Here is a 72089-nt window from a genome sequence, read left to right on the forward strand (position 1 = left end):
TTCCACTGCGTGCCTAATTTTGGTTCCATTTGCTTTATTTTTCTTTTCCTCTTTCTTTATTCTATTCAGCATCTTTTGTTTTGGTTTTCTTTCACCTTCAACTGCTGCCACTTCTTCCCTTGGTTGTTCTACTCTTCTTTTTTTTTTATGTTGTTGTCTTCTTCCTTCCTTGCTTACAATTTTTGCTCCTTTTCTAGTAGTTTTTTTTTTATTTTTTTAGTTTTATTTCCTTGACCTTCTGCCTCTTTTCTTTGTTTTTTAGTTTTTCCTCCTTCCAATATCGATGTCCCATACATGTTCACCTTTATCGTTCTTCTTTTTTTTTTCGCTTGGTATTTCTTCTTTCTTTCTTTTTTCAACAATCTTTCTCTTTTTTTATTTATTTTATTTTACAAGCTTTCTCTTTTTTTTTTGCCTCTCATCATCTTCCTCTTTTCTTTAGCAGCCCCTCCTAAACTCCAAAAAACATTCCACCAGAAGCCTCTTTTTTTATCCTCCTCAAACCTTTCCTCACCAAGTTTTAATACTTTGTCTCTTTCTTATTTTTCTGTTACTCTTGCACCTCTTTTTTTTTTCCAGCCACTAACCCCTCGTCTTTTTTTGTTGTAGATGGCAGCAACCTTGCCTTTTTTTGCCACATGTTTCCCCCTTATTTGCCTCTTTGTTTTAGAAAAAAAAAAGCTTTGTTTCTTAATGAATATAGGTCATTGGATTAAGTTACATCCAAGGCTAAAGTTTCTTTCTTTCCTTTTTTCAAAGAACAAGCTTTAACCGTTGGATCAAAATTTAAAAGAGATTCAATGGTTCACATTATTCATTGCAAAGGTTGAATTTTATGCTCTCCAAATCCACGAAAATGCCATTTTACCCATAATGCAAAGTTTTCGGTATTTAGGTCATTTTCTTAGAAATCAATATTTTCATGCTCATTTTCAGGATTTTAAAGCACCAAAAATCATGAAATATTATAAAATTGAGATCTAAAAAGTTTCGTTAAAATTCGAGCTCAAAAAAGTTAAATTATAAAAATACTCCTATAAGGGTAATTTGATAATTTTACACTTTTCAAGGTATAGCTATGATTTTAGATGCACCAACAATCATGAAATATCATGAAATTAAGATCTAAAAAGTTTTTCAAAAATCTGAGCTCAGGAAAGTTAAATTACGAAAATACCCATATAATGGTATATTAGTAATTTGCCCTTCTTGGGGTACATTAAAAACTTTAGTGTTTCAAAAACTCTCAACTTTAATTTTAAACCACACTGATTTCAATTAGGTTTTGAATTTTTAGAATTAACCCGGGCTTTATCCATTTTGATCAAATTTTGTGTAATTTTGACTTTGTTTGATCGAATTTGACCCAAGTTGACTTTAGATTTCTAAATAGGCAAATTTGTGAGCTCTTTATGGGTCCTAAATGGTTTCAGCCCATGTTCACAAATGAGCCTTAGGTCAATCATGTTGAAAAATGATCCAGACAAAATTCAATATCTACAACTACCCCTTTTTGCATACTTCTAAGAATCAAAAGTAATGCAAAGACATAAATGATAATTTTGTCCAGATAATGCTTTCGAGTGAGCAAACCCTTGCTTTTTTGTTTTTTTTTTGTTTGTGTTGTTGTTGCTTTTTTTTTGTGTTTTTATGTTGAAAAGTTTATAAACTGTGAAAAATAATTAAGATTACTACATAAGTTAGTGAATAAGAATACTTGGGACTAGCCATGAACCAAAAATAAAAGATTACCAAGATTAAACTACAAGTTTGAAATAAAAATGATGAGGATTGAACTGAGAGTCAAAAAATAGATATGATCGAAACTAAGTTACAAATCAAGAAACGAAAATGACCAAGATTGAACCACAAGTCAAAAAATAAAGATGGCTTGGTCCAACCACAAATCAAAAAATGAAAATGATTGAAATTGAACCATAAGTCAAAAAACAAAGATGATTCGGACTGAGTCGCAAGTTAAAAGATAGAGATGACCAAGATTGAACCACAAGTCAAATAATAACAACAATTGGGATCGAGACGTAAATCAAAAGATAGAGATAACCAGGATTGAATCGTAAGTCAAAGAAATGAATATGATCGGGACTGAATCGTAAGTCAAAAAATAAAAATGATCGAGATTGAACCGTGAGTCAAGTTAATAAATATGATTGGGACTAAGCCACAAGTTAAAAGATAGAGATAATTGAGATTGAACCGTAAGTTAAAGAATAATGATGATTGGGACTGAGCTACATGTCAAAAGATAGAGATGACCAAGATTGAACTTCAAGTCAAAGAAATAAATATTATCGGGACTAAACTGCAAGTCAAAAAATAAAAATGACTGGGATTGAATCACAAGTTAAGAAATAAATATGACAAGGACTGAGCCATAAGTTAAAAGATAGAGATGACCAAGATTGAATAGTAAGTCGAAGAATAATGATGACTAGGATGAGCTACATGTCAAATGATAGGGATGACCAAGATTGAATCGTAAGTCAAAGGAATAAATATGATCAGGACTTAACCGCAAGTCAAAAAATAAAAATGATCGAGATTGAATCGTGAGTCGAGAAATAAATATGATTAGGATTGAGCCATAAGTCAAAAGATAGAGATGATTGGGATTACACCATGAGTTGAATAATAATAACAACTAGGACTGAATCACAAGTTAGAAGATAAAAGTGATCGGGATTGAACTACGAGTTAGAAAAATGAATATACCCAAGACTAAATTGTAAGTCAAAAAATGAAAATAACCAAGATTGAACCATAAGTTGAGAAATAAATATGATCGAAATTGAGTCACAAGTCAGAAGATAAAGATGACCCGGATTAAACCGCGAGTCAAAGAATAATGATGATTGGGACTAAGCCATAAGTCAAAAAATAGATATGACTGGATTGAATCGTAAGTAAAAAAAATAAATATCACCAGGACTAAACTGTGAGTCGAATAACGAAAATGACCAGAAATGAACCTCGAGTCAAGAAACAAATATCATCGGGATTGAGTCATAATCAGAAGATAAAGATAACCATGATTGAACCGCGAGTCGAATAATAACAATAACTAAGATCGAGCCACAAGTTAGAAGATAAAGATGACCGAGATCGAACCGTGAGTTAAAAAATAAAAATGATAACCATGATTAAATCATGAGTCAGAGAATAACAAGACCAGGATTGAACTGCTAGTCCAAAAATAAAAAAAAATGGGGATTGAACCGTGAGCCAAAAAATAAAGACAATTGGGATTGAACTGTGAGTCAAAAAATAAAAATAACTAGGATTAAACCGTAGTCAAAAAAATAAAAACATAATTGGGACAACACTGTAAGTCAGAAAATAAAGAAACAACATCGTAAGTCAAAAAATAAAGAATGACAAAGATGACACCATAAGTTGAAAATAAAAAATGACCGAGTCGACGCCACAAGTCACAAAATAAAGAACATGACCAGGACAACATCGTAAGTCAAAAAATAAAAAACAATCGGGACGACATTGTAAGTTGAAAAATAAGAAAGTGATCGAGACAACACCAACTATCAGGAAGATAAAGAATAAAGTTTTTTCTCAATATAAAGGAAAACTAAGGAACAACATTCTAATATCACTTAATATCCTCTTATGAAAAATTATAACATCATTTATTAGAAGAAATGCATGAATACATGTGATTACTAAATGAGTTTTGAATGGTAGAAATGCAATTAATGGTTTATACTATACATTTTTTTATCATAGTAATTTTAAGTCCAAGATTAGCTCGGCTCTTTCAAACCCTAAAGGTTGCCTTAATACAAGTGCCAATATTCCTCTCATGTAGATGCCCTTCAAACACTTCTTATAATGCAAATGCAATGACACAAATGTAAATGTCTTTCTCTATGATGAAAGTGCAAATGTCTTAATTATTATACAAATAATGTAAATGCCAATATCTTTTACAAGTAATGCAATTGGGAATGTCTTTTTCATGATGTAGCTATGGATGCAAATATCTTTCTCATAATAGACATGCAAGTGTAAATGCAAGTAATGCAAATATGAATATCTCTCCATTTCATGTAGATGCCTCCTCTAACGCTTCTTAAGATGTGAATACAATTATGCAAATTTAAATTTCCCTTTTTTTGTTTTTTTTTGTTATTTTTTTATTTTTTTTTTTACAAATCTAATTCGAATGTGAACACAAATGATGTAAATGTGAAGAGCTTTTTTTTTTGTTTTTTTTTTTTTGTGCAACATGTAAATCAAATGTCTTTCTGATGATGCACATGTAATTGATGCAAATGCATTTTTTTTTGTATGCAAGCCAAATGTTTTTTATAAGTGATGCAAATGTAAAGACTCTTTTTGTTTCTTTTTTTTTTGTCAAAGGATCTTTGTTCAAATTGTTAATGTTTATTCTTCATGATAATGATCTCAGTGTTATGTACAAAATATTTAAATAATCTCTAAACTTTCAAAAATGATCACAAAATTGCCCCATATAAAGTATCTTTGCAATCAATGAGAAAATTTGAAAACTCATGACTTTTAAATCTCTTGAAAACTGATGATTACTATTTCAAATGCTTATGGATGGGGTGATTGACAATTTAATTTTTCACTATAGCCATATTTCAAGGAAGGCTTGACAAATGTTGTATGGATTAAGTTTGGGCTCATAAAAGAGATAATTTTTCTAAACACTTTTTTTTCATTGAAAACATGATATTTCAATGTGCGTCAAAACTAACCATTATTTTTTAAAAAACAACTAGGAAGGGAAAAAGGCTAGTTTTTTTATTTTCACTATTTGATGAAATGCAAAGTCTTTAAAAGGTTCTGTATAGTGGCTTTTTATTCCAAATAAAACCTTAGAACTCTAAAAAAAAAAAAATTTAGGCCTTAAGAATGGCTTTAACTCTAAACTACCTTTTTTAGGTTTTTACCTTAGAGCTATATTTTTTAGTAATAAAGAACTTGGTAAAATCTTCAAGGACATAACTTTTTAATTCAAGTGTCCATATTTGATCATAATAGACTTTTCAAGCTACGTAATGTAAGCCAAGGTTCAGGGTTCTGAAATAATGGATAAATAGGCTTAAAATATATTATTTAAGGTACTTAGGCTAAGGATCTTATGGAGCATTCTCTAAATGAAATTCATGTGTCTGTCTTTCTTTACTCTTTTTTTATTGACACATTATGCACTTAAAAAATTCAAAACTAATCCAAAAAAGGAAAAGAATTTTTGTAATAAAGGTTAACGGTCTAAACAGGAAATTATATAACAAATAAGGACTCAAAAGATTCATGGTCAGTTTTTCAAGAGAAACTCTTCAATTTTAAGCCTTCATGCTTAATCTAATATGAATTTTTCAAAAGTTGTAACATAGGTTAAGGTTCAAGGTTATCAAAGAAAAGGATAGAATGGCTCAAAACAAGTATTTAAGGGTATTTAAAACCAAAGATCATTTTTTTGTTCGAAGGATATACTTTAAGGTGTATTCCTTTTTGCTTTTCACCCATTCATTTCTTTTTTCTTTTTTTATTCTTCCTGTCATTTTTTTTTTTTTAGTCTTCATTCACTGAATGGATTTAAAACTTATTGTGAACTTTCACATTGAGCCTTTGCCCCAACATATGGGATTCCATTCAGATATTCCCATTCTTAACCCTTAAATATGTTCTCTTTTACCCTTCAGTGGGAAAAATAATCATTAATTAGTGTTTATTTTGAAAGAATTCAATCAGACTTAAAGGGGTAACAAGGGATAAATTTTTACATTTGTGAAAGAATAATAAAAGATGATCATTTGTCATTTCAAGTATAAAAACATAAATTGAAATGGAGTTCTCTTTAGGAAAATGATCTCAGAAAAGGTTTTCATTTCAACAGTTTTTTTCTATTTTGGGCCTTTTTCTTATCCTCTTTTCAAAACTTTGAATTTGTCAGGACTTCATTGGAATTTGTCTAAATTACCTACGTGCATGATGTCATAACCATTTTTTTTCATTACTTTCTCTTTCTCTTCTTTTGTTATTTTATTTTCATTTTTTTTATTTTATCTTTAGCAATCAAAGACATTCTCAATATAGAATATTTTCCTTGGAATTGGGTATTTGAAGATATCTTTATTTTACCCCCAATGTAAAGAAACAATCATTGGCGATGGTTCATTTTGGAAATAATAAATTTAATAGATTCAAAATAGTAGCAAGTGAATAATTTTTCTATAAGCGAAGGATAAAAAAAGATGGTCATTCATCATTTCAAATACGATCACTTGATTAGAAGAACAATGTATTTAAAGAAATATATAAAAAGCTCATCTTTGGTTTTGTTTTCATTTTCTTCTTTTTTTTGTATGATTGATGTCCTATCTTGTTTTCATGCTCAAGGTTCTTATGCGGTCATATGGGATGTCCAAAATTTGATTGCACAATTCATAAAAAGGTTCATTTTGGTTCCTTGTCTTGCTTTTTGATAAAATGAGGGAAAAGGGTATTATGGCATGAAACAAATTGTCTTAGGCGAGAAGAAAGTTTGCTTCTTTTAGTCAATGTGCCTTAAGATATGAAACAATGGTTACTTGAAAAATAAAGTTTAGGTATTTTTCGTGTTTATGTCATTGAAAGAATTTGGATGGTTCAATCATATTGGAAAGATTTGATACACATTGAATTACCAATTAAAAATTTTGAAAGAATATCTTGCTTGGTTTTCGAAATTCAAAATGAGTTTTCAAAATTGGTTTCTTTTGTTCATTGCCCACGAAAAGATCATTGTTTCAATGTATCAAATGATAGCATAGTTTGCAAGTGAAAATTCATATTCCCTAAAGTATTATGACTGGTGAGTAAAATTTTCAAAAAGACTGAAACATAAAAGTGGTCAAAAAAAAATGTAGTGGTATTGGATGAGGGTTTTTTTTTTCTAGTAATCACCAATTTTTTTAAGATTCTCATCATAAAAATCATAAATTTCCCTTTGAAAAAGCCTTTTTTTCTTTGATCTTGAAAATGCTTATATAGGACTTTATTGCAAATCATTTTTTTTTTTGCGAAATGTTTTCCATTTTATGATTTTAAAAAATTAATTATGGAGAAGTGCTATTCAAACAAATGCATAGAGATAAAATTTTATAGAAAAATTGAAAGCATTCATTTCTTCCAAAATAAAGCTTAACAAGATAAATTTAAATAATACCTAAAGACACCATGCACGTATCATACACAAAAGGTTAAAGGTTCAAAAGAAAATCGCCCTATCTTTATCTTTTAATACTCGAAACCTTTTTCACATTTCCACTCTTTACGTTTTGCAACTGAATAGAGTCAACTTTCATTGTTTCATTAGTTCTGGAATCAAAATACCATTCTTGATAAGATCCACAGCCTTTTCCTTTAGCTGTCTACATTTTTCAGTTGAATGGCCAATTACCCTCATATGATAATCATACTTGCCATTAAGGTCATAACTCATTGCCGATGGATTAAGTGTCATTTTGAAAGGCACGAGAGTGAGGTATTGGCTTTCTATTAGCAAAGGAAAAATGTGAGAAATAAGAATTGAAAGTTTTTCTTAGTCTTTTTTTTTATTATTTTTTATTGGTCAGGTAACAGGCTCAAATGTAGGAACAAAATTGTGAATAGTCATTTAAAGATGGGGACTTGCTAGAAAACTTAGATATTGGCTTGGTTGGCAAAGATATGGGCTTTGAGAAATATTGTTTATGACAAAAAAGTGGGGTTGATAAAAAGGATAAAAATTACATGGGATGAAGTTCTTGGGTAGATACCCCTCAAGTGTGATTACTTGCACCTCCTCTTCATTCTTTTTGTTGTGTTTCTTTTTTTAACATCAATTACATCATTCAATTTAATCCTACCATTCTTGATTGCATTTTCTATCATTTCTCCGATAGTTACTATGTCAATAAAGTCTTTAGAGATATTCTCAATCATTCTTTCATGATAGGGAGTCTTTAGAGAATTAACAAATAAAATAGTGATTTTTTTCTGACAGAAGTGGTTGTCCTTGGGCTGCCACGTCTTTCCATCTATGTGCATAGTATGTAAAAGTTTCAATTACCCTTTTTTTCATAATTTGTAGGGATAACCTATCTAGTGCTATGTTTTCAACATACTTGTATTATGCTAGAAAGGCTCTAGTCAAATCATTCCATGAACAAATCTTACTTTTGTCTAGCTAGGCATACCATCTTGTTACAGACCCAATAAAACTATCTTGAAAATAATGGATCAATAATTTATCATCATGAGTGTGACCTATTATCTTTTGAAAGTACATGGTAATGTATATTAAAGGGCATTTCATTCCATCACACTTCTTAAAATCTGGAGCTTTAAACTTTGACAGAATGATAAGATCAGGTAATAGACTAAGCTCATTAACATCAACACTCCCATAGATATCATGGCCTTTAATTGCCTTCAGTCTCTTTTCTAACAGATCATATTTATCTTTAATCATTGTATCTCTTGATAGACTCAGCACCCTTTTTAGTTGCTCCTATTCTTTTGGATAATCCAAATTAGGCACATTAATCGAGTCATAAGGAGTAGGCCTAAGGTTGGCATTTATCTGAACTAGAGGCCACTTGGCAGAAGTATCCATATAAGGTTGATAAGTTGTTAGAGATGCTTATGACATATGAGGGTCTCGAACATAAGAAAGTGTAAACCTAGGTGGACACAATGACGCTTCAACTATTGTTTCTTCCCTTGCCATATGTGTTTCAATAATTCTTTTACTTTTTGTCCAACCTATTAATAGCTATCTTAATTCGTCCAACTGTCTATACATATTTATTGTATTTTCATAATTGTTTCCCTAATCTTTCCTTGGGCCTTTTTCATTCTCTCTATTTGAGTTGCATTTTCGTTTTCCATAATTCTGGCATAAGCTTAAGTGTTGTAAATGCACAGATTTAACCGTTCTTGTTTCCTAAGATGCATTATCCTTGAACCTTAAATTAATTACCAAAAGTAAAAAATGCATGACAGGGATCCTATTATTAAAACTTTTAAAAATATCTTTTTGCTTTTAAGTTTTTTCTCCAATTTTCGCCATTCTAAATTTTGCCAAGACAAACATTTTATTTTGGGATTTAGACCAAAAATTCTATATTATTACCCTTATTGAATGAATGTCACAAAAATAATTTTTAACTTATATGGCACACATAATCATGTTCATGAATACGTGAATATGATGAGGATGTAAATAAAAATGTCATGAAATGCAAACATGCCTAAGGCAAATGGATTTTCACATGTACAAACCCCAAATGACAAAAATTTCATCCATGGATTTGTCTGCAATGAATGTAATGTTATCTTGCAATGATGGTAGGATATGAAATGCAATGCATGTTTTATAAAACCTTACCATTCATGAATCATTGTGCATGAAATACAATGACATACTTACATGAGTGATGAGATGTATTCCTACGATTAATGCAATATACTTGTATAGAATGCATGAACCTATCAAGTGCACAAAATATGTTTACATGAAATGTAATGCTTGTGTTATGTCGACCTAATGAAACTGACAATACCTTAAAATATATAATGAAATGGAGTGCATGTACTACTTGTTAAGATGTATATTGAAGGCATGTATCATTTATCAATATGTGCATAACATGGGATGCATGTACTATCCATCGATGTGGATGAGATGTAATGCATGTATTATCTTATTATAATGTAAATCAAATGGTATGCATCTACTATCTATAAGGATGCATGGGATGGGGCGTATATACTACCTTATTATTTCTTCTTCTTTTTTCAAACATGTTAAAAAAATGTATGTAAAAGATCAAATGAAAATCTGAAAGATTCAAATTTAAAATTCTTTTTTTTTTTGGAAAAGGAAAAGTTTAAGAACACATTTTTTTATCACCCATAATAACTAGATTTGAAGATTTTTCTCTTTTTCATTCATTTTTATTTGGCCAATAAATGAAATGTTAGCTTTATAGGTTAAATGGTGATCCAAGAGGAGGGGTGAATTGGATCTCTCCAAATTTTTCCCAAATAATGATTTCAATATAATTGAATGGAAATTAAGACAATAAGCCCTTTTGATGAAAATATAATGAAAACAATAACAATTAATGAACTTAAAATCAAATATGAACAATAATAAATTATAAGGAGATAGGGATAAAGAAATCAAACACAACGATTTATAGAGGCTCAGTCCTTCTCCACAAAGCACCTATGTCCTCTCTCTTAGTTATCCACACCAAGGCTCCAATCCACTATGTGTTTGCTAATTTGAACCTCTCAAAGGGTGGGTGTTCGCTAATTTGAAGTATACAATGGTATAGACAAGAAAATGATGAATGAACAACAAAAATAATTTGGATACAATAAATGCAAAGATATAGACTTTGAAGCTCTAAAAACTCTTGATTATTTGAGAGAATAAAAATATTGTTTATTGGCTCTTGCTCTCTTAATTCATCAATCTTCTTAGTGTGTTGGAGTGCCTAATTTATAGAGAAATTGAAGAAGTAGCCATTGGGGAAGCTTGGGAAGTGAAAGTAGCCGTTGAATCCTTGATAAAATAGCCGTTGGAGTGATTTTAGCCTTCAGGGGATCGATCCCCTCCCTTAGGGGATCGATTGGTTCATGTTTTGAACCAATTTCCCTTTGAAAATAGCCTAACCAATCGATCCCTTTTCTGTATTTTTGATCCTGGGAGCATTTTGTTTCAAAACCAATTGATCCCTTCTAGAGGAGATCGATCCTATCCATGTCAGGTGGTAGTTTTGCATTTTGTACTCTACTTACTAATTTGATTATAACTTGATTTATACAAATTAAAATCATAAACTGTTTAAATATTTAGAAACTAGACTTAAAGGGCTTTCTATCCATATAAAGCTCATCACCTAATTCACTGTGTACGAATTATAGTGAATTTTCAAAGTTACACCTTGTGCAGTTTTTTCTGACAACTACAAAGTGTCTAGTAAAAATTCAAAATCTTTTCTTAAAAAATTTGAATTTTGATTTTGTTTGATCCATTAGAAAGTAGACTCAAAGATCTTTCTAACCATATAAAATTCAAATATTAAAACTTTATGAATTAATACAAAAAAATGAAAGAATTTCAATGTTGGAAAACTTTATTCTAGTAAAACAACTTTCTTAAGTTAATCTATTTCTCAAAACCAATATTATCAAAATTGTATTAAGTCCAAAATAAATAAATTTACTTTAAAAAATAACAATTGGAATTTATTTAAGCTCAAATAAATAATTTTTAAAGATAGATTTGGTTTGAGAAATATGAAAACAAAGAAAGGTTTGTTTAAGCTTTGAAAATCATATTATTTATTTAGTACCAAAATATAAAACTTAAGAACATGTACTAAAGAAATCCTTTTTCAAAATCTTGATTAAGTTTATATAGCTTTAATGTTTTGTCATTTCAAAATAAGGATCAATTCAAGGCTAACACTAAGAATTTACGAAAACCCCAATTTTTTGAAAAATTTTTTTATTGTTTTTCTTGGTTGGATAATGCTAAAATTTTCCCATTTTATTTTAGAACAATTTTTTAAAAAGCAAATTTTGGATAACTAGAAAATGAATGAACTACATGTTAAAAGAAAATTTACTTTTTTCAAGAAAATGTTTTTTTTTTATTATCCATTTCTTTTGCAAATTTTAATATATATTTAAGTTATTTCTATAAAAAGTTCAGCAAGCTCTACCTTAGTCAAGCTTCCTATGGCTCACGATATGCTGGGTTAGAATTTATATGTCTAAAGGTTCCCAGATTATTCCCTACATCATTGTCCTTTATAGACTAATAAGGTTTCCCCATCCTCACTCATTATAGGCTACTAACAAAAAAGGTTCAATCTGAGTAGAAGTATTTCACTAGCAAATATGGAGGTTAGCACCTCACGAGAGTGTAACTACTTTACTTTCTCCTAAAAGGAATAAAACTTGGGTCTAGAGCTCATGCATGTGAGTGAATATGCAAAGTGATGTATTAATCAAAATAACATAAATAAATCATAAATACAAAACCAAAATAAATTAATAACTAACATGTAATTTATTTTATTTATTAACTTGTATATATATATTTTTTTGAAAAATTAAAATAAAGGGAATTAAATTAAATATCAAATAAAATCAACTAAATCCAACAATTATTAATAGTGCATAATTTAAATTTTTGGCCTGACTCTCAAAAGTCCCCAGCAAAGTCACCAAGCTATCGTAACATATCGATACGAAGACTCAATCATTAGACATAAAAATTTACAAGTTGTGAAAAACACAAAAAGTCGCCACTAATCTTTTTTAAGGGTGTGATTTGCCACTCAAAAATTTTATCTTTTTAATAAAAATAATGAATTTATTAAAAAAAAATTTTGGTTTACGAAAACATAATCAAGTTCATGAGTCAGTTACGCATGGAGAAAGATTAGTACCCCCACAGCGCTCATAAAATTGGTACTAATTAATTATACGTTATTTATAACTTGAACAAAAACGGTTTTTGTATAAAATTTAATTACAATTCCCTTCATTTTGTGAAAAATAAAATTAGTTTAAAAAATCATTTATTTAAGAATATTAAGAAAATATTAAAATTAAAGAAATATCTTCAAAGTCTCCAACATAAAGGCAGAATTCGAATATAGTCTTTCTATTTAATACTTATCATAACATTCTTTCTAAAAATTAATAAAATAACATTCTTTATAAATGATAATTATTGATGACTCTTCAATATCTAGATAGAGTACCTATCAATTATATTTCATGGAATACTATTTTAATTTTATTTATTCATAACTAAAAATTAAAAAAAAAAACTTTTGATGTAAAAAAAAAAGGAAATTAATAACATAATTAATATTAAACGACCATAACTAAAGCAAACATATATACGCATTATAAATAAGTACATTAATTAAAAAAACAAAACATATATATATATGATGATCAAATGTAAATTTAAAAATAGGGTTTTCAAATATAAAAAAATCACTTGGACTCTTCAACATCTAGGTAGAGTTTAAGTGTGAATTTTATATTTAAAAATCCCATCCGATTTTTTTTTATATTTTACATTTTTTATTTTAACAAAATGAATTATTTATTTATTTATTTATTTAAACTGTGGAAATGTATGAAAATTCTTAATGAAATAAAATTTCTTAAATACCCCAATATTTAGGCAACATTTGGAAACAGATTATTCATAAAAGATTTTTATGCAAATCCTTAGAAATTTAAAATGAATTTGAGATTTTAGGTAGATTCGGGTTTAAATTTTAAGAATTTATGAACTTCTCTAAAAGTCTTCAACATCTAGGTAAACTTTTAGAGTAAGCTCATTTTCATAATTCTTCTAAAAAAGATTTTTTTTATATTCTTATATACTTTGTATATATTTATTCTTTCATTAAAATCATCATCATCATCATCATCATCATCATCATCATCATTATTATAACACATAAATTTAAAGTGCATAAAAATAAAATATACCAAACATAGATTTAAGCACGAAAGCTTAACTTAAAAAGATCATGATAATCCAAATAATAAAGAAATTAAACTCGCAATTAAACTAAAACATCATGAATATATATATATATATACATATATATACTTATATATGCATGAGATTCAAATTATACTTAAACAACATGAGAAAAATATGCATGAGCATAAATGGTATAACAAATGTATGAAAATGAATCTTAAAAATTGAACAAACTTTCAACCACATAATTTAAGTATTTGTTTATAAAAAATTTTATTACTTAAAAGCCTAAACAGCATATCAAAATATAGACTTCTAAAATTTAATCCTTAAGTTACCTTTGGTAAACTCTTTACCAAGATGAACCAATCAAGATTGGGTTTCTCTAAAGAATGAATAAAGCTTGGTCTTGAAAGTTCTTCCCTATCATTTTTATACATGAATGTAGCAAAGAAAGGAAAGAAAAATAGCATAACCAGCAAAATAAACAAGATATAAAGATGACAAACAAGAAAAATGCAGAAAAAGATGGGAAAAAAATACAGAGTAATAAACCCCAAGCTTTCACAGAGAAAGAGAACCATTTTACCTTTTTTTATTTCTTTTATCTTTCTCTTTCTACTACCTTTGTTTTCTTCCTTTTCCATGTTTCACTTTTTTTTTTGTTATATTCTTTTGCCTTTTCTTTCACATTTTTTGCTTCATTTTTCTTAGTGACCACCCAGTTTTTGCACTATATGCCCAGTTTTTGGTTCATTTGCTTTCCTTTTCTTTTCCACTTTTCTTATTCTATTCAACATTTTTTGTTTTGATTTTCTTTCACCTTGTGCTACTACCATTTCTTCCCTTAGCTATTTTGCTCTTCTTTTCTTTTTTTTTTTTATGTTGTTGCCCTCTTCCTTCCCTGCTTACAATTTTCGTTCCTTTTTTACTAGTTCTTTTTTTTTTTTGTTCTTTTTCCTTCACCTTATGCCCCCTTTCTTGTCTTTTTAGCTTTTCCTCCAACCAATGCCCATGTCCTATGCATGTTCACCCTAATCGTCCTTTTTTTTTTGTTTGGTATTTCTCCTACCTTTCTTTTTTCAATAACCCTTCTCTTTCTTTCTTTTTTTTTTTTTTACAAGCTTTCTCTTTTGTTTTTTAGCCTCTCTTCCTTTTCCACTTTTCTTCAACAGTCCCTCCTAAACTCTAGAAAAAACTTTTACCAAAAGCCTCCCTTTTTTATCTTCCTCAAATCCTTCCTCACCAAGTCTCAATACTCTTTGTCTCTTTCTTATTTTTCTATTGCACCTATACCTCTTTTTCTTTGCCAGCCACTAACCCCTTGTCTTTTCTTTGTTGTAGGTGGCAGCAACCTATCCGCTGGATGTTCCCCCCGTACTTGCCTCTTTGTTTCATAAAAAAAAAAGTTTTGTTTCTTGATGAATATAGGCTCTTAGGTTAAGTTACATTCAAGGGCTAAAGTTTCTTTCTTTCTTTTTTTTTCAAGGAACAAGCTTTAACCGTTTGATCAAAATTCAAAGGAGATTCAATGGTTTACATTATTCACTACAATGTTGAATTTTATGACCTCCAAACCCATGCAAAGACCATTTTACCCCTAATAGAAAGTTTTTGGTATTTAAGCCATTTTCTTAGAAATCAATGTTCCCATACTCATTTTTAGGATTTTAAATCACCAAAAATCATGAAATATTATAAAATTGATATCTGAAAAGTTTCATGAAAATCTGAGCTCTGAAAAGCCAAATTACGAAAATACCCCTATAAGGGTATTTTGGTAATTTCATACTCCCCAGGGTACTGCTATGATTTCAGATGCACCAAAAATATGAAATATCATAAAATTAAGATCTGAAAAGTTTCACAAAAATCCAAGCTTGGGAAGGCCAAATTACAAAAATACCCCTATAAGGGTATTTTGGTAATTTCACACTTCTTGGGGGGCTGTTATGATTTCAAATGCACCAAAAATTATGAAATGTTATAAAATTGAGATCTAAAAAGTTTCACAAAAATTCGACCTTGAAAAGATCAAATTACTTAAATACCTCTAGAAGGGTATTTTAGTAATTTTGCCCTTCTCGGGGTACAATGAAACTTTTCGTGTTTTGAAAAATCTTAAATTTAATTTTAAACCACATTAATTTCAATTAGGTTTTGAATTTTCAAAATTGACCCGGCTCTATTCATTTTAACTAAGTTTTGTGTAATTTTAACTTTGTTTGATCGAATTTGATTCGAGTTAACTTTGAATTTCTGAATAGATAAATTTGTGAACTCTTTATGGGTCCTAAATGGCCTTCTTAAATGGTTTTGGCCCATGTTCATAAATAAGCCCCAGGTCAATCATGTTAAAAAATATTTCAGACAAAATTCGGTGTCTACACCCAAAGGTATAAAATGATCTTGAAAATTTTGAAAATTATACTAAAAGGTTTTGAAATTAATACATGGGGTATTAAAGTGATATTCACATATTTTGAAAAAGATATCCAAAGGTTTTCTTGAACTAATATCAAATTTGTCTACCAATATTACCTTATAATTCTAAAATGGTACTCGAAGATTTTGAAAATCATATTCGAAGGATTTAAAAACTTTTTATCTGAAAAATTATGTATCAACTTAATTGAATTTAACAATCTTAGTGTTAACTAAACTGATCTTAAAATTCTCTACATCATGTATTAGCTTAATTGAACTTAAAAATCTCCTCATCATCGCGTGCTAAGTTAACTAAGCTTAAAATTCTTGATTTTTCTAAATCTCATGAACAAAAAAAAAAAAAAAAGAAACCTCGCTATTTTTTCAAGGATTCATAATTTTGAAACACTGATTTAAGATGAATTTGTACTCTTAAAGCTTGAAAAGCATGTGTTAATTTTAATTCTGGTATGAAAATCTTCAATGTCAATGATGCATGATAATGTGCATTGTTAAACATGTATGCATGATTGTATGTTGGAAGAAAATGATTCTCATTGACTCAAGGAATTCTTCCTTTGAAAATCAATTTTGTTTTATTGTTGATGGAAACACCTAAATCTTATTCAACAATAGTCATCTATATTAAGCAATTACCTTGACTAAAAAAAGTCACTTATGTCATTGATCTAATAAAATTACCTATCTCTCATCCATCATATAAATATCAAAACAAAATTAAAATTCAGATATGCATCAATTTAAATTTGACTATTTTCATGTTTCTTTAACATTTTTTAAAAATTCTCAAAAAAATGACAAAAACAATTGTTCCGGAATAAACTTTCAAATGACAATAAAAAATTGCCTTACGTAACGATTTTTCATGATACGACAAAAAATTATCAATTTTCCATTTTTTTTAAATGTGACATTGAGATATTTTGAACTCTAGTGATTCTTACCTAAAATGAATGAGATAATCATAATTTGATCCTTTGAAATAAATTGGATACTATAGCGCATCAAGAAAGACTTCAAAACTAGATGAAAAGGAAAAGATCAATGTATCTTTATCTAAGCTCATAAATAAAAAGTAATTCTCTTTTAAAACACAAATTTCTAGAGAACCAATATTATTTGCAAGATATTTATTTTAAATCACAACCCATTTAATTTGCTTTAATCACAACCCATTATTTTCTAACATTCAGAACTAGCCTGCCGTGACAAATTATACCCATCATCTTCATTCGTCATTGTTATCTTCATCTCCTCTAGTCTTCATTCTCCACCTAGCTAGGGCTATATTATCCACCCAATGTGTTGAGCCATGAATCCCCTTAATGTGGGTTAGTTGAGTTTCCACCTTAATCCATATGAAGAAATCCAAGAGGGGAGGAGAAATTCAATCCATGGACTGTTTCCCAATTAAAGATGGATAACAAATTACTAAACTGAGCCTTTGTTGTTGTTGTTGTTGAGTTTTTGTTTTGTTGTCTTCGTCTCTAGGTTTTTCCCATCTCCCTCCATTTGATCTCTCTAATGTTGGAATGCATATGCTCTTCCGTATACATAGTTGGCCAGCATTAGTTATATTTAATTATTTATGGATCAAACAATTTCTGTAAAAAGGACGATTTATCTTTATGATAGTCCAAAAACAATAAGAATACGACTCCTATAGAAACATGGAATACTTAAATTAAATGGTTGAATAACACCTAATTTCCATGAGTGTTATAAAGATTTAACTCTTGCGAAGATTGAGGATAATGCAGCAACACGTCATAGGTAAACAAAATTGAGTGAACGATAAGGATCCGAAGAGTCCTGATGTCATTTAGATATGATGTTTCTGATTGTAACACGGGTTAATTGAGAGGCCGGTCTGTCTAATTATAAAATCCAACAGGTTTTAATTCCGAGTCACCTGTTCAATCGACTGGACCTGCTGTTTGGTCTGATTCTGAGTAACTACAATATGAACCAACTTAATCTTTTGATTTTAGTATAAACAATAGTATTTGTAAAGGTAGGCTTAGCTGTAGGACGATATTTACAACCAAAGTTTAACTGTCAGGTCAAGGCCTGGCTTGACGTGGGAGGGAGGCCTGCGGAATCACACAAAACTTCCACCACTTCCTTCCTAGCGTCTCCAAATTTAACGTACAACTCCTGGCCGTTTCAATCTTTCAATGTTAAAAACCAACCCAAAGAACTCGAGCAAAAGGAAATGGATCATTCCCTTTATTTATTTATACCTGCCATTCTATGCATCCTTCTTTGTAAAACTTACGTACAACAACCAGTCAAGTGCCTTCACGTTCAAACACGAGGAAAATACTCACCTCACATTCTTCTCCATCTGCCTTTCAACTTGAAGGTATATTAATATTTCTATGTCTCATTTCTTACTCTTTCTCACGTTCCATTATCGTTATCTGTCATCCTTTGTTTCTCAGTCTCCTTGTATGGCTTAAGGGTTAAGTAATAAGTAGTTCCTTTTTGTTATTATTTTTCATTGGTGGATACATCTCGTCTCCTTGTTTGACTTCTTTCTTTTTTATATAATTATTTTTTTTCTTTAGGAGCTCGTACAGGTCTTCTTAAAAAACTGAAACCTGAGTGGTTAGGAAAGAAAGTGCTGGTGATTAAAGTGCTCCTTTGATATCTAATAATCGTAAAAAGCATAGGAACAGATTCTTCGTCTGTTGAATCAATATCTTCTACGAATCATTACCAAATGGAAAAATCCTCGAACGGAAGACCCGAGGAGACCCTGAAAGTAGGAGCACATGATGAAGAGAAGGAAGTTCAAGTTGTATTGGAAGATTCTGCGGCGTCAAAACCAGATGTTGAGCTTGTGAGAGACATTTTTACTGATGGGAACTCTAAGTCTGTTAATGAAACGACAGATGGGAAGAATTCCTGCTCAAGTAGTAGCAGTACGGTCGAAGACGCAGAACCTGAGGGAAAGAGTCCTCAGGTGGAGAATTCAGAGAATTTTGAAGAGGAGAAACTGGTTTCTGATTCAGTTGTTGAGTTAGTTGAACTTGAACCAGGGGTTTCTTCGACTGAAGAGTTCAGTCAAGGTATCAACCCATCAGTTGAGAAATCTGGGGATTCCGATGCTGCTGGGTTGGATGCCAAAGACACAGAAGAGAAAGCTTTACCATCTCTGGACGAGACTAACGCGGATTCTCCAATATTACAAGATTTGTCAGTAAATGGTTTAAAGGAAGAAACAGAGCAGCTGTCCTCTGCTGAGACAACTAGGGATTCTGCACTCCTAACAGGTAAACCGAAGGGAATTGATCAGGAAACAACTCTTCCAGGTTTGGATAAGACTAATGGCTCCAAGGTTGAAGCAGATGTAATGTCTTGTTTGACTGAGAACAGTGGAGTTCCAGCAGCTGCAGTAGCCCAAGGAATCACGGAAACCAAAATTCCAGCTTCTGATAATGATGCTGGAGGATCATCAGGGTCCTCTGATTTGGCATCTAAGGAAAATATTAAAGATTCATTGCTGGCAGCAAATGTTCCTATCGTTGAGACCAGAGATGCTGGTGAACTAGTAAACCAGCCTGAGACCGGTGAAAGCTCGGGAAATCAGGTTAATAACTTAACCCTGTAATATCTCCTGATCATTTGTACGAAGGAAAGCTTAAACAATATTATTCTTTATGTTTCTCTTTTCTTTTTTCCTATTACTTTGTGCCAGATGTTTGATTTTCTAGGTTTCCATTGTTAAATTTATTTTAACTTTGTCTTAATTTGCTTCTTTCTTGTGCTTCTTTTGACAGCCTATCGTATCTATGAGTCATCATCCCGTGCAACCAACTTCTTGGAAGAGTTGCTGTGGACTTTTTGAAGTTCTGCGGCGCTCCGACAGATAAACTCACGGTGAGGAAAGCTCTCATAAAGCTTTATTTCTTAGCATCCATGAAAATTTGCTTTTACTTAGAATTTATTTGCTTGCTCAACCTCGAGTATTGGAATACAAGGAAGCTAGTTATGTGAGGATGATTTGCAATTGCAAACAACCTTTCTGCTCATAATTGCTAGTGAGACTTGTGAAATGCTCCGTACCTCAGTTGCATTTTCTCCAATAAGTTCAAACTGGTAAATTTCCTGGGTTCAACTTCTGTAAATGCACTGCCTACTGACCTGGCCATAAAAATTTTAATTTATAAAATAACCAGCCATTAATGTTAGTAATAGGCTGTGCCGGTGCCTAGATACTTAGTGTTGTGAATTTGTGAAGGAGACACTTCTAGAACACATTACCTTCCTCGTTGTCTCCTTGGACTATGGTCAATGGCTTCTGATCTGATCTACCACAAAGTCCAAAAGGTCATCTCTTGAAACTTATTATTGGCCGGGATTCTGGGATCAAACTAGTGACAGGATAACAACTCACCATGCAAGGTATATATGCTATTGAAAGTGTCTATAACTGGAAGAGGTTTTGTTCCTTCTGCAAATTGTAGAATGAAAACTACTTATGGTTAATCTTTTCTGTATTTTTATTGATGTTATGTGGGTGATAAGTTACTGAAATTGTGCCACTGCCACTACTTTAGGGTACTAGACATCAAACTGCAGATATTAGCTCTTTAGCAGCAATTGCTTCCACATATTTCATTAGCTGCTGATTGTAATTTTGGGTTCATATTGGGAGAAAAAGAGGAGAGTTGAAACATGGTTAGTAATCAAGTTTCCTATAGAGTCTAGATTTGACTGCAGACAATGATAAACCGAATCTACAGATTGGTGTTATGGCTGATGAAGACTGCATGTTTTGGATTTAGGAAACTGTTTTGAGTCCTTTTTTAGTTATTGTTTTTGTGAGCAAATGACCGTAAAAATAGTTCCTTGATAACAGAGAGAAGCCTTCATGCTCCTGATACACATGGCAGTTCCATAGAGATAATGTTAGGACATAGGAATTTTTTTTTTAAAATTTCTATCAGGAATGGCTTATGTAACAAGCTCTTGCGCTAGATATAAATTCTGCCAATAACTGGAGTAGAGTTCATACAAGCTCCATAAACTTGCAGTGTCTTTCCTGTTGATGGAACAATATTCTGGTGCTTCATTAATCACGCTAGTGGTCTAATCTGCAAGTAAGAGGTTGGATCCCTATGTTCAGGCATCATAGTACCTTGTGTGTAAAAATCCATGCATTATTTGAGTTCATGCAACATGCCAACTTTTCAGTTTTCTAAAAGCTTTTACAGTAATCCTAACACTCTCCATCAACTTATGCCGGATTTTCTTTCTTTTTTTTTTTTTTTTTTGGGTTGCAGGGACAGAGTACTACTCAAAAAAAAAAATGTTACGCAAAATTACAAGTTGTTGTGGGTTTATAGGTTTTTATGAAGCTTTTTTCAGCATTTTCTGCAAAAGAGTCACTGAGAAGAAATGTTTAAGGTATGTTGAGAATGTACTAGAGCTTGGATGTTGGATCTGCCGTGTGTGGAGCGAGTGTTTCATCAGCTGGCCTTGTAGTTACATTCGTTTGTGTATTTGCATATTTATTTCTGTGATGATATGATTTCATTTCCTATTGGTAAGTTGAGTTTTCCCCTCGACTCACCAAAGTTTAATGGCAAGAATGATTTAGATTACATGGATCGCAGTAGCAGTTTCAGTTAATACTAGGAAGAAAAAATAGCTCGGTTATACTTGGAAATGACTAAAACAAGAAAATGGCTCTATCCTGTCCGAATACTAGGTTTAAAACGTAGGGTAAAAGCTGCTGGTTAAATTTGCCAATTGCGACCACCTATTCTCCAGCAGAGGTAGGACTGTAGGAGCAAAAACCAGGGAGTGGAGTCCTAGCCTCGCCCATCCTCCCAACCCAAACCAGCAAATCCGCTCAATAGTTACCCGTAGGCCTGAGTTCCATTCAAAATCCATCAGACTGAATATTTCTCCGTTCTCCTTTGGGGGGAAAAAAAAGGAAGAGCAATGATTCAACAGGACTCCTCCCGTTCATTTTTAGTCAAAAAACCTATATTATGACCTACTATCTAAACACATAGCCATTGGCTAAAATCAGTCTTCAACAGGGCGTCGAGCAAAGACTTGGAATATAAAGAGTGATTATTATTTTAAACGTCTAGGTCATCTTTGATAGAAAAAATTATTGATAAAATAAAATAATAATCACTTTATATTATATTCTATTTGTATAAAAAAAAAATAAGATTATAAAAAAATTAATTATTTTTTCAAAAAAAAATAATTCAATTTTTTCAAAATTAAATTTATATATCTTATTATATCTTTAAAAATTATATCAATAATTTAAATTATATAAACTTTAACAAAAAATAATTTTAATCAATAAATAAATTATCTTATCATAAGTTTTATATGCATCAAATACAAAATAATATAACATTATTTAATCTAATGTTAATCATAATATCATCTTATCATATTCTATAATAATCTTAAGCACCAAACATACCTTTAAGTTTTATATAAGTTAATTTATATTTATATTTGATATATTATCAGTTTATAAATAATATTCATTATAAATATATCATAAATAGTTGCATCATTAATCTGCTTTAACATAATTAAATATTTAAAATTTATAAATATTTATTTTTAAAGATCCTAAAATTTTAAATTTTTAATAATAAAATGACAATTTATACTGCATCAAATATAAAATCTTACTTAATATTCACCGCCATTTCATAATTACATCAAATTGTTCAATTTCCTTAATAATGAACTGTATTTGATTAGCAAGTTGCAGCATCCCACAAACAGCATCACGGAGGGAAGCAACCGAGCCATTCTATGAGCAAAATACATGATGAAAGACGTAAAGTGAACGTAGCAGACAATCCTTGGAAACGCAGGAATAACATCGTTTTGCTTATCATGCAAAGAAAAAAACACTATACTCAAGTATCCCCACCTGCTTGGCTAAAACAGAAGTATCCCAATCATGGTGCTAGTGACAATTACAGTTCCATTAACATGTGGAATGCAGAATATACATCTACATATATATATATATATATATATATTCCATTTTACTATTTTTCAATGCAATGCAAAAGCAAAAACCAAACGAGACAATCAATCCAAATCGTATAAGGTCTCAAACCAGAGTAAATGATTTTTATGAGTTTGGCGTAAATTTTGACATCTTAAATTGCAGTAATATGTTTATGGGCCAAAAATAATGTGCATGTTTCAACCAAATATCCCCAAACATCTGTTATTCAACTAACTTGCAAAATCTGATCAATCAGAAAACATGATTATGAAGCTGGATAGTACAAAACACAACACCACTTTGCGATTCAGCAAATCAAATCACAGAATATTGCCGATACCGACTATTATCATAACTAAGACAGATGGCCCTAGGCAGTAGGCAAAAAGCATGGTCAAATAACAGAGCAAGTCTAATCAAGAAATCCAGGTTTCTAGTTCTAGTATTCACTATTCAGATATATATATATATATATATATATGTATATGTAATGCTTGTGCACAGTTTCAAAGTGTAAATCACAACTAACATACAACTGAACCAATTCATAACGAAGATTCGAAAATAGTACACCATGAATGAACAAACAGAAAAGCCTCCCAAGGATGCAATTTGCATTACTACAAAATCACAATTCCTTCAAAAACTAGATGGAATACTTGTGTTTGCAATTAAAATTGTCAACTAGCAAATAAACATTCATCACACCCAAGGCCAGAAATATATTAGCAGCAGAAGTGAGATTCATAGGCACAGAATTGGAAATCCGAGCAACATTATTCCACCTATCAAAAATTGAACACATATTCATTACTATAATAAAATCCTAACCTCTCCTCATTAATCATGCGCCAGTAATCATCAATCACGAACGCTTCCTACAGCAAAGATACACCACAGCAGCCGCAACAACAATAGCCCCAGCGGATCCTGCCACCACAACTGGCACATTCAACCCCTTCAACCATTTCTCTTCACCACCAACGCTCTCAACAATCTCCCTATTGTTTCCATTGATACCCTCAGTAGTCATCTTCTCCACCTCCTCCTTTAGTTCCAATATCTTCAACTCCAACCCCATGGCCTTCTCCTCAGATTCTCGTTTTTCTTCCTTATTCCTCTCCAATTCAACCCTCGTTCTCGCCACCTCCGATTCCAACTCCTCAACTTTCTTCTCATATTCGTCCATCTTTTCCCTCATTTCCTCTTCAATCCTAACTTTCTTACTCCTCTCCTTCGTTTCCCTCACTTCTAAAACTCCCAATTGCCTCTCCAATTCCCTCACTTTCTTCTCACTCTCAACTTTCTCTTTCTTCAACTCAGCGATTTCCTTGTCCAATCTCTCAATCACCAACCTTTTCTCTTCCAATCCTCTCTTTAACTCAAACACCTTCTTATTCACCTCATCCACTTCACTCATCGAAGTTATCAGATCATGTTGAAGCCTCGAAATCTCAGTTTCAAGATCAGCCGATCTCGCGGCGATTGATTCTGCGACCCTTTTATCAGCCTCCCACTGATCCATTTCTAGTCTCATTTCTTCTTCCTTGTTTCGTAGTTCATCAATCTGTATGGTCAGTTTCTTGATCTTTTCATTCATTTCTTTGTTCTCGTTGCTCAGTTCCAGCTTCTCGCTCTCAAGGGCTTCGATTTTACTAGCCAGTTCGGTTAGTTTGGCTTCATCAGCGTCGTAGAAGTTGTCCGCCGTCTGATTCTCCACTTCGCCGTTTATGATCGCCGAATCTGCCATTCTCTTTAATCTGTGTTTGGCTGCCAAGAAAATCACAAAAATTAGAGTTAGGAAGAGAAAAAAACCCTAAAGAACCTTTTCTGTGACAAAGAAAGAGAGAACCAAATATTTTTCTAGTTTTATGAGAAAAGAGAGATGAAAGAGAACTTCCTTCTCTCTCTCTCTCTCTCTCTCTCTCTCTCTCTCTCTCTTTTAGAACTAATTTTCCATGAAAATGTGAGGAAAAGATGGAGAAAAGCAAAGAGACAAAAGAAGCTGCACCTTTGTTTTGCTGATGATTCGATTAGGGTTTTTCTTTTTATTTTTTTGAAATATTTTATATAGTTGATATTTGTTGCCAAATCAGAAGGAATAAAAAGAAAATGCAGATTCGAGGAATCCAGGAGAAACGGACGGTTAAGAATAGAGGGATGGAGGTGGCACTTGGCAATGGCCTTGGCAGTGATGGCAAGTGGGGAGCATGTACTGTGTGGGACCTTTTAATCAAAATCTTAGGTGGATGGGCCTGTAATTCCCCTTTGCAAAATTTCAAATTTCACTTTTCCATTGCCATTTTGGATTGGCTGTTATGGGCAGGGTTCCGTCTAGCCTGGGTTATAGGATGGGCCTATAACATGAATCTATATTAAATGGCTCCAGGTGGGCTCGTCCATCGCTGGTTATCAAGATTATCTTTAGTTTCCTGCCCTTGCTGGATATTTATACTCATTCACCATCCTGGTTGCCATGAGCTGAGTAGCTGAATATGTGTTGCACAGTCCATCATGTAAGCTAAAGTTTCTATTTCTCCACACTAACTACAAAATATAGAGGCAATGCTATGACACTTGATTAGATCGAGCATGATTGAGGAATATCAATCAAAACTCAGTGACTCAAAAGGGTTGTCCAACAACCCGCGGTTGCAACCATGTATCGTGCATATCCTCCCCGTATAAGGTTGGCACACCAACTCATCCCGATAGATTTTCACTCCATTTAACCTTATAGAGTTAAATTTTTTTTTTTAAATCGAGTTTTAAATCAAATTGAATTGAACAATGTTAAAAAAAAATTAAAATCAGATCGAATTTAAATTTTAGGTAAATTTAATTTGATTTGACTCGATATTATATAAAAATTATTTTTTAATTAATTATTTAATTTTTTATTTATATAATTATATATTTAAATATTTATATTTTAAAAAATAATATTTTATTAATTTTAAGTAAATCGGATCAAAAATAATTTATATAATATTGATTCAGATTCGAATATAAATAAATAAAAAAAATTTTAAATCAAATTAAATTTAAATTTTATAAATATAAAATTAAATCGAATTCAAAATAAACAGAAACTTACTTCAACCTTTGACAACCCTACTTCCGTACCTCTTTGTTATAGTCACATTCAAAGAAAACGTGCTGCCAAGTTTCACCATGAGAATTACAAACTAGACAGCCATCGTCTTCGTCCAGTCGAATTCCCTCCCACGGGCGGATGGCTAATAAGGCCAGAGGGGACCTTGCCTCCCAAAAATTTTAGAAACCCTTAAAATATACATATATAAATTTAAATAAATTTAAAATAATTCTTCAAAATTAAAATGATTAAGTTTTATAATTTTATCTTTAATTATATCCATTAATTTTAGAGGGATTAAAATTATATTACTATTTGTCTATTTATTGTACCCACCAATAATTACTTATAAACCTTTAAAATTAAGAGGTATTATAAGTTTTAAATTATAATAATGTGAAATAAATAAAAGTTAAATTAACTTTTTTGTTATTTAACAAGACCTCGAATCTCCAATTAAATATTGTACATATATATATGTTTTTTTCTTTAGCTTACTATAATTTTTTTCTTTTCATATAATATTTTCGCTTTAAATTTTACTCTAAATCTCTATCTTATTTTATAATCTTTAAAAAAAAAATTGGAACCAGTTTATAAAATGTTAAAAAAAAAAAAAACTATAACTTTTAATCTCAAAGGTTTATTTTATTATTTCAATTATATATTTATTTTCTTTCTTTGTTAAAAAAATTTGTTTCTTAACTATAGCTTTTAATCTCAAAGGTTAATTTTATTATTTTAAAAGTATATTTATTTTCTTGCTTTGTTAAAAAAAATATGTTTCTTAACCATTGATTTGTTTATATTTTTTATTTCAGTTTTAAATTACCAAAAGAACAAAAAAAAAACAGAAAAAAAAAAAAGAATCAAGAAAGTTTGAGTAATTGAAAGTCTTTTTTTTTTTTTTTAATTTAATCTTGTCATAGCAATATTTTTATAATTTTATAAACATATTATTTTAATTAGTATATTGTTTTCATATATATATATATATATATATATATATGGATTTTTTTTATATTCATGCAAAACAAATTTGTTTTACACTTTTTTTATAACCTTACGTAAAATTATATTTTTATAGATCAAACGTTATATTTATCAACTTATTCATATCCGTTATACATATAAGTCATCTCAGCGTTAAAGGCCGTTAGAAAGTCATCTAGGCAAGGGTTCAATCCCCGCCATGCCCCCTCCCCCTTGTACAGGCGCTAATCCCCTTTGAAACCAATATATATATATATATATAATAATTTTGATTTTTATATATATTATAAAATTCACAAAATAAATTTTATAAAAAAAATATAATATTAATTGACCCCTCTCAAATTAAACGTTAATATCCACCACTATTCCTCTCCCAAGCAAATTTGGTTAATTTGTAGGTAAGATGTTATGAACCAGCCGGGTAACACAGTCGCCTGCCACACAATCCTCCAAATCGGAGACCTGGGATTCATATCAGAAGCGGCGCAGCCCACCAGTCTAGACACTTGATAAGCCACCGATTAACCGTGAACTGTCCCACCGGAGAATCGTTCCATATGTATTAGAAAGTCTTCGATCGCTCTCTTGCTTAAATATGGCATGCTAAGAATAAGCTCCGCATCATTTGAATGAAAAAGCTCCGTAACCACATCTGTTCCGAGTCGATCATCATGGTTGATAATCCGGAGGCTTCTTAATCCATCTATCTTGCCAAATATCTATATGTTCCCCATCTTCAACGACCTCCATATCCTCCATTAGACTACGCCATATATAGAAAATAGAAATGACTGATTATATCCCAAAATAGCATTCATAATAGAAACTTACCTCCTCCATTGCTTAGCAAGTCTCCAAATGTGAACAATTAAAATAAATTTTGACTTAAGGAATTTTAATAATTTTATTGAGTAAACATAACGGTTTAATGTCCTTCGAGACTAAAAATAATAACAAAATATTAATTGAGAAAAATAAATAAATCACAAAATATTATGCTGAAAATGTTAAAATTATATGGGTAGATGGTTTTTACTCATGATACGATTAAATATAGTCTCAACGGTTCAAAAAGTGCTACTTACCCGTATTTATATGTCTATCTCTAGACAATGTTGTAATGACTCAAACTCAAAAAGACCCAAGCCAAGATGTCTACTTTGGGCTTATTGATGTCCTTCCATTAGCATCGCGAAGTTGTCCTTGAAAGCCTTAAGCAAGCAAGATGCCCCATCGGACACCACAGCAGCTGACCTTGCTGCTGCCCTCACCACTACCACTCAACAAAGAATTATGTTCTCTGACAAAGATTTACCAACTGAGAGGGCAAACCACATGCGAACTCTACACTTAACTATTGAATGTTGTAAAAAAAAAAAAAAGCGATTCCAAACGCAGTTTTTTTTTTCCCTGTACTCAACACTCGAGAAGTTGGTATGCTCCACGAAGATTTTAATAAGATGTTTTGTGTAGACCTGTAAATTCGTAAAAATGGTTATATTAGAAAAATAAAAATAAAAAAAAAAACTATATGAGTTTTTTTTGTCTAAGTCTTCGGTGTCCGATAATTACTTTTAAGTCTCGATTAATTTAAAATCAAATCGAATCGAATCTCATAAAAAAAACGAATTTTTTCAAATTTATTTTTATTCACAAAATTCAAAATTAAAACTTTATTTAAAAAAAAAATCAAACTCTTTACTACTCAAACTAAGAGATGTTACGAATCATGTTCTAATTTCTTATGTTATGAATTCTAGATTTAGAACGTCATGCCTCAAGGTTTGATTTGTGTTATTTTTAGACGTGATAATAGCTGGAGCTTGCAAGTTTGGTACTCAACTTGGCCTAGAGACACTTGCACTCCTCTTCTCTAAAAATGAGCTTTGGCATCAAAGTTTATTTGCAAATTTGACTCCAATGGATTACTTTTCTTTCTTTTTTTTTTTTTTCACAGTTGTTATACTGATCATAATTGTTGCGATGTATTTTAACTGCTAAACTTTAGAATTTTTATTTTCCTAAAAAAAAAAATTTAGAAGATTTCTTAAGTTCAAATTAACTTGGAATTGGAAATAGGGGAAGAATTTATACTGAAGAGGCAACCTCCTAATGTATACATATTCAAGGGCTAAAAAGGTCTCTATGTAATAAAAAATGCAATGAAATTAAACTTTGGTAATATTTAGGGGAAAAAAAAAGAAATTCTGTGTTGATTGTCTTTCCTAACCAAAATCATCATCACTAGTCCAAAATTAATATCCAACTACACAAGATTAAAATGATGAAGCTTTTCTTAGAGATGAGAACAGATAGTAAATAATCAGATATATGATATTATTTAATTTGATTACATCGACTTCAAATACTTATAAATGAATTATTATCGAATGTAGATAGGATGTTTATTATTGGTATAAGATTTAGATAACATTCATTGGGTATTCGATACCCAATAATGTTTAAGTTTATTTTCATTTATTTTTTCAAAAATAAAATCTATTATATCTCATTTCAAAAGTTACATTAATATTTATCTCTTTTTTATATAAGATGATATTCAATTGCTGAATCAACTTGTACATTTGTTGTCGAGGAAGAAGAATAATTTTTCATGAGTTAAAAGAATTAACTTTTTCTGATTATTTTTAGTTCATGAAATGTTTCAAGTTGGTTGTTTCTTTAATCAATTAAATAAATGTGTTTTATTTCATGAATGGATTCTTATTATCTAAGTCCTTTTTTGTTGTATTTCAAAAATTATTTGTTATTAATTAAAGGTGAATTTAAATTTTAAATTTAAGTATTATTTGATTTTATATTTTGACAAGAAATAAATAATTAAATGTTTTAATAAATTAGGATATTTAATGGATAATGTTTATTTAATTAGAGTAAAGTCAGATAATGTACTCTCATTTAATCAGATAATTAATGGATTTAAATATCATACAAATTAATAAAATTTAAATATAAATACTTAAAATACGACGGACCGATCCGTCAAACCTACCCTCGCCCTCCAACTAATAAAAGCACATCATAACATAGTCATGTAGTTCACTTCAATGTGCCAACCAAAGATCAAAGATACCGTGCCAATTACCAACAGATGAGGTTGTAAAATTAATTAATTCTAGAACTCTATCTTCATTCTTCAATCATCCATTAACATATTTCTTTGCATTTACCAATACTTCTGATTTATCTGCACTTGCCAGCACTAAACAGATTTCTCCTCCTATTCATCCAGCTATTCAGATATAGTTAACATAATAAACCAAAATCAAAAGGCAAAATGAAAATGAAAATGACAGTGGAATGGAATATGGGAATATAATGAGGGATCTTGCGCTCTCCTTCACTATAAAATAAATACAATTGAGAAACAACTAGTCTGACGTCTGTAATCAACCTCCGAGCTTTGTTTTCTGTTTCTCCAAGCCTTCAATAAAGCTTGAAAGAACTCTCATGGTTTTAATTTGACACTGCAAAGCTAATATATACCCAGCAGTCTCTTCAAATAACTCGTCAACCCCTAAAGCCTCACCTCCTGGAACAATCCTTTGCAATGCCACAATCTTTCTCTTCACTTCTGACTTCTCATCATCATCATCTTCTTCTTCTTTTTCTCCTTCTTGTTTTTCACTCAAATAATCCTTCTTTTGAGCATTCAAGTACTCGCAGCTCCTTTTCCTTCCAGTTGCCCGGCTTCTTTGAAAGCTGGGTAAAGGTTCATGCAATGCATTTCCCATCAAAGCGTTTTGGTGGGTTTTCCTTTCTTTTCCGTGAAATATGGGTACATTAGTCTGGTTCAAGGCATTCTCCATTGACAGAGAAGAGAAGGAAAGGGCTAAGGGGAAACGGCAAGGAGCGAGTTTTGGGAGCCTGAGAAGGGGGGACTTAAATTATTGTTAGGCTCTAGAGAAATGTCGATCAATGCCAACGAATCTAGGCCCACCCAGTTTTGGGTTCCCAAGCCTTTGGTTTTGGGTTGGAGCTTGTGGTGTTAACGCGCCATACACATGCGCGTGAGAGGTTGTCGGGTAGTGCTTGCATGTGCCATTGTAAAGGCGTTGGCGCAGGCAAACTTTACAACCAGGCACATGCAGGGAGTGGAAAGCTGTCTGGAAGGAAATTGATGTAAACCCCCAAACACGGTTGGAAGTGAGCGGCGATCAAACGGATTTTCCGGGATCACCTGCGGATAGGTCTATAGAGAATAAGGGGGAAAAGAGGGACCCACAAACGTAAACAAAAGTGAGAGAGAAAAAAAGAGCACATGTTATCCCATGATTTTCTTGAACCAAACACCAGCCATGTGCCTTCCGATCTTTCTTCCCTCACTTCTATGATCTACATCACTACCACTGGCATATATGCCACGTAGCACTTTCTTAAACGGGACCCACCTAGAGCCCCAAAAAAACCTCCAATTTTTTTTTAAAATTCTTATTTGATAATTGCTATTCGTAATTTTTCTTGGTTTTTAGTTTAGGCAAAATGATAAAAAAATTTCTGAACTAAAATTTAATAATTACATAAGTTTTTATCTTTTTTTGTAATTGATTAAACTTTTAAATATTTATTTTTTATCAATTAAATCTTTATTAAAAATTTTTTTAAAGATTTAATTGATAAAAATAAATATTTAAAAGTTTAATTTGATAAAAATAATTTTTTAAGAATTCAATTGATTTGAAATAAAAAATTTAGAGTTTGATTGATTGAATTAAAATATCATAAGTTTAAATGATTTTTAAATTTTGTTTAAGGGCTATTTAAACCTTTTTACCTTTAGACTTCGTCTATTTTTTAAAATAATTTTTATATTTTTAAGTATTTATTTAGTAGAAAACTAGTTGGTTAATAGAAAATAACCTATTAATCAATAAAAAATAAAGTCATATTTTGAAAATTATCTTATGAATTTGAAAAAAGAAAAATATTTTTCAAAAAAAAATTATTTATGAGTATAATTATTTATCAATATTTTTTCAGCATAATTTTACATATAAATAATATTATATTAATAAATAAATAATATTATAATATATTAATAAATATTATCAATAAATAGTATTATAATATATTAATAAATAATTTCAATATATTTTAATAATAAATAATTTTTAATATTTTAATAATTATATTAATATTATTTTAAAAATAAATTTTTCAAAAAAAATCAAATAATAAAAAATATTTTTCATTAACTCATCCAAACAACCGAAAATCTCTTTAAATTCAAAAAATATAAATATTTTTTAAAAATTATTTTTTGCAAACCAAATGGAACCTTAGTTTATAAATGTTAATCGAACTAATTTGAATCCAATTATTATGAGTTTGAATTTTTTGGTTTTGAACATTTTTTTAGTTTGGATCAAGTTCAAAAAAATTAATTATGTATTTTTTTTAGATAATATTTATTAGTGATTATATATGAACTTTTATTAGACGTTAAAATAAATAAATAAAAATTTTTTAAAAAATTTCATTAATAAATTAATATAATCTAATTAATTAATAATATATAAAATTTATATATTTACAATATATTAAATATAAACTCTTATTTTATACAATGTCACTTTCACATTTAAAAACCAAATTACCATTAAATATTTTAATACTTTTAAAATTTTAAAAACTCACAAATAGTTCTCAAATTTTTTTAATTAAATATTTTACTCTAAAGTTAACTTCATAAATCCAACAGATGAAATGTCTAAAACAAAATTAAAAAGAATACACTATATCTCCAACTCTAATTGACTTTTTTTTTTGTCATATCATCCATTTAATTAACAGAAGTCTATTTAAGTGAATGAAAATTAAAATATTGAATTACAATTTTGGTTTTTTCAAGTATTAAACCGAAAGTTTTACCAATATAATTAGAGCAGTAGATGTCTCCACATAATAATCTTTAACGATTACTGCTCGTGATCACCTGATTGATCGGTTGAGTGTTGATATCTTAATTTTAACAATAAAAATTTAATTTTAAATAATTTTAAATATTAAAAAATAATTATTTTTTATCTTTTTAAAGATAAGGATAAAGAGGCAACGAAAAAAAGAAGGGGAATGGAGGTTGTGATGTTTCCAAGAAGGAAACCAGTGGGAAGTTAGTGGCATTGGGATTGAGAGAGAGTGATTTGGTGTGTTGGGCATACGGGGCTCCAGTGGTCAGAGTCACCTATTCACCATTCACTTGTTGCTTTTACCCACTACACTTGTTATTTTATTATTATAGTAAAAACAACACTTTCATCAAATCCCACATCTTCTATGATCATATTTTTCAGATCTTTTGGCAATCTTTCATTATCTCATGGCTGTCCGTAGCGGTTTGACGTACAATGTCAATCCAACATTTTATTTATTTTATTCCAATTTGATACCAAAATAGCTTAGTAACATTTTTTTTTTTTTCTCTCTTCTGGGGTTACATTTTACACTTCCATTGTTTTCTTTGCTTTTCGCCCCTTTTGGAGTTGCATTTTCACACTTCTATGAATAATTATTGGGGTGAGATAGGGTAGAAATTTTAAGTTCTATACATGATACTGTCTCTCGTAAGGTTTAATTTCTTCAATAATTTTGGATCCATTTTTCCTTTATTTTTGTTAATTTTATATTTAAAAGTTGATAAAATTACTTGAACAGTTGAACTCACCCCCCCATTTATCTCCTCTGGAAATTACATTTGAACCACATTTCACTTCGTTTAAGAATTAACAATGATCATGCACGTAGATTCAAGATATATCATGCTTTGATTCGTCTCATCCCTAATTCCAAACACTTGAAAAAAATGGCAATAAGAAGTCATTGAATCATAGCTGAGCAGATCCATTTCACTCATCTTTAAGGATTATCGATGATCATGGATGCATATGCAGCCAAGTTTATCATGTTATAATTTAAATCATGTTACTTTTGTCACGAGTTAAGATTTAAGTTTTAAATTCACGTGATTTTAAGATTCAAACATAAATTTATCCAATATTTTAAATTAATTTAATTGTTACAGTTCACATCAATTCGTGAAATATTATTCATTTCGTTTCCTTTGATTTTACGATTTCGTCCCATAAAATACGTCTCATGAATTAAAAGTGATGTGAACATTTATATTTCATGATCAATTTTATTACACAGTCGATGTCTTAACTCTAACGAAGACTCATCGTCTTCGGTGATACATCGCTAGCACCTCCACAGTTAATTTTAATACCACTTATTATGAGTCGAAACTTAAACTACAAGCTCATGTGACTCTAAAATTAAGACATAAATTCATTCGACATCTCAAATCAATTTAATTATTATAATTCATATAAACTTATGAGATATTATCCATTTCGATTTTTTTAATTTCACGATTTTATTTCACAAAAAATATTTCATAAATTAAAAGTGACGTAAATTTTTATATTTTATGATTAATTTTAATATATAATTAATACGAGGTTCACGATCTCTATTCCGTGACCGTGACACTTTCACTGGCTTCTAAAATTAATGTGCACGATTCGTGTGTGCGAGGGAATTTGACCAACAACCATGTGCAATGTGCACCCCACCCTCTAAGGCTTCGCTGCACTTTCAAGAAAGTAGTAAGACAGAAAATCTAAGAAATGATTCTTACTATGAACAAAAAAAAAAAAAAAAATCTTACCAAAGATACTAAGCAGGGTCTATCCTTGAAAGAAAACAAATTTTGATGACCTAGCAGAAAAGAAAGATTTTTTTTATACAATTGTTTTTTGGTCGAGATGAGATGCATTCACCTTATGTTAGTATGGCAGGAAGAAAATTTCATAGCAACCCAAAAAAAGAGTCAATGAACTTAGAATATTACTAATTGATTATTATTTGCTTTTACTCCATTTAATAATCGGCTTGAAGTTGGCAAAAAATGTAACCACATTCAAGTAGATGCATGTGACCTTAAAAAATGGTCGAATTATGTCAACAATTTCTATATTCTATTGAAATTTAAAATTTTTATATGCTATTAAAATTTAAAATCTAATCTAACGATTTTAATTCATATAAATAAAATTTTTATATTATTTTAATTTAATTATTTTAATTCAATCATTATTTTTATTAAATTTTTGTCTTGATATGATTTTTGATTTGATGATGTAAACGATATCTTTATTAATATGATATTAATTTTACTGATATAAAAATTTAGATAAATAAAATTAGTTATCAAATTATTCAAATAAAACTTATGTTCACATAAAATATTTTTTAAAAAATAAATGTTGAAAAAAAATTGATTTTAAAAAACCTTGGAATATTTTGAAAATAATCAACATATTAATTTTTTAAAAATAAATTCTGATTTTATGAAAAAATTCAAAAAAATATAATTTTTTTAAAAAATTAAGATATTAAAAATAACCAAATCAATAACCATGACAATATTTTTGGCGACAAAAATTTAGAGTTAATAATTAAATAGAAATTATCAAATTAAAATAATATAAAAATTATATTTATATGAATTATAGTAGTAAAACTAAATTCTAAATTTATCGGGATTTGACCAGAATAATCCCATTACAAGGATCACACGTCCAGGAGAAATTATCAACCACATTAACATTAATAGTGGATTTTTTAAATTCTACTAATAGAATGATACATACATCTTAAAATCTATTAAAAATAAATTAATTGAAAAACAATTACATGTCAATCTCTTAAGTAAAACCCTAATTATAAAATTAAAAATTTTCACTGAAATAATTTCTCCCCTTAGAATGTGATGGAATCAGAATAAAAACAAAAAGATATAGGCTGGAGGAGAGAGTTATTTTTTCCTATAAAATTAAATGTATGATTTCATAGACATGTAGTTTCACATTACCAAACTTAATTAGAGCCTATCGTTACCTGAGAATGCTAGCTCCCTTTTTACAGATTCAACTAAACAAATCTCTCTGAAATTTTCCCTCTCTGCAAAAGGATCTGTTACTTTATAGCTTCTTAATCCTTCGCTAATACATCCTTGTCATGCCATACTGAACAGTTCCAATCTTCCTATGAGTAGTGGCAGTTGCAGCAACACCTATACCACCATAATGAGCTTTCGCCTGCAACAAGTTCGTATCAATGGTAACTCTGTCATCAGCAGGTTCCGCATTGTTCACTCTGGTCATGAAAAACGGGTTTGAGTCGATATTGATAGCTATATCTGGTGCGAATTTGGCTGCCATGCCGCATTGGGGAACTTGTTTATTTTGAGAGGGCAACTCCCTTTCAGACCCCATTGTCAATCTTTCTTGCTTTGCTGCGCTAGATTTGTGATAAGAATATCCAGGGTGTACAGCCTGGGGTGGAAGAACTGCACTTCTTGTGAATGTTCTTGGATCATAGGCATCTTTCATGATAGTTCCATTCTCATAAAGCCCAACAGGGCCTACTACCTTTCCAGGTTTGGCTGAATAGAGAGAATATTTCAGTTCAAGTAGTAAATAAATACAAGAAAATAAAAAAGGATGAGCAAAGGAAAAAGAAGGGGGTGGGATAGGATAATCTAAAAAATACCTAGTGGAATTCTTTGTTGTGCCTGCAAGGTTCTTGATAAATGCACAGGAACAGCTTCAGTTTCCCTGGAACTTTTGCTGTATGCCTCTTCTGAATTTTGCTTATCTTTTAAGGAGTTGAAGCTTGGTTGCTCTTTGAGGGGAATTGTATTAGCATGTACAATTGTTGACCTGAAAATTCATTGGATTACGGTGTCAACTATCAAAATTAAAGGCAAAAGATAATGCTGTCCTAACATCAGCCTATTTAGTATTTCCAATAACAGGTAATAACAAAAAAAATGATGTCCTACCAACAGCCTATATTCCTTTCTTTTGGCCAAGAAAAGGCTAATCAGCTGAAAATGAATTTCCCCCAATATCTTATTTAATCAAAATCCGGAAGCAGAGTTACTAGGAACGAAAATGAGCCTACATGCAGATTTGGCACACGCTTATTTGCTTTTACTGAGTGAACCTCATGCATAGTTAGTAGCTTTAGCTTCATCTTTTTCACTTCTAATTCAAAATCTCAACATTTGCTTTTGGAATGCAAGAGAAACCTAAAAATTAAAATAATAAGAAAATATTTGATATTTATAGCATTAAGAGTTTGATTCTTCACCTTCATTATTAATAGCATTATTAAGAGTTCGATTCTTCAACTTCCCCTTGAAGACTATGAAGCAGGTGTTTGGCCCGGTTTATGGGAGAGCTTTTCTATTACAAAACTAGAAGAAGGATGTTTGGCTCTCAAAATTTTAAAATAACTTACATGGGAAAACATTTGAATCTTAGATATAGCTCAAATAACGCTTCTTTAAGAAACAAAAATGTGTAGCAACGAACATATAATGAGATTCTTTTTATATGTTATTTTATGCTATGAGGAGAATTATATTACCTACATCCTTTTGTTTTATTCAGCTTAAAGTTTTTTTTTAAGTTAATTTTACTGCTTTCTATTTTATTTGTTTTAATTGGTAGAAATTTTATGCCTTTATTTCCAGCATGCTTTCACCTTGAATTCAATGTTTATTGCCCAAGCAAATACCAGGTAGTGATTGGCAGATTAGCAAGTATTTATAATTTACTCTTGTAAGTTTTCTTTTTAATTACCGGCAACAACCGCTGTCAAGTAATGTTTATCATCACTTACACAACCAAACAATGCCAAAAACCACACCAAAGTCTATCCATGCCCTAACTATAACAATCTTTATTTGCCAAAATGCCCTTGCTCTAACAACAAAAGAGAATTCTTTTTTTTTTAATCTAGATGCATTGATTTATATATTCTATCCAAATAAAATGACATATACATAATCAAAGTGTCTAAGTAATATTATTTCAAAGTCCACAAGCACAATTTTGGGCATGCTAATAAAAAATTAAAGTTACAAATTATAATATATAGATATATATACCTGGGAAGAGAGACATGCTGTCTTTCAAGTGGAATAACCTGCCCATTTTTACCACCATTTTCCTCAAGATGAGCAAACTGCTTTCTGAATTGATCAACCGCACTGCATAACAAATATACATTAGAAATAAACTATAAGTAGCAGTAGAGTCATTGCTAATGAATCTCAGTAAGATTAGAACAATGACAAAAGTTAAAAAAAACACTAAATAAAACCTTGGATAGAGAAAGTTTGTCCTCTCAGTTCCATTCATATGGTCTTTAAGCAGCTGAGGATGGTATTCGAGTATCTCACAGAAAATTAGCTCCCGTATATCCTCCTTTGTGACCCTACGCCTCTCAAATTCAAACTCCATCTTTGTAATTGGCTGACAGGAAGGCTCTCTCTCAACTTTTGCCAGTCCCTTAAAGTAAGGATCGGCAAGGGCCTGAAACATACCAAATCAAAAGATGTTATTGTTATAAATTCAATAAGCAAAATGATACCAAGAGTTAAAAGAGAATTTGCAGAGAAAAAAACCAATACTTTACAGTAGAACAACAAACCTCTTCAGCAGTTGGCCGGTCTTTTGGATCAAAGGCAAGCAACCTTTGCAGTAGGCGTAGGGCCAATGGATCGGCATTTGGAAATTTTTGTTCAAAAGGAACTGGTTGCTTTTTTCTCATGCTTGTTAAGTATCTTCTTGCCTTCTCATTTCGAACCTGTGAACAAGAAAAAGAAGTTAACAGCAGTCATGTCTTGAGGATCCAAAAACAGCTCAGAAGTCTTAAATATGCGTACCCAAGAGATGGTATCTAACGAGGGTGTACCAAGCAAATCAGTTATCAAATCCAGCTGGTGAACAACATTTTTCCCAGGAAAAAGTGGCTTCCCAGTTAATACCTCAGCAAAGATGCACCCTATACTCCATATATCAATTGCAGGTGTATACTGCATTAACTTTAAGTAATAAGAAAAGGAACCAGAAATTGGACAATGAACAGAAAAGCCATCATGCAGCATCAATTTGAAGTAATAAGAACACGGATAAAAAATTGAGGAAAATGAACAGAAAACAATCATGCAGCATCCATTCGAGGTAATAAGAACATGAATCAAAAATTGGAAAATGAACCGAAAACCATCATGCAACCACTTGATCTGCTATGTTGCTAACATGGGATAGGATTTATAGGATGAAGGATACATCTGCACCATAACTCACATGCTTAGTTGCTATTAATATGGTCTCTTAATTATTTTCTAATACTATATTTGAGGTTCATAGAATCATATGGATAGAGTACATGTGCACTTTTAGGATTTCTTCAATGAAAATTTTCCATTTAAATCCCTACTACACGTCTGAATGTGTTGTTCCATAAACAAGTCTTTATTGTGTAAATTATGAACAGCATCATTTCAAAAACACTTGAATTCATTAAGAATCAAAAGTATGAAATTAAAAGTCACTAGTACAGGCAAAAACAATTCTTGAGTTTAGGAAAAATTCATAAATTCAATATTAAAACTACCATAGATACCTTGGATCATTCTTTTAGGTTTAGTGCATTCAGCCAGACAAAAAGCAAATTATTTCATGATATAAATTGCTACAGTAGCCACATGTTAAGAAATTATTGTTAACCTAATAATTCACCTACAAACATTTTAGAGAGAACTTATGCACTAGACTACGTATCTGTTAGAATAGCCACACTTTTAAATTTAATAGCTTGATCCTAATGAAAGAAATAAGAAGATACGATATAGATACAAAACTCAATAACTTGAATGAAGATTGTAAGCACCAAAGAATGGGCTAAGCTTTACATCATAAAATGCAACATAGATCTAGAAGATATTTTCATTCAATATAAGCTCATAAAAGGGAATAAATACATCACATGATTTTAAGTTTGCAGTGTTCCATACTTCAATGGCTATACAAGAGGACCCCTTTACCTTAGAGAAAAAGGATCCACAAAGCTCTGGAGCTCTATACCATCTTGTAGCAACATAATCCTGTAAATGTACCACAAAATGTCTACAGAAATCAGCTCTTGTTATTGTGATGGACGTAGAGAACAGTTAATATATGAAAACATTAAAGAAAAGTTGTCCTAAAACAGCATACCGTCCAGAATATTGTCGTAGGTGTATCATTGAATGCAACTCTAGCTAAACCGAAATCACATATCTTAAGTTTGCAGTTTGCATTTGCCAAAATATTCTTTGGTTTTAAATCTCGATGGTAGACATTTGCTGCAGCCAAATAGGCAAATATCAGACACATTCTGCACTCTACATATATATCTACCCCATCCATAACGCATTACATCAGGGTGATGTGACAAAAAGAATACAGAAAAACAAAACAAAACGAAAAAAGAAAAAAATAGACAGATACTTGAGCGTAAGGCATGCTAATAGAAGCAGTTGCTACCAAAGATGAGTACAACTGAAAGGATTAGCTGAAAATTGAAAACAGACTGTGGAAACTTTAAATTAATTGGACTAGAGAAAAATGTTTACAAGAAAAATGTTTGCCAAATATTATGGCATAATGGGGCAAGTTTGATACAAACAAACCGTGTTTACCATTAAAATAGTCCGACATGACAAACCTTATTTCTGACAACTTTAGATATCACCTATAATTATCAAAATTGATCAATCCAATCAACGCACTTATAGCTATAAACCAAGTACAAGTCTCAGATAATGCAGCGGAACCAATAAAGAGTGACAATTACCAGTATGAATATACTTCAGTGCACGAAGTAGCTGGTAAAGAAAAAACTGGTAGTGTTCTCTAGTCAAATCATCATTAGCTTTAATAACTTGATGAAGATCTGACTCCATGAGCTCAAAAACAACATAAATATCCTTGAAGTCTCTTCGCGAAGGAGGCAGCATAATGTGTTTAATCTCAACAATATCAGGATGCCGAAGAAGTCTGAGCAGCTTTATCTCGCGAAGAATTCGGGCAGCATCAGAAACATGCTCAAAAATATCATGTATTTTCTTTATCGCCACTTTTTCACCAGTATGGGTGTCAATAGCTGAGCACACAACACCGTAACTTCCTTTTCCTATAACTTCTTGAATCTTATATTTATTCGCATCACCATATTCAGTGAAAAAATCCATCTCTGTTGAACTCTGTGGCACAAAATTGCAAGTAAGACAAGAATGCCAAGCATATTTTTAATACACGCAAGGCTTGTGCAGCTCAATGTAGCAAAATCTCAATACATATCACCATGTAAATACATGCATATGTTGAACCATTCAAATTCATTACTAATGAAAATACCCCCTTTTGAATGGAAACAAAGATCATACAAATGTAGCCATTAACAACAAACAGAAAAAGGACAAAAAGAAAAACCAAAAAACAAGGCAATGGCATCGATAAAATAAACAATTTTAATTCATCAGTGCATGCTGTATGTACACGAAACATTCAAAACCAATTAACTCCCAACAGCCAGCCTACAATTTTCTTATTTTCAATAACTATATAATCATTCAGACTTTAAATAAGCAGTGGCTTTTGAAATTGCTGAGGCAACTAATCTTCAAGACAAAAAAAAAAAAAAAGACAACAAAATTTTAGAAATAAAAAAAAAATTCATAAGGGCAGGATAATATTATTCTTTTCTAAATAATCAAAGTTTCAGACTGCCAGCTTAGCCAGCAGAATCCAATTCCCTACTTTCAGCATATATTATGCACCACCCAGAAAATCAAAGCCTGAAAGATTTATAAGCTTTAGAGAGGAAGATGCTGGAAAACTGAACTATTTGAAAAAAGAAAGGAGAAGAAATTTGGGAAGCAAAAACAAACTGACTTTCAGGAGGAAAAAAAAAGTCTTTCGATTAATTCAAGGGACCAAATGAGATCCAAGAGGAGCGAAAAAGCATTTATTTCAAGGGACAGCATTCCAGAAAAAGAATGAAGCTCACTCATCCAAATCAAAATTTGTATTAAATTTATGCTGTTTATCTCGAAACGCATCACGAGAAGAAATTTAATAGCCTCAGCATTACTTAATTCAAGCCACGAAGAAAATATCTAAAAAAAAAACTCATTCAGACAAAATATCTCCAACATCTTCCACAGAACAAAACACGCACAACAATCCCATATTCCATGTTCTTACATAACTACCCAACATCATCACTCAACAGCTCAATGCTTTTTCATTAATCAGAACTATTATTTTATCATCAATCAATCCGTAATAAAGATGAAGAAAATAAACACCCAAATAATAGAAAAAAGTGATTGAAAAATCACCTTCTTTCGGTGATCTTGCTGCATTTTGTGAAAAAAAAATCCAAATTTAATCCCAATGAACAGAAAAGAAGCAGTTGAATATACAAAGTGAAGAAATCTAAGAAATCAACCACATTTGCCCCATCTCCCCCGACTCCGGATCACAAGTCCATAATCCCACTGATTTCTCCAACATAAAAAAATCCAAACTAAATCCTTCATACAATCTTTTCCTTCTTGCTTTTTTTTTTTCTTTACCACAGCAATTTTGATTCAACTACCATAACAAAGCAGCTCCCAAATACACTCTTTGTTAACAACTCTTCTGCCATTTTTTTTCCTTCTTCTTTTTCCTTTCCCTTCAAGTCCTCATAAACTTAACTAAAAACCCAAAACACTCCTCCTTTTCCCTTCTTGAAACAAGACCCAAAATTATTGAAAATAAATATATTTTTTAGAAAAAAAAACAAAGTGAAACGTCCTTATGAAGAGTGTAGAAACTGCAAGATCTGAACACCGACGGAAAGGAAAGAAAAAGAGAAAAAGAAAAGAAAACTATTATTATTAATAGAGGTTTTTATTCTTTAAGGCATGAATCTAGGGATATATAGAGAACAGAGTGGCTTGTTGCTTATCCGATGCCGTATTTTTATACGTATTTGGAGTGTATTAGGATATCGTGGTGGCAGATGCTGTAAATATAGTCTGGTTTGAGGAGTTTTTGCTTTGGTAGGTGAGAGCATTAGCGTAGATTTGAGCGGAAGGTTCCAAGGTTCTGTTTGGGGATTCCATTTTTTACCTTTTTTTTTTTTTAATTTTTTATTCAATTTGATGTGTTAGCGTATCGGTGCCGCTTTGTATATGTGCGAGAATTTTTAACACGTCATTTTTCCACGTGGCAATTATGAGATAGAGACCACCTAGAAGAGGGGCAATTAGCATCGTAGATTCTTGTTCACGCGGCAAGGTATGAAGAAATCATCATGGTGTACCTTAAACATCGTATTTAAAATCCAAGGGCCGTAGTTGAAGAGTCTCATCATTTTCCGAAATCGATATTGAAATGGATAAATCACTGACAGAATAGTACATTCTCTGAAATCATGTAAAATATTTAATTTAAATTAATTAATAATAAATAAAAGAGTTTACTTTAATTAATATAAAATCATAAAATATTTAATATTTAACACAAACATTACTTCAAAAAGGTCATAAGAATGAAAAATTATCAGCATTTTTTATATTTTTTAAATGAAATTAATTCATGTTTTGCTAGTATTAATTTCTTTCATTGTCAATAACACTTGAAGTAACTTTTCAAAATTTATTACTAATTTAAGGTGGTTCATAATTTTTTTAAACAAAAAATTGTTTTTACTTTTACATATAGGAATTCGTTGAGCTTTGCATTACATAAAAGATTCTGCACTCAACTAGAAGATATCTGTACTCGTAACAAAAAGCCATGCGTTACCCAAACAAAATAGCTTTTTCACTTCCGCATGCAAGGGAGACAAAACACCAGCGAGTGCTATTATGGCACTTAGCATAACTGATCCATTTGTATATTTCACCACCAACACTACTCCTTCCATCAAATTTTGCTTATTCATATATTTAATCCATAAATGATTGGTTCAATTAATTAAAATTAATTTTTTTTATAAAAAAAATTTTAAATTCAAATTCTGTCGATAATTATTTCTTAAAGTCATCTCGAATATATAATTTACAATCACTTATCTTAAATTATTAAATACAACATATTTTATCCTAACTTAAAGATTGAATAATCAATTTATTATTAAATTTTTTTTATTAATATTCACTTATAATAGATATAAAAATTTATCGATAAATTTATCAATTTAAAATATTCATTGAAAAAATTTGAAAGTATTGAGCAAAATTTTTTTTCAAGTTTTTTTATTTTTTAATTTTAAGAATTTCTATAAACATTGTAACTCATAAGATAGATCTGCCACTTATCCTATACTTTACAAATTGGAAAAAAAAAAGAAAAAGAAAGAACTATTTTGTTGTTTACACGGGAAAACTTTCTATTTTCAAACATTAAATAACATGTGCATCATGTGATAAATGATGGTAGGGTCGGTGGTTCTATGTACCTGACACTCGGTTTCTATATTCTTGTTCTTGTGAAACTCGGTGAGATTTAATATTTTAATTACAAGTAACTTAGAATTTACCACGTCGGCAAACTAACAATTACTTGTTTATGTTAATAAAGTATTAATTCACATGTCATATAAGGTCATTGATTTTTGTTTAGATGACGTGTATGTGGTCAAGCTCTTGAATGTTGCTAATTTGAGAGGATTTGAGAGGATTTCGATGTATAAATTTTTTATGTAAATTAAATAAATAAAATTTAAAAAATTAAAAATAAATTAAAACTTTAAATAAAAATAATTATTTATATTTGTACAAAAATAAATAAATACTAACAGAATAAATTATCAAAAAAATTATTCAATTTCATTTAATGTAACTTTTCAAATTTAAAAATATAGTTTGCAAACTTAAACTAAAAAACATAAGAGGTCCTTTTTGCATTCAAATGTAATTTTTGTGAGTAAATAATTTTATTATTTTCATATCTGTAAGCTCTTATTATTATTATATATATATTTTTTATATTATAATTTGTCACAATATTTATTTATAATAATACTAGACGTTTAAATATTTTGAATATATTTTTCTCATCACACTTTTAAAACATCCTTTTCAAACCTTAGATTTTTTCTACTGTAAGAGCAATAAACTAGCTCTTAGTTGATGGTATTCTTTTTTTTTTTTTTTTTGTTATAAAGCATAAAGATAACTAGAAAGTAAAAGTATAATTAACTAAAGATAGTAAAATGCACAAATACTTAAAATGTAACATAAAATAATTATTTTATATAAAAATAAAATTATTTTATATTTTATTTATAATCTTTTGAAAGTATATATTGTTTGTTTTCATCCAAACTTGTTGTTGTTTTTTTTTTTTTTTTTTGCAAATGTAGAAAAAAAAGCAAGTAATAAAAGTAATACAAAAAAGAAATAATTAAAAAAATAGCTTTCCAAAGAAGTTTAATAATGTAGTCGGTGCCTGAAAATCACCCACACAAGAAACATTGTTGTCAACTTGGACGTTTCATCCAACCTTAATTGATTTTATTAATCAGTTATATAATTTTTTTTTTTAATCTTTTGTTAATAGGAAGAGGGGATCTATTTTATAGTATTAAATTAATAATGTCGGCAAAGATTGCAATAATATTATTGACTTCTACCTAGACTCGTGATTTTCATAATACTCTTTTGTCTTAAATTATTCAAATGTTATTGATTTTTATGAAATTTTAAAAGAATTGATTTTAAAGTATTTAATATTAAATTTTCAAATTTTGTATAAAATTAAGGTTTTATAATTTTTAATGTCAGAAAGTTAAAAAAATTATAAAAATTAATTTTAAGATATTTTTTAAATGTTAAAAAATTATGAAAATAAAAATAAAAACAAAAAGGGTAAGAGGAAAATAAAATAAATCCTTAATTCATGCATCAAGATAGAAAATTGCATTTTTAATAAAAAAAATTGATCCAAACAAAATTTGGTATACTTTTCATTGAATAATAATAATAATAATTTATATTTGTTAAGAAAGTTGAGGTTAGAGATTTGGGGTTCATTAGATCCTCAGTTGATGTCAGTACAACGCATTTGATACATTCAATCGTAGTGATAATCCATTTGAATCACCAAACTTTTTCATATTGTAATTGTTTTCATTGCATCGCAAGTTTAATTTTATTGTTATAATATTTAATTTCATCATTATAATAATTAATTTTATGGTTATCATAATTTTAAAATTTAAGAAAGGGATTGATTCGGTTCGAATATAAGCATTCATGTCTTCTCAAGGGTTTTTTCTTTTTTTTTTTTTTAGCTAGGCTTAGAAGTGACCCTTTTTTTTTAAGTTTTTGGTAAAAATTAATTATTAAATTTTTAATACTAAATTTTATAAACATTGAATTTGTATTACAAAAACTAATTGATATGCACTAAAAAATTATGTGCTGACTGTAATAACTATAAATGTTTAATTTTAAAAATCAATAGTTTTGAATAAAACTTAAAAGAGATAGTTTAATTTAAATATAATTTTTAAAAAAAAATTGACTGAATATATTTTGCATTAAGTGATAAGTTGCTCTTTATCTATTTATTCTATTAACTATTTTTGGTTGAAAATTTTCTATTAAGTAGCATTTAATATGAGTTAACAAACTTATTGAAAAAATTAAACTGTTGAAAACTTTTTTAATGAATTGAAAATTTTCAATGCATTATCTAGACTTTTACTAAAAAAAATGCTAAGTATTCAAATTGTAGTGATACACGGATCTTCTTATTTGATTGAAAGAAGGTAACTATTAATGAAGAAATGGTTGACCCTTTCTTAATTATTGATATTATCATCCATTGACGTTTGAAAAATTTTACATTAACAAAAACTAATGAAATAACTGAGATTCTAAATGGAATTTTTTTATCCAAATAATGAAAAATATGTGTATTTTTTAAATAAAATATGGTGAAATTAAGTATCCTTAATTCAAATATCAAGAATGAATAATGAGGTGCCAATACACATTGATTTTTATTCAAGGAAAGTTTCTTGTTATACAATATTCTTATTTCACATCAGTATTAAAATTAATATTCATATGTACATCACAGCAGCATAAGACAATTGATTATAATTTAAACATTTTTATCATAAATCAATTATCTTATTTCTATTTTTATATACTTATATTTTCTTTTATCTCATTTCTTAAAAACAAGAAAAATATATATACTTTTTTCGTCACTTTTAAGAGTATAATCGATCGAGTTCGAGTCGATACAGTATTAAGTTCGAGCTTAAACTTGATTCAAAATTTGAAATTCGAAACTCAACTCGAATTTGATCAAATTTTATTTTTCTAGCTTGAACTTCGTTTGAAATAAAAATCGAATTACTCGAATTTGCTCGATTCTTATATTCGATAAAAATTTGATTATTTGTGTTCGAGCTCGAGTTCATGTTCAAAATATTTTATTAATTAAAATAATAAAAATATATTTAAATATAAAAATTTGATTAGGTTCGCAAACTACTTGATAATAATCGAACTGAATTTAAGTTTTATTCGAATTGAATACGAATAGCTTGTGAATATTAATATATCATTTATATCCCTAATCACCTTACGGAACAAAAAAAAGAAATATTTTATTTCTATTTATAGATAATTAAAATTATACAAAAATGTAATAAACTAATAAAATTATATAAAAAATATATAAAGTAATAAATATGGAATCTTATTATAATATAATAAAGTGATCAATTTGATCATTTTCTCATTCATTTGACTTGTTGTTTAACTTTTATAATCAGTATTTCAATATTGTTTCACAATCTTTTTCTTTTTTGCTTTCTAGTCCAATGGTAGAATACACAAGGGTCCCACTCCTTGTACCTATAAACTCCTAAATTACAGGATTAGTCACTAAATTATACCTAATTTCTCAAATGATAACTTAATTTTAATTCGTAGCAATAAAATTATTGAAATTGGTTAAACGTATTAAATTTAATCACTTTAACAAATTTTATTCAAATCTTTAATAAAAAAATGACATCCCAACCACCTAAACTCTCATGTTAGTTGTCACAAGCAAAAATCCGTGTCACCAAATTATTTCACTTTTTTTTTTTTTTTTTAATTTTCTGGTCAAATGATTGACCAGACCCCACGTTCGGTTCCCTCTGAATCGTATAGTCACTGGCCGCCGTTCGACACTAGTCATTTCTTCTTCCGTTCCTCTTCCTCTTAGCCTAATTAAATTCCCTCAAATCTCCTTTCCTACGAAAATCCAAAAATAATGAAACTTAAAATTCTAGATCTAATCGACTTTCCCTCTGTTCCATCTTTCTTTCCACCAAAACCCGAAACAAATGTTAGATCTACTTTCTCACCCTTCTTAAGCCAAAATCCTCCTAAAATCTTAGTTCAATGCTGCTATTTATTTTTTATTATACTTATTTGATTTTGTCCTTTGAAAGTTTTTATTGATATTGTGTTTTTTGTGTTTTTACCGATTAGTTGTTGAGAAACTCTTTGTGATGATTTTTAGACTAGTTTGAGTTTTGAATGTAATAAGATAGAATTAGATTTTCGATATTACGTAAGTGAAAGCATCTCTGGTTCCCTGCAAAGCTTAAGCAATGGTTTTTTTTTTTCCACCAACCAAATCTTGCATTCAAACCAACCTCCACCACCGGCATCATTCCCCACCACGTGCTCCTTTTTTTTTTTTTTTTTGTCACTTCTCAAATTCACTTTCCACTAACTACAAATATCTTCCTCTCTTGTTATATGAAAAGTCAAGAAAAACATGCCTGCCAAGTGTGGTTATTTTGAGGAAGGCAGTAGACTGAGCTGTTGATCTCCTAGTAATAAATATTTTGGGTTCTGTTTTGGGAGTTAAGTGATGGTGGTGAAGGTTTTATTTTGGTGTTGGAAATTTGGATCGCTGTACTCTCAATGTGCTTTTGATGGTTGTCTGAGGATGCTCAAAGAATGATTGAGTGGTGGATTTGAGAGCTGATCTTGAGCTTAAGATCCGGGTATGGGGGACTTTGTGTGGTTGGGACGGTAATGACAGTATGGAGGCTGTCAATGGTGGTTTTTATGGTGGCTTGTGGTGGAGGTTGAGGTGATTTTTTTTTTTTTTTTGCTTATTGGTAGTTTTTACTGTGGCTTATGGCTGACGCTGATCTTTTTTTTTCTTATTCGCCCACTTCAAGTCGAGAGCTTGGTCAAATGGAGAGTGACATGGATTTTGACATATGTAGAAGCTGAGCTGGTAGTCTACGTGATTGCCATGTTTTTCTTTTTTTAAATAATTTGGATGAAATCTTTTAAAGTAATTAGATTTAATAAATTTTAATAAATTTATTAATATAAATTAAAATTTAGTGACTTAATTAAGAAATTAGGTATAGTTTAATGACTTTCCCTCTAATTTACTCTATAAACCCATTTTATCCATTAATACTCAATTTTTAACTTTTTTTCCCTCATGTTTAACTCTTGATTTGATAAGTTAAACTTATACCTTTTTCTAATATCCTTTTAAAAATTAATAACAATAATAATATCACTTTTTCTTCATTTTGTGAAGAAAAAAATGTTGTTAACTTAAAGAAATTGATCATGGATCTATTTAGATGGATTATAAGATTATTTTAGATAAAATTGAAAATAATAGTGAATGTGAAATTCATTACTATTACAGTAAAATTAAAATCAATAATATAATATGCATTTGAATGCAAAAGTAACGGTGATTATAATATGAATTATAGTGAGAAAAAATGATTATTAAAAGTATTAAATTAAAAATTATATATACAAAAAATTTAAATTATTTAATAGTTAATAAATAATTAAAATTTAATAAATTATTTTATATTAAATAATTTTATTAAAAAATAATAAAATAATAATATATAAAATAGTATTTTTATTTATTAAATTAATAAAAAAAAAAAAGAAGTAAAAAAGTCAAAATAAAAAGGAGATAAAGATCAAAATAATAAAAATCAAATTATAAAGAGTCAAAAAGCATTTTGATAAAAGAAAGGTAAAAAAATAAAAGAAAAAATTAAGACAAGGTTGATCATCGGACAAAAAATAGCCAATGACCAACTGACCTTAAACTTGCTAAATTTTTACATTCAAATGGATGTATTGTGTCGATTGTCACAAAAATTCATAACAACTGCACTTCATTGGTGGTTCATATAAGGCCTAGGTCTATTATTTTAATTCACATTTCTTCCTTATGTGTACCAAAAAAAAATTAAAAATGCTCTTTTGCCAAACAATTAAAAAAAATTTAAAAGCTTCATGTATATGGGTGAATATTGCTTTTTAAATATATGAATCATTCACTTCAAAAGTAATTTCTTAAGAGAGTGTTTGTTATGGGTTGATTTATTTAAAAATTACGGTGATCTTATATTATCTTATTTAGTAATAATTTAAAAATTTTACATGATAGTAATATTAAAGTATTGAGGTGATTAGATTATTGATTTGAAAGTATTAGTGATTTATAATATTATATCAAACATACTAATCTAATATTAATGGTGATCAAATCATTTTGATGATCTTATCATCATGATAATTAAATTATTGTAATAATATTGAAAATGATATCAAACACTACCTAAAATCTTTTGTTATAAAAAAAGTTTCATTCTAATAAGTATTTTTTTTTTACCTTTTATGTAATTTTAACAAATTATTAAAAAAATTGTGGTTCTTCTTAAATATTTGTTTGATTTATGTAATTTTGAAAATTATTCTTTTTTTTTTTTGTAATTCTCACAAATAAAAAAACTACTCTTTGATAACTTTTTTCATTCTATTTCCTGTAATTTTGAAATTATACAAAAAAATATTTTATTTAATATATATATTTTTTACTTTTCTCTTTAGTTTACGATTTTTTTTAAAATTTTTATGCTCTATATCCACTTCTCTTCATATTTGAGCAAGCTCCATTCATGAAAAATTACATGTGATTTCTTTTATAAAATTTTTGACACTTGAAATGGGTAGAGATAAGATAGGAGAAAGATTAATTACCGGCAGAGAAATGGGGGTCTAGAAGAAAAAAAAAATTAATAGACATTAGAAAAAGTTAAAACTAAAATTATTGTAGTTTTTGCCAATAAAAATATTTTATTACAGGTAAAAAAAGTTAAACAAAATTATGATTTTATACTGATTTTCTTGGTTTTTTCTCTCTGCTTTATTGTTTCTTTTTATTTATTTTTTAAAAACTATAAAATTTTTATAAATTGAAAAGAAAAAAAAAAGGTTGATCAATATATCAATCTATGTTTCTTTCTTATTTTTCTTCAAAAAAATTGTAACATCTTACAAATTATATAAAAAAATATTTATCCATCTTATTATTAAAAATTTTACGCCTGCAGTAACAAACAACATTTTTTTTTATTTGTAGGTCACATACTTTCCATCAATAATTCTTATTCACCGATAAATATTTTTGCATGCATGTAAATTTGCCCATCACGTAATACTAATTGCTAATTATTTTCTCAACCAATAGATTTTCAATTTAAATAGAAAATTCTAACAATTTCACCAATTTCCTTTTCAACGAAATTAATAAATTTGCTGATAATTACGACTACTTATATATAGTCAATTTAATTCTTTCAATTGTTTAATTTGTATTATGTTTCCATGTCACCATTGAAGGCAGACAATCAATGGTGAGAGGAATTGATAAATGTGAACGCATGATTGATACAATTAGTCATCCAATATTTTAGCCAATTAATTTAACGTTTTGGCAAAAGCAAGTTGTTTCGATCACAATTGCACAGAGAAACAATAAATGAAAATCCCACACATAAATTAAGTCCATAAAAAATTCAGTCATTTGTTTATGTTCATGAAATAAATAATTCTTTTATTATTAAAAAATAAAAGTTCAATAAGATCCCTCTTATTGAAGACTCTCGTACAAGAGTTTTCCAAGCCATTTGCCTTCAAAGTTGCCCCCACTGCACATAACGAATAAAGTATGGTCCAACACTCGATGACACAAACAGTCAATTCGCATGTGTAGTCGTCAAGTCAAAGACACTGGTTGACTACAGAGATGGACCTCAATGACCTCTCCAATTTACCAACATCAATAAGATTTTTCGTCCAATCATAATCTTCTATAACATGGGAACTTTTCATCATCTTATCGGTAAATAAAATCTGACTTCGGAAGCTATCATCCCCAGCGCACTATTCCCATCCCTCCAAGCCACACCATCTAGATGATACAAACCATTACGCAAATTTCCTTTCGTCAAGATTATGTCTCCTTGTGTTACTTTCAATACTCCACCATCGGTAGAATATCCATATCCTTGAGAGTCTAATAGGCTTAACGATATCAAATTCTTACACATCTAACCACACCATCTAAAGAACACAAAACATCACCATACATTTTGGTTTTCACAACTCCAAAACCCCTTCTTGAACCTTCACAATTTTCTTGTCACCTAAAGTCAAATTCCCTACCACCCCTTCTTGAAGCAAATCAAAATAATCCTTTCTAGAGCATATGTGAGTTACATAAGCATAATCTAAATACCAACCATTACTAGAATTTGCACCATACCTTAAAAAATCACGAGGACAATATCATAATAATTATCATCATCAGCAATGAAAGCATACTAACCTCCATTTCAAAAACCTTCATCCACTTTTGTAGGACAACCCACTAAATATGTCGATACCTTTTGCAACAAAAGCACTAAACATTGCCAAATCTAGACTTCTCACCCTTAGGTCCCTTGCCGATTGACTTGCTTTTCAGAGCCTTAGCCACCAATACAGAATCAAGTGAGTCTCTATTCCCTTCTTCAATTTTTTAGGGCTTCACGAGACATCAACACTACTTTGTTCTTGCTCTAATGTTATTGTATCTTTCTCACAAATAAGAGATTCCACTAATACATCATAGGAGTCTGGAGGCAGTGTCAGGTATAATAGTGCCATTTCCTCTTTCTACATCTATTAGAAAATACAAGGCTTAAAAATACAAGAACAATGTATATATACTTCTTCGTAGAACTTGTGATCTTTTGTAGCCTTCTCTTTTGGAAGTTTAGTAGAACAAATGAAACCTTCAATCATGAACGGAAATGACTTAAAGGCATGCAGCAAATACCATTTTCTTTAAAGCATATATTGCTTTACCAACTATGGTATACAAAAGTGATTGCATCGAATGGCCTACAAGATACAATGAAACCTATGTTTGGTTTACTTTGCATTTAGAAAAATCAAACCATTAAACACTCCTTAATGAGAGACAAAAAACCTTGTCTCTAACAAGGTTTTCTATAACAAAAATGCCAAAGAAGCTAGCCTTTTGCTTGAGTGAAAAGGAAGAAAAGATAAGAAGAAAAGATAAGAAGAAAAGAGTTTCTAAATTTATCAAATGAACTCACAACAATATTTATTTATAGAGCTTTCATTCTAAGGTTGTGACTTTTTGATTGTTTTGTTTCAATCAAAGATTAGTTCTTTTTGTTGGAAAGATGCCTTTATGATAATTAAGGACAAGTTAATTCATTGAACTCATTAAACTTTTCAGTTTAAGGAAAACCATTTTTCACATTTTTGGAAATTAAAATTTTCACATAAAGCAATCAATTGCTCCAAAAAGGTAGTTAACTGCCTTTTTGTAACTCTAATTTTTAGAATGCTTTCTATAACAAGGCAGTCTCCTTTATAAAATAGTAGATTTTTTCATATAGTAGTCGACTCTTTTCAATTTTTTAGAAAGGTTCCACATTCAGCCCTCCAATAGGGTAGTCAACTCTTTTTTAACAGCAGTAAACTATTTATAGCATAGATAAATGTCCAAAAGACTATTATCTAATGGAATTCGCTTACTTTCTAGATATAACAGTCGATTGTTCAAGGCTGTCAATCAATTATTATTTATTAGACCTGGCAATTCGTGTTACTGTGTTGTGTAAAATACTATATTTGTATCGTATTTTACACGAAAATTACGTGTCAGTTCGTATCAATATGAAAATATAAAATATAATTTTTTTGATTTTATTAAACCTATTTATGATTTTTTTAAAGTTTTAGGTCATGTCATCTTCATGTTCTTTATTCGTATTATTTTCGTATCGTATCACTATGTCGTGTTTCAAATTGCCAGGTCTGTTGTTTATATAGAATCTAAGTTTAACTTTTGTTTGACAAAGCAATCAATTCTATATCCTTGGCGATCGATTGCTCCTTTTGAGAGTCTAAGATAGTTAACTTCTCTTAGCATGTTAGTCAGCTGCTTTAATGAATAATCTTCTTATATGATTCTTTTTAAACCTTGAATCATATTATTGACCTTAGGAACCATACCTTAAGTTATTTATTAACTTGTTTCTCTTTTAAGTAATCAATTTCTTAATCAAATATTTTCATATTTGGAAAATATTTCTAAGAACATCTTCATATCAACCCTTTTTAACTGATTAATGATTTCGTTAAATTTATTCATGTGCTTCACAAACTTTTCACTCTCTACCATCTTTAAGTGATACAATTTTCTTCTAAGCTTTAACTTGTTGGAAAGACTTTTGGGCAAATAAATCTTGTCCAACTTTGCCCATAACTTTGGAATTAATGAATTCCTCATCGATAATGTGATTAAATACATTAACCCTTATGCAAATCTGAATAGTGCTAACACATATTTCTCTTTCTTTAGTAAGAGACATATCAAGCTTTACTAAACAAAGAGATCTTTCATCTTTCTCTGTCATTGCATGAAACTAATCTAACCACCAAAATTCTCAATTGTGAAAGTCGTATAACTATTGACTTTTATGAACTTGGTTATGATACCACTTATTGAAAAATTGCCTAAAAAAAACAAAAGGAAAAACCTATAGAGAATCAAGTAAACAAAAAACACATAAAAATTTATGTGATTCAATCACTTGCCTATATCTGTGGAATAAATAGTTCTACTATTATTAAGAAATTAAAGGACAATATAATCTCTCTCAATGGCCACCCAAACCTATCCAAAAACCTTTTATTCACCCTTTCTTAATAGCCTTATAAGAACAATCACTCAAACTCCACTTAGAGTAAAAGATAGATCTATAAGGGGTTTTTCTATAAAGCTACTAAAAGCAATATACAATTTCTAAAGTTTAAAGAATCACTTTTTTATACTTAAAAAAGTCACTTTTATAATATAAACCACAAGAAAAATAAGATTAGAACCAGATGTTAAGATATATTAACATTTCTATTTTCGTAACAAAGCAGGTTTCTTTCACAAAAAAATTAGCCAAGTTTTACATGGTTTTCTTAGCACAAAACAAACATAATTTGGATAGCAAAAGTTATATTTATAATTAATAATTAATATGTGAATTCCTTTTCTTTCTTAACTTGTTAGTGTGCAAACCACTCAATGGTAATAATTAAAATAAAGATTTTTTTTGAAATGAAAATAAATATGTTTGGTTGACCTAAAGTGAAAGAATTGATCAACCAATAAAAAACATCCCATCGATTTAAATTTTAACTTTTATATTTAAAGTTACATTTGAGTATTGAAATAGACCAAATGAAAATTTTGAAATGAAAAATAAAATGATCATATTTCATTATGAGTGAAAAATCATATGTAATAAAAAAAAATTAAATTTGTTTTGTCAAAGATGGAAGGAACCAAAGAGAGAAACTTGCCCCTATAAAAATAGATCATTTGTCACTATATATATCATTCAATCATTTAAGTTCCTTTGTTTAAAAGAAATAAAAAGAGATAGAGCATCTTCAAGTCTCTTTTGGAATCATGCCTACATACAAATATTATATGTATACACATATACTACAACATACAAAATATTTGATAAGGTTTGTGTTGGGAGCATTTAGCGGTCAAAAGGGCATTGTGGTCTTTTTTTCCTATTAGATATTGCCAATAGATAGCAAGGGCATTTAGACATTTGAGTCGACTTGATATGTCAGGTTGACTTGGCATATTTAGTGTTATATTAACTCGGCCACATCATTGTTATTCTCTATAGATCATTCGCTTCTTACTTATAAATATAGACATTTAGGTACTATCATTCTAGGTTTCATCTTGTTTTAATTTATTACTTTTTTCTTTTTTCGACTTTTTTTATCTAGATATCTTATTTGAGCATCAGAGTGCAAACGTAGGGAATACTCCCTCTCTTTCCATCAATTGCTTTCTTTTTCTCTTTTTTTTTTTATCATTCCAAGAATACTTTTAGGTCAGAGCTCGGCACAGATATTTGGTGTGCCAAGTAAGAGATTTTTACTCATCAGTTAAGCTTAAAATCATGTTGCCAAAAAAAAAAACTATGGAAGAAAGAGAGACAGTTGTTGTCATAACATATAGATCCAAAATCTTATAGCTAAACTTAATAAAAGGAGTCACCACCAATCTTTTTTACTAGGTGTGATTGGCCACCTAAGGAATCTATCATCTTAAGGAGCTCCTAAGCTTGACCAAGGGTCCCTAAAAGAATAAGTTCGGGTCTACAAAACCCGAACAGAGTTTAAGAATTCAGTTACATATGGGAAATATTATAGCACCCCCACATGCCCATCCGAATGATGGTACCATATTATTTTAAATTCGTCATATGGTCTTGATTCTAATGGTTTTAAATTTTATATTGAATATTGAAAATAAATTTTAAAAATTTTTCATCAATCTAGTAAAACTCTTAAAGATATTTTCTCACCTTAAGAGTATTCAAGAATCTCATTTATTTTTTTAAAGAGGTTCCGTCATCGAAAAAAAGGTTAAGTAATTTTTTTTTTTGGTTTTTGTCGAAAATATATCTAATTATTCCACTATTTAGGCCAAATTAGAAATATTTTCTCTTTCGAAATTTCTAAATTTTTCACCATTTGGGCCTAATTAGAAATTTTTTTTATTTTTTTGGAAAGAAAATAATATGACAATTATTTTTCTTGAAATTTCATTAAAAATTTCTACCATTTGGGACAAATCTAAATAAAATTTCTCATCTAGAGATTTCTTAGAAATTTACTATTTGAAAATTTTAAAAATCTCATCATTGGATAATTGTTAAACATTTTCAACCAAAATTTTATTTGGAAAAGAATACAATTACTTTTATTAAAATTTTATCTAAATTATTCCACAATTTAGGACAAATTTAGAGAAAATTTCTCACTTAGAGATTTTTTAGAAATTTACCATTTGAAATTTTTAAGAATCTCATCCTTGGGTAATTTGTATTTAATTCCAAAAATTTGTATTAATTTTTATATTTTTCATATTTTTTTCTTTTTTTTATTGAAAATAAATATCAATTATTGTTATTGAAACTTTATCTAAATTATTCCACCATTTAGGATAAATTTAGATACTATTTCTCACCTAAGAATTTTATAGAAATTTACCATTTGAAATTTCTATAAATTTCATCATTGGATAATTAATATTTATTCTCAAAATGTTTTATTTTTATTTTTTAATTTTATTAAATTAAATCATGCAAAAAAAAGAAAACTAAAAAACAAACACATAAATAAATAAATAAAATAACAAAAAAAATAAAAAAAACTAAAAAAAAGAAACAGCTTGGTTTAGTAATTGAAATTTGGCTCGGCTTGAGATAGAAACAACAACTCAAAAACATAACTCAGGGGCGCGGCTCGGCTCGATGGATCGGCTGATGTACAGGTCAAATGTGGGTTGCACTCGGGTTAGGTTGGTCCGAATGGAAACGCGCAGATCTTGGGGGTTTCTTAACGTCAAACGACGTCATTTTATGGTAGTATAAAAGGCTAATTTTGATATTTTTCACCAAATTTCCCTTCTTCCCTCTCTGTCTTCTCCATTTTTTCTCTCCCTCTCTCTAGATTTCACTAAGAATACCGGTTGAATTTCATCAAATTTTGAAAAATTTGGTCAGAATCTGGGTTTTTCGTTAAAAGTTTGCTAGAAAGTTCAATGGTTTTTGGAGATGTGACGTCGAAAACTGGGGGATTAACCAAAAACTAGGGATCTCACTGGAATCTTGACAAAAAATTTAAACGGCACTGAAAATTTGATCAAAATCTAGAAAATTTCTAGAAAACTTTCAGAAAAAAATAGCCAAAAATTTGAAAAAATCTAAAAAATTTTAGAATTGCCTCTGTTCCTCTAAACATTTTTTTTTTTTGCTTTTGTTTTCTGTGTGTCGTGTGTGTCCTCTTAAGCTTAGCTAGGGTTTGTATTTATAGGACATAATCCAAAGTTGAATAGAAATCTCATTTTTCTCTAGACTTTTAGTCTCATTCAACCTCTTCCAATCCATCCCAAGCTCTTTAACCCAGTTTTTCACAAATTCAACCACTTTTTTTTGTTTTTTCATTTTTATTATTTTTTAATTAACAGAATTAATCTCGTAGACCCCCAGACAAATTGGGGTGTCTATAGTTACCCCCTATTTGTGCATTTTCTATGAAATAAGAATTGTGTAAAGATGTAGATGACCAAATCAACTCAACACATTTTTTTTTTGTGTTTTGGTGATAACTAGACACTATAACTGAATGAATGACATACGGCTCCCCTAAGTATAGGCTTACAACTATAAAAAAAAAATACGGCTCATTTAAATAGAAGCTCAATGACTTTTGAAAAATAAATTAAGCTCCTCTAAATAGAGGCTTAACGACTTTTGAAAAATAAATTAAGCTTCTTTAAACAGAGGCATCATAACTTTGAAAAACAAACTGCTCCTTTAAATAGAGGCACTATAACTTTGAAAAATAAAATGCTCCTCTAAATAGAGGCACCACATATTTAAAAGGTAAAAATGCTCCTTTAAACAGAGGCACCACATATTTAAAAGGTAAAAATGCTCGTCTAAGTAGAGGCACCACAACTTTGAAAAGTAAAAATACTCCTCTAAATAGAGGTACCATAACTAGGAAAATAAAATGCTCCTCTAAACAGAGGCACCACAACTTTGAAAAGTAAAATGTTCCTAGCACCACAACTTTGAAAAATAAAATGCTCTTCTAAACAGAGACAACACAACTTTGAAAAATAAAATGCTCTTCTAAACAGAAGCACCCTAACTTTGAAAAATAAAATGCTCTTCTAAACAAAGGCACCCTAAGTTTGAAAAATAAAATGCTCCTCTAAATAAAGGTACCACAACTTTAAAAAATAAAATGCTCCTTTAAATAGAGGCACCACAACTTTAAAAAATAAAAGGCTCATCAATAATCATGTCCAGAAGAGTTATAATATGTGTCTGAAGGAAGTTTAGGAGATTATGCCTGAAGGTCTTACAAATAATTCCTAATACTGAGAAATATCCTCTTTCAAGGATTAGAATTTTACCTCATAAGCTTTTTCTCAAACGAGAATTTGAAATTCTTTCATTGAAAAGTCTTCACATCTATCTTTTCCATGTAAGATCTTGGAATATCCCTATTTCCTAGATTTATGCTCTAGACCTTCTCAAATGTAGTGTATGCTATGCACTAGACATTTAAAAATGCAATGCACACTATGTAAATGTTGGTTAATTATGGTATTTAAGTTTCTCAAGTTTTTTTCTTAGGTGTCGAACCCTTCAATCTTCAGGTACTAAGACCAAATCAATGTAATCTTCTATCATCTCTCTTATTTAATTCTCATATTCTCTTTCTAAAGAAATCTTTTTCCAAATTCAATGTCCTTATCGAGAACTAAACATTTCATATTTGCATTTATCACTCTCAACCTTTTCAATATAATGTAAAAATCATTCATGTTATTATTCATTTATTAATCATTATTTCAATATAAAAAAGCAAGAATACAATCATACATTTCTTCCATTGTAAGGTATTAAAGAGGAAAGAGTAAGAATGGCTAGGAAATCAACAAAAGAGAAATGCAAAAAATGATGTGGAATATCTTTTATTAGCAAAAATGATAGCAAACTTTGGCCAATGTGAAAAGAAAAGAATTACAATGATGGTTATGGGGAGACAATGCCCAAAAATAAACAATCAGACAATCATGATAACATATCTTGAAGTCATTTTTGAAAAACTCAACCACTTGATACATTTAAAAACTTAAAGCCCATCAAAACATACTAGCCATTATGCTAGTAGATTTTTAAATTCGATGCTGTAAGCTCCTTATCTAAGCCACCTTTTTAGGTTTTCAACTTAGATAAATCCCTTTTGACTCAAACCGCCCTCTTGGGGTTTTTAACTTTAGTTTTTTTTTTTCCTTAAGCATAATATTTCTTTACAACACCATAATTTATAAGATAAGGTGAATCATTTCTATCCATCTCAGTTAGTATCAATGCTCTACCTAAAAAAACTCATTTCACGACATATGGCTCTTCTCAATTTGGAGTCCACTTTTTTTTATTATTATGCTAGCTTAGAAGAATTCTTTTCAAGACTAACTCTCCTTCTTGAAAGTCATAAGGTCAGACCTTTTTATCATAAGCCTTCATCATTCTTCTTTGATATAACTAACCATGGCACAATATGCCAATCTCTTTTTCTGGATAACAATCAACTGTTCATAGCACTCTCGAATCTATTCAGTTTCTTTCAGTTCAACTTCTTTTAGAACCTTCAAGGATGAGATCTCCACTTCTACTAACAGTATAACTTTCATCTTATAAACCAAAGAAAATGGGGTTATCCCAGTAGAGGTATGCACTGATGTTTGATATGCATGCAGCGTAAATGGTAATTTCTCATGCTAATCTTTATAGGTCTTGGTCATCTTTTCAAAAATTCTTTTTATATTCTTATTAGCTGCCTCAACTGTCTCATTCATTTTTGGATGGTATGGCACTAAATTATGATGCTTGATCTTATACTGGACACATATTTTTTGCATCATCTTACTATTCAGATTCTTGGCATTATCTGAAATGATTCTCTTTGAAAGTTTATATCTACAAATAATTTCTCTCTTTATGAACTTGTAGACCACAGATCATGTTACAATTTTAAATGAAGCTACTTTCACCCATTTCATGAAATAATATATCATCCGAAAATAAACATATGCCTATTAGAAGCCTTTGGGGCAATAGGACCAATGACATCCATACTCCAAATAAAAAATGGCCAAGGTTATGCTAAAATATGTAAAGTAGATGGCAGAGCATGAATCTTATTAGCATAGATTTGGCACTTATGATATTTTAAAGCATAGTCAATGCAGTCGCTCTTCATTGTCAACCAATAGTACCCTACTCTTATGATTTATCTTGTTATCATATGTTCATTGGTATGTGCCTCACATATCCCATGATGCACTTCTTCAATAATTTTTTTAGCCTTTATCTTATTTATGCATCTCAACAATATTTGATCATGGCTTATTTCATATAAAACATCTCTATCTAGGAAGAAACTCGTAGTTAATCTTTGGATGACCTTTTTAATATTCTTAATTGCTTGGATGAGGTATTGCTGGTTCTTAATATATTGTAAGATATCATAATACCAAGACTTCCCATCTTTTTCCTCTTCTACATTAAAACAATGGGCTGGTACATCATTGCCATTTAGCTTGATGGGCTGAATGTCGGTGTTATTACTAATTCGAATCATTGCTGCCAAGGTAGCCAAGGCATCGACAATCAGATTCTCCTCTTGAGGTAAGTGATCAAACTAAACTCTTCAAACTATTTGATCAATTCTAGGATATACTTATGATATGGGATGAGTTTTGAATATTTCGTCTCTCATTCTCCTTTTAATTGATATATAACTAGACCTAAATCTTCAAACATTTTTAATGCTTTAACTTTTCTATCTATAGCAGCTTGTAATCTCATGACACATTCCTTATATTCAGTGATGTTATTTATGCAATTGAAATTCAACCTCACTGTTATAAGATATATTATTTTTTTAAAAAAATCAAGATTACCCTAATTCTATGTCCTAAAGCATTGGTAGCTCAATTAAAATAAATTTTTCAATGCTTTTCTTCTTGCCCTTCCTTTTCCAGTTAGGAAACAATCATCAAATCTTTATCAAAAAATTTCAATCTCATTGGCTCATAATCTTCAGTAGCATAATCTGTGAGAAACTCGATTATGACTCATTCTTTTATTGCTTTCTAGTTCACATATATGATATCATATTCTGAGAACATTACTTACCATCTATCAATTTTTTCAGATAAATAGGGTTTCTTGAAGATGTATTTAATTGGATCTAGTTTTGCTATAAGCCAAGTGGTGTGATAGAGCATATACTATCTGAGTCTTTTAGCAATCCAAGTTAATGTATAACACATTTTCTTCAAAAATGAATACTTTGACTCATATTCTATGAATTTTTTACTCAGGTAATAAATAGCTTTTTTTTTATTAGATTCATCTTACTGCCCCAGCACACATCTCATTGAATCTTTACACACTGTCAGATATAAAATTAAAAGTTTTTCTGAAACAGGCAGTACCAACACTGAAAGATTTGACAAGTATTGCTTAATTTTATCAAAAGTTATTTGGCATTCCTCAGTCTATTCTTCAGGGTTATTCTTGCGAAAAAGCTTAAATATAGGATCACACTTGTAGATAAGCTGAGATATGAATCGAGAAATGTAGTTCAATTTACCTAAAAAATCTCAAACTTTTTTTGGCGTGCTTAGAGACGATAAATTTAGAATGGCTTGTATTTTTATCAAGATCAACTTCAATCCCTCTTTCATTGATCATAAAGCCTAGTAACTTCTCTGCCCTTACATCGAAGGTGCACTTGGCTAGGTTTAACTTGAGTTAGAATTTCTTTAACCTCTCAAATAGTTTTCTAAGGTTGGTGACATGATCTTTGTCTTTTCGAGATTTTACAATCATATCATCCACATAAACCTTAATCTCTTTGTGCATTATGTCATGAAAGAGCATCACCATGGCTTTTTGATAGGTTGCTTTAGCATTCTTTAAACCAAAGGCCATGACTTTGTAGCAAAATATTCCCCTCATGGTCACAAAAGTGATCTTTTCCATGTTGTCTTCAGTTATCTTTATTTGGTTATACCCTAAGAACCCATCTATAAAGGAGAACATCGAATACTTGGTCGTATTATCTATCGGTGTGTCAATATGAGGTAAGGAAAAGTTATCCTTTGGGCTAGCCCTATTCAAATCATGATAATCTATGCACATTCATACCTTTTCATCTTTCTTAAAAATTGGTACTATGTTGGCTACCCATTCTAGATATTTGGCTACTTGCAAGAAACCTACATTAAACTATTTTTTCACCTCTTTGATTTTTAGCAACATCTTAGGTTTCATTCACCTCAATTTTTATTAGATTGGTTTATATTCCGACTTCAGAGATGATCTGTGCCCTACTATTTTTGTACTAAGCCCAGGCATATCCTGATAAGTCCAAGCAAACACATCTACGAATTCTTGAAGTAGATTTTTCAGTCGTTGCCTATCTATCAACGAGAATGAAGTGCCAATTTTAAACTCTTTCTTATTTTTTTTATCTTATAAATTCACCAATTCAATTTCTCCTGATGAGGCTCAATTAGTTTACTTTCTTGCTTAATCAATCTCATTAGGTCTGAAGAAATAACATATTTTTTAGAATCATCTTTGTTATCAAGTGTATTAGTGTCAATTGATTTTTCAAAATTAACCCCTTGATCGTTATCATGATTATTTTCTTATTCATTTAAGGACATAAAATTGATTGAAATGGGATATGTTGGTGAAATATATGGAAAAAATGGAAAAACAAAAAAAATAAAGGTACTAGAATGAATGAGAATGCATCCTTCCTAATTTTTATTAAAATAATAATAGATAAATGACCCAAACAAGAAAGACCACCCAAAGGCCTTAGGCATAAGCTGTTGGGTGTACAAATACATTAAATCAATCTCAAAGATAGTAGGCATTTTGATAATGCTCTAATTGCTTAGCTCATAAGCTGTTGGACAAGGATGAACCCACATTTCTTACTCATACCCACTTCCATCTCCGATTGCATGGATAGACAACTCAGCGAAAGCCTTTTCTATGCTTTGTTCTAAATCTTTTTTTATAGTTGGGTACATGAACCCTCTAAGCCTGAAGGTCTCGTACAAGTATGGGATGATCATGGCTATCTTATTGGCTTGCCTTCCCCTGATTTCCCGATCTTTTGCTTTATAATCGAGACCCAGCCTCTTGTTGTTGTCCATCATTATTGGGAGTTCTTTTATCCTTTGTAAATTTTTGCCTAGCCCTACTCCAGGATACTAGCACTTATTAATGACTTGGCTCATCACTATCTTTGAAAAGTGTTTGTTTTTAAGTTTTTCACCCATAAAATTGACTAATTCAAAGGATCGGTCACTTTTTCAGTAGCTTCTGTATATGGAACATTCAACGGTTGGATTACCAATATGTCTTCCCCAAACACTACCACCAGTTGACCTTTTACATTGAACTTGATCCTTTGATGCAAGGTAGAGGGGACATCACCTATCATGTGAATCCATAGCCTTCTTAACATGTAGCTATAAGATAGAGAGATATCTATTACTTGAAATTTTACATTAAAAGTGTATGACCCAATTTACAAATGCATCTTTATATCTCTTAGGACTTCTTGTCTAGTCCCATCGAAAGCTCAAACAACCATTTGGCTATCCTTTATATGTGAGTAATCAACATGTAGCCTTGCCAAAGTTAACATACGCATGACGTTAATTGTAGAGCTGTTATTGATGAGGACCTTGGCTATGATATGGCTTTTGTATTTAACATTGATATGCAGAGCCTTCATACTTTCCCTTCTTTCTGAAAGAATCTCATCATCACTGAATAATATATAATTTGACATGACCAGGTTTTCAACTAAGTGGCTCACATACTTAACTGATAATTATGTGCCATATATGCTTGATTCAACACTTTTAGCAAAGTTTTTTGGTATGGTTTTAAATTCAATAGTAGTGATAATAATGAGATTCATGCCTACATCTTATTTAACTATTTAACCATAAAATATTGACTATGTTTTATCAGCTTTAAAAATTCACAAACCTCTTTTTCTGACACCGATTTTTGATATTTTTTATCAGACACTACTTTTAGATCATTTTGTTCTTCTCTTTCTTTGGTTTTTTCTTTTTTAGCCCTCTCTAACATTTTTGAAGTGTAGCATCTTTCACTACGGGTGATACCTCCTATACTAGTTATATTAACGATATTAGATTCAGAATCATTCTTCTCTTACCCCTGGATTACTGTATCACAGTCATATTTCTATGGCATAGTTCTATTACTCTTGCAAGGGAATAGAGTAGGAACTTTAAAAATTACTAGCCTAGGGGCAAACTTGTTTATAGTTGACTTTAGCTTATCCTTATAGTAAATTGTTATCGACCTTGAAAATAATTTTGATGGCTTTCAATCATAGACACTTCAGCATTTTTTTAACCTTTTCTTTCTTCATAGAATTTAATCTGGTATAAATCTATAAGCTTATGTATCTCCAGGAAAAATTGATCACAAGTTTTAATAAAGTGGCTAGTTGCCTCACTATGATATTTATAGATTTCACTTACTATAAATGCCCCATGATAAGTATATAGACTCATTGGCTGGATCATATCAGCTTTTCATAAAGCATCAAATAGTTAGCTGAGAGGTGTTTTGATTTGTCACTTTCTTTTTTAGTTGAGGCTCTCGTTCCTCACTTAGAGCATTTATATTGTGATTAGGCAAAGGATTGCCACTATTGTTTGGTGCAGCTGCCCTTTCTGTATCAAAATTGATTATTCCATTTTTGATCAATCATTGCACTTTGTGTTTCAAGACAGTGCAATTCTCAGTGGAATGACCAGCAATCCCATAGTGATAGTCTTAATAGGTTGTGGGATTATACCATTGAAGTAAGGTGGCTTGAGTGGCTCTACATGGCTAGGAGCAATTAGGTGATTATTGTAGAGCTCTTGATAGAATTCTGTATATGTCATGAGAATTGGATTAAATATAAGTTTTTCATGGGTAGTTCGTTGCTCTTATGAACCACCCATTAGGCTAGCAGGATGAGTTTGAAGTCTTGAAAGAGGTTGAGCATTAGGACTATATGTGGCAGTTTAAGGTCTAAAAGGGGGTTGATAAGTTAGAGGTAGGATGGCTGTGGGTTTGGTTGGTACAAGTAAGGAGAAGCATTATTTATAGAAGGATAATATAGAGAATAACCTTATGGTGGGTAAGGTTGATAACCCTTAAACTATTGTCTATCAAAGCTTATAGCTTGAGCTTCCGTCTCTTTCTTTTTTGAGACTTTTTTAGTGGATGCTTCCTCTCCTTCTAACTTGTCATTCTTGATGGCATTCTCAATGATTTTGCTAGAAATGACCATGTCGATGAAATTTTTTGTTGCATTCCCTATCATCATTTCATAATAAGGAGATTTTAAAGTGTTGACAAATAATATTGTAGTTTTTTTTTTAGTTAAAGGAGGCTGTACTTGAGAAGCTACATCCCTTCACCTTTGGGCATATTCCTTGAATGACTCGTTTACCTTTTTCATCATATTCTGTAAAGACAAACGGTCAGAAGCCAAATCCATGATATGCTGATATTGACTAATGAAGTAATGGGCCATATCGCTCTAAAAACAGATGCAGGTTTTGTCCAGTTGGACATACCACGTAGTTATAGAGCCCATAAGGCTATCTTAAAAAATACGCATTAATAGCTTTTCATTGTGAGCATAGGCTGTCATTTTTTGATATTACATAGTAATATAGATATTCGGGTATTTCGTACCATCATATTTCTCAAACTCTGGTACTTTAAACTTAGGAGGAATAACCACATATAGGACTAGACAAAGCCTAGTAGCATCGACAGAACCGTAAAAATCAATTTCTTCGATAACCCTTAACCTCTCTTCTAGCATACTAATTTTTGAGTCTTCTAAAGATTCAACCATTTTTACTTTCTCTTTTTCTTTTTCTTTCAGATCATCCAAATCAGGAACTTGGATTGGTTCCACTACCTTTTCAGTAAAGACAGAATTCACATAGATATGTAATGCCTTGGGTTTAAAGTTAATGGCATTCTAGGATATGTAGGATATGTGAATTGTTGTGGTGAAACCTCTTGTGTAGATTGGGCTTAAGTTGGACCAAAACCAAGTGGATATAGAGGGTTAGCCACCTTTTATGATGGATGGTCCTATTGGTTGATATTCTCTTCTATTCTTTTTCCCTTGTTTAACTTATTTAGATCATCCAAAATCTTACTCAGTTCACTTTCAAGCTTTTCTTGGGCTTTTTCTATCCTCTCAAAATGGTTGAAATTTCTTGTTCTATTTGTCTAGCTCTAGCCTTTGTGTTATATCGATGAATATGGTTTTTACTAGATGGAGCTATCCTTGAACCTTGAGTACCATAATTATATAATGATTAAAAATTATATGCTCTATATTTGGATATGCAAATGCATGTATGAAATGTATCAATATTTGCCACATCATCATTATTGATAAAAAAAATCTCCATTTGAAACTTTCTTTAATAAAATTTCACAATTACATCATAATAAAGCCAAAGCAATACTTTAAAGTCCTAAGCATCATCATTTATTTCTAATGCCTCTAGGAAATCAAGCAATTGTCGCCCATGAGTTCCCACTAGTTGCACTACAGCCTTTAAATTTTCCACTTTTTCTTTCATTTTTGATGCTTTATCTACAGTAATGCATAGCTTATTGAACAAATGCCTTAAACGCTTTTGTTTTTCTGTGCACATGTCTTTCTATAGCTTATTCTATTTTGCTTGTCTCCTATATTCATCAGATAAGGCTTTTACTTATGTTGTGCATCAATCCATTATCTCTTATAGCATCCGGTTATGTCTGTTTGCCATAGCAGTGGCCTTTTGTTCTTCTTCCACTTTTGCTTTTAGTAATTCATTTTTTTTTTAAAAAATCGGGCAAGCTTAGGTGTAATTGATGAATGTGTCATGTCTAGATCATTGAACAAGGCTTTCCATTGATCTTTTTACTCTGTGAAGCTTTGGATTTTTAGTTCTTGAAGCCTTAAACTCTCTTTCATTTCTAACTTTAATCGCTTATTTTCTTGTTCCAACTTATCTTTCTTTGTTTGGAGTTTTCTTTTAGCCATTTCTACTTTAAGCAAAGGATCTTGAAGAATGGGCTTTAGGAGTGGCCAATTGATTGTTGTCGAGGAAACACAATGTCCTTACCCCTTCTTATATGCCACACACTATATTCTGGGGTGACATCATAAGTAAGCCTCCCCTTTTAACTTTGATGGTTTACTTTCATGCTTTTTTGATCTTTTCAATCATTTCATATTCTTTTTTATTAGTGAATGAAAATTTTCACTTGTTAAGTCCATTGGTTTTTGTAATGAATTGCTCACATCTAGATTATCTTCTCACTAAAGTTGGGGTGTAAGTAACAGTGCCCTATAGGCCTAATAGAAACACCCAAGGTTGATTTTCACAACTGTGTAACACTGTGTCATGACACATCTAAAGAGCTTTCTAGATTATCCCTTGACTATCAAGGGCTCGAAAGTAGGAAACCCATTCTTTTTTTGACTTTACTTGAGGCCATGTGCTATAACAAAACTCCTTGATTGGAACGCTGGAATGAAGGCATGGTTTACGAAATTGGCTTTCTTCACATTCAATGTGACTTTTCATTCATACATAAAGTAACTATAAGCACCTATTAAACCAAACTTTACCATTTTTGGGACAAAAATTCAAAACACAAATGATTTCTGCTAAAATAGTTGGTGCTCATTGACTTGGTATGCTAACTGATCGACGAAGTCTATCACTGTGACATCCACATACCTGATGACTTTTAGAAAGATTCCTAGTCCATATAGAGTTATTCATTACCACTAACCTTTGATCATCATCTAAATGCCATTGGATGAAATCTCATAAAAAATTTCATGGGATAGCTTTATTTTCACCTTTTGTTTTGACACATGCATCAACTTGAGGCAAGCTAAGTCCAAGCATTTGCACCAGCTTTTTACGATAGCCCACCTTATTCGACCAATAGATCTTATCCAGGTTTGGCAAATTGAAGTGATGTAAGACTATATATTCTTCAATTATGGGTACCATTTCTACTTTATTAAAGATGAAACATCTATAAAAGAGATCCCAAAATTGAATGATGGCTCTAATCAGATTATTATCCATATCCACTTGAAGCAGTGAAGTTATATCTCCATATCTATTCTCAAATGCCTCTTGCCTTGTTCTACTCATGCATCTCCAGACATTGCTTAAGTTAGTTAAGTCATTTTGTTGGAGATCGAGATGAACTCTATCAAATAATGATGAGATAAAACCCTCAGGCAGGCAATCACCCATATTTTCTTTAGCTTTTTTTTGACTTGATTTTCAATTGATGAGTAGATTCATAATGAACTGATGTAGACTTTGATTGCATTTGGCTTTCCATGGATGTAAGTGTGAGATCTGATTTATCAATATCTGATATGTGACAAATATTTTCTATATGAGAATGATGCAAATGATAATGTTAAACATGATCATGAAAGTGATGCATAGAATGAAATGATATAAAAATGATGCAGATGCACAAAATCAAGCAAACAAAATGGTTAGGTAAGCAATATACGAGTTGTTTCTTTTTGTGTCCTAATTTCGGGTTATATCCATTGATGGGTAGGAATGGCTCTATCTTATGGTTGGTCCTTTTAAGGGTGAACTATATGCAGAGTTAGGTAATTTTGACCACTAAAGGTTCTCAAATTATTTTTTACATCATTGTCCATCACAGACTAGTAAGGCAGTCCAATCCTTACCCATCACAGGCTACCAACGAAAATGATTCAATTTGAGTGGGAGTATTTTGATTGCCATTGCAGAGATTATCATCTCACAAGAGCATAGGTACTTTACTCCCTCTTAAGAGGGACGAAGCCTGAATATAGAGCTCATGTAATGCAAATGCATGTGATAATGTGTGTGAAGAAACATAGAGGTTTCGTGCCCCATACATCAAACAAAAAAGGAAAAAATGTTAGTAAACAAATAATTACAATTTAAACCATTAGATAAAAAAATGATAAATTCAAAATGTTATGGCCTGACTCTCTATAGCATCCCTAGTGGAGTCACCAAACTGTCATAACATATAGATCCAAAAATTTATAGCTGGACTTAACAAAAAGAGTCGTCACCAATTTTTTTTACTAGGTGTGATTAGCCACCTAAGGAATCTATCCTCTTAAAGGGCTTCTAAGCTTGACTAAGGGTTCCTAAAAGAATAGGTTCAGGTTTACAAATTAGAACAGGGTTTAAAAGTTCAGTTACATATGGGGAAGGTTATAACACCCCTACATGCTTATCTGAAAGATGGTACCATATTATTTTAAATTCATCCTATGGTCTTAATTCTAATGGTTTTAAATTTTATATTGAATATTGGAAATAAATTTTAAGATTTTTTTATCAATCTGGTAAAACTCTTAAAGTTATTTTCTCACCTCAAAAGTATTCAAGAATCCTATTTATTTTCTTGAAGAGGTATCATTGTTGGAAAAAGGTTAATTAATTTTATTGTTTTAGTTTTTGTCAAAAATATATCTAGTTGTTCTACCATTAAAGCAAAATTAGAAATATTCTCTTTCGAAATTTCTAAATTTTTTACCATTTGGGCATATTTAGAAATTCTTTTTTGAAAAGAAATTAATATGACAATTATTTTTCTTGAAATTTCATTTAAATTTTTCTACCATTTGGGGCAAATCTAAATAAAATTTTTCACCTAGAGATTTTTTAAGAATTTACTATTTAAAATTTTTAAGAATATCATCCTTGGATAATTGTCAAACATTTTCAACCAAAATTTTATTTGGAAAAGAATACAATTACTTTTATTGAAATTTCATCTAAATTATTTCACAATTTGGGACAAATTTAGAGAAAATTTTTCACCTAGAGATTTCTTAGAAATTTATCATTTAAAATTTCTAAGAATCCCATCCTTGGACAATTTGTATTTAATTCCAAAAATTTTTATTATTTTTTATATTTATTAATTTTTATATTTTTTTCTCTTTTTTTTGATTGAAAATCAATACCAATTATTGTTATTGAAACTTTATCTAAATTATTCCACCATTTGGGACAAATTTAGACCATATTTCTTACCTAAGAATTTTATAAAAATTTACCATTTGAAATTTTTATAAATTACATCATTGGATAATTAATATTTATTCTCAAAATATTTTATTTTATTTTTTAATTTTATTAAATTAAATTGTGCAAAAAAAAACTAAAAAACGAACATATAAATAAATAAAATATAAAACAAATAAAAAATACCAAAAACATGAAACGGCTTGGCTTAGTGGTTGGAATTCGGCTCGGCTTGAGACATAAATAACGGCTAAAAAATGCGGCTCGAGGGCACAGCTCAACTCGAGGAATCGGCTGATGCGTGGGTCAAATGCGAGTAAAAAATGGATTGCGCTCAGGTCGGGTTGGTCTGAATGGAAATGCGCAAATCCTAGGGGGTTTCTTAACGTCAGAACGACGTTATTTTGCGATAGTGTAAAAGGCTAATTTTGACCTTTTTTCACCAGATTTCTTTTCTTCCCTCTCTCTTTTCTCCAATTTTCTCTTTCTTTAGTTTTTCTTAAGAACAATGGTTGAATTTTATTGGATTCTGAAAAAACTAGCCAAAATCTGGGTTTTTCACTAGAAGTTCATTGAAAAGTTCAACGATTTCTAGAGATGTAATGCTGAAAATTAGGAAGCTGATCAAAAATTGGGGATCTCGCCAAAATCTTGTTAAAAAATTTAAACTGCATTGAAAAATTGGTCGAAATCTGAAAAATTTGTAGAAAATTTCTAGAAAAAGCAAAAAATAAAATAAAATCCTAAAAATTTTAGAATTGCCTCTGTTCCTTTAAACACATTTTTTTTTGCTTATGTTTTCTATGTGCCGTGTGTGTCCTCTTAAGCTTAGCTAGGGTCTGTATT

At 30.1% G+C, this 72089-nt stretch overlaps 4 protein-coding genes across 9 annotated transcripts; 1 reads left to right on the forward strand and 3 right to left on the reverse strand.

Annotated features, from left to right (window-relative positions):
• The first annotated feature begins 17181 nt into the window (after positions 1-17181).
• LOC111292849 (uncharacterized) lies at positions 17182-21624 on the forward strand. Of its 6 annotated transcripts, none has more exons than XM_022885448.2 (4): positions 17182-18377; positions 18583-19607; positions 19798-19897; positions 21304-21624. In XM_022885448.2, exons 2-3 carry the CDS (start codon positions 18738-18740, stop codon positions 19888-19890), a joined length of 963 nt encoding a protein of 320 aa, XP_022741183.2. In that variant the 5' UTR covers positions 17182-18377; positions 18583-18737; the 3' UTR covers positions 19891-19897; positions 21304-21624. The 6 variants fall into 6 exon arrangements, with proteins under 6 accessions (XP_022741183.2, XP_022741185.2, XP_022741187.2 ...); XM_022885450.2 differs by lacking the exon at positions 17182-18377 and adding an exon at positions 18418-18481; XM_022885452.2 differs by lacking the exon at positions 17182-18377 and adding an exon at positions 18418-18463.
• A 1976-nt stretch (positions 21625-23600) lies between these two features.
• On the reverse strand, positions 23601-25220 carry LOC111292074 (peroxisomal and mitochondrial division factor 2-like). Its single transcript, XM_022884267.2, has 2 exons — positions 25033-25220; positions 23601-24791 (listed from the first exon to the last, which is right to left on the reverse strand). Exon 2 carries the CDS (start codon positions 24769-24771, stop codon positions 23887-23889), a length of 885 nt encoding a protein of 294 aa, XP_022740002.1. The 5' UTR covers positions 24772-24791; positions 25033-25220; the 3' UTR covers positions 23601-23886.
• Positions 25221-30232: 5012 nt separating this feature from the next.
• LOC111291672 (uncharacterized) lies at positions 30233-31037 on the reverse strand. The gene has a single exon (XM_022883533.2). The coding sequence runs from the start codon at positions 30942-30944 to the stop codon at positions 30525-30527; it is 420 nt and encodes a 139-aa protein (XP_022739268.1). The 5' UTR covers positions 30945-31037; the 3' UTR covers positions 30233-30524.
• A 4749-nt stretch (positions 31038-35786) lies between these two features.
• LOC111291670 (mitogen-activated protein kinase 20-like) lies at positions 35787-42937 on the reverse strand. Its single transcript, XM_022883532.2, has 10 exons — positions 42380-42937; positions 40831-41239; positions 40212-40339; positions 40040-40099; positions 38876-39025; positions 38641-38796; positions 38311-38522; positions 38096-38197; positions 36691-36860; positions 35787-36583 (listed from the first exon to the last, which is right to left on the reverse strand). The coding sequence occupies exons 1-10, from the start codon at positions 42401-42403 to the stop codon at positions 36141-36143; spliced, it is 1854 nt and encodes a 617-aa protein (XP_022739267.1). The 5' UTR covers positions 42404-42937; the 3' UTR covers positions 35787-36140.
• Positions 42938-72089: the final 29152 nt, after the last annotated feature.

This window comes from Durio zibethinus, chromosome 10 (assembly GCF_047325235.1).
Source record: "Durio zibethinus cultivar Kanyao isolate XHJ-2024 chromosome 10, ASM4732523v1, whole genome shotgun sequence".
Classification (NCBI taxonomy): Eukaryota; Viridiplantae; Streptophyta; class Magnoliopsida; order Malvales; family Malvaceae; genus Durio; species Durio zibethinus.

Coding starts and splice junctions, on each gene's coding strand:
- LOC111292849 (XM_022885448.2), top strand. CDS start 18,738: ATGGAAAAATCCTCGAACGGAAGACCCGAGGAGACCCTGAAAGTAGGA. Junction 19,608..19,797: donor GTGAAAGCTCGGGAAATCAG/GTTAATAACTTA, acceptor TTCTTTTGACAG/CCTATCGTATCTATGAGTCA.
- LOC111292074 (XM_022884267.2), bottom strand. CDS start 24,771: ATGGCAGATTCGGCGATCATAAACGGCGAAGTGGAGAATCAGACGGCG.
- LOC111291672 (XM_022883533.2), bottom strand. CDS start 30,944: ATGGAGAATGCCTTGAACCAGACTAATGTACCCATATTTCACGGAAAA.
- LOC111291670 (XM_022883532.2), bottom strand. CDS start 42,403: ATGCAGCAAGATCACCGAAAGAAG. Junction 40,100..40,211: donor CTACGACAATATTCTGGACG/GTATGCTGTTTT, acceptor GTACATTTACAG/GATTATGTTGCTACAAGATG. Junction 36,584..36,690: donor ACAACAAAGAATTCCACTAG/GTATTTTTTAGA, acceptor CTCTCTATTCAG/CCAAACCTGGAAAGGTAGTA.